Here is a 72,089-nt window from a genome sequence, read left to right as displayed (position 1 = left end):
GAGAAGTAGAATGCAAAAATTATTCTATAAACATGTTTGAGGAATTGTAGGCAGCAGGGACATACACTTGTGCCTAAACGTGAATCAAGCATATCTGGGCATAAATGATGTAATTCAGATTCATCCCATAAGTAGTAAATTTTCAAATGTTGTTTTAAATGGTTTTTTTTTTTGTTTTGTTTTTGTTTTTGTTTTAAAGGAAGAGTTTGAAAATATCTTCAGGGGAGCAAGTAATATGATACTCATCTTGGGAGTATTTTCAGGACCGGTTTCTTGACTTAGATCAGAGCCCAAAGTTTGTTGACCTAAGTTTTAGGGATTCTTTTGCAATGTAATATATGAGATAAGGAAAAAAAATACTCTTAAATGGCAACATTTAGACTTACGGTGAAACATGTTAACCACTTCTGGTTGAAACTCAGTATGGTTTGGCTAACTGAGGGCTCCATTGCAACTTGGACAACTAGGCCATCTGCAGCTTGCCCCCTTAGCAGAGATGTAGCTTTTTCACTGACAGCTCCAAGTTCAGAGTCAGGGTGCACTTAACTTCAAGGGAAATAAGCACTGTGAACTGGAAATCTGTGCACTAGATATCAATGAGGGTGAATGAAGACTATATGTGAGGTCATATTTGATGGAAAAACCCAACAACTGAATGAAACTTTTGAACAGGGCTACAATAACCTCTGAATTATGAAGTTGGAAGCATGGTTCAAGAAATGTCATCTACTCCTATAAATGTGACCATATTAGAACAATCATCTGATATTGGAGAATTCTATTAAATGCACTCTATAAAGTACAAAAACATCTCAAGTCCACTATGCTAATGCAGGTCAAATCTACACAAAACATCATTTTGTTTTGTTTTGTTTTTGTTTTTGGACAGGGTCTGGCTCTGGCTCTGGCTCTGTCACTAAGACTAGAGTGCAGTGATGTGATCTTAACTCACCGCAACCTCTGTCTCCCAGGCTCAAGGGATTCTCCCACCTCAGCCTGCCCAGTAGCCGGAACTGCAGGTACGTGCCAACACACCTGGCTAATCTTTCATATTTTTTTGTAGAGACAGGGTTTTGCCAAGTTGCCCAGGCTGGCTTTGAACTCCTGAGGTCAAGACTTAGACCCAATTTGGCCCCTCAAAGTGCTGGGATTACAGGCATGAGCCACCACAACCAGCCCATGCTTTTTTTGGAAAAAAGTGATATTAATGATGGTTCAGAGGAAAAGGAAAAATAAATATTGTGTAATTGGAATATCGTGTATGTCATTGGTATACTTCTACAAACACAGATTATGTATTTGTATAATATAAATAATAGATTAAAATTTAAAAATAAATATATATTTAAAAAATAAAGTTGTAATATAATATTAATGGAATGAATATCCAGGATATACTTCTTCCCTTACCAAACTTACTACCTCCCTAGTCCCCAAATGGTTGTTTCAATCTCTCTTAAGAACGAGGGCTGACTTATATCATGGTCACCATTGTACCTGTTGTATTGGCAGCTCATCAACTTCAGCATCCAGGTCCAGCTCAGTTGGAACCATGCAGACCCTGACTTTTCCAGTGAATGCCAGACAGGGCAAATTAATACAGGTCAAAAATGTGGGGGTGTTCAACCCCATGAGGCAAATTGTAACAATAAAATACAGGTGACATAAAGGAGTAGCCAGATAAACAGCTTGATTCACTTTGTCTAATACTTAAATGGACAATTCCAGACGGAGTAACTCCAAACATCCTGTTAAGAGATGCCTTTGCAACTCAGCAAGCCCTGTATTCCTTGTGAATTGATGGATGGTTATTCACTAACATATATTTCTTCCTCTCCTTCCTTCCCACATTCCTCATATTTGTTCCCTCAGTCTTGTTGTCCTGGTAATGCAGCAATCCTTCTACCACCTCTCACCCCTAAATCTATATATATGCATTTAGCATATATATATATATATGCTATATATATATCATATGTATACATATGCTATACTTCTGCATAGATTTTCAAAAGAATCTGTGATAAGATAATAGGTTACATCCAGTGGTCCTACAAATAAATCCCCAGAATGAGGTTTTAGCCTTGTGCTTATCATTGATCTGAAGTCAATAGAGAGATATTTCTGTGGGTAATTAGGGTGAGTGATAATCCCTGGAATTCGCAGGTATCATATTTACTAAGGCTTTCAGCAGTGATTAATCAGGAAGAAGTTCAGATGCAATGTAAGAAGTTAGAAGGTGACTAAACTTGTTTTGTATAGAGGAATGATAATTTAAGAAATGTCATATGGGGTGTCTGTTTTGACATATTTGGAGACCTTGAACAAAACACGCACACACACACACACAGACACACACAGAGAGAGGGAGACAGAGAGAGACAGAGAGAGACAGAGAGAGAGAGAGAGCACACTCAGGACAGATTTTTCTTCGACCTTAAGCATGCTATAAATATCTCAAGAATTCCTTGGTAGTATTAAAAGCAATTCTAAACTACTGTAGTCACTAGAAAGATTAGGCTGAAAATCAGGCTGAAGATATGGTTGCAAGTTTGGAAACCCTGCAGTGAAGACTCAACACTCAGTCTTGGTATGTCTTGACCTTTAAAAGGAAAGAATGGGACTGTGACAAAAAAAGGGCAATATTTGAGATAAAGGGATTGAAAATATTGAAAACCTAAATTTTCCTGAACTCTGCTGGTCAGGAGGCCTCGTGAAATGACCTATTCTATAGCATGTGTCTTAAAAGATGATGATTTTCTTTTCAATATCTGCTGACTCTGTATGTTAGCCTCCAGATTTAAAAGAATCAGTTCTCAGCATAGAGTGCGGAAGCACAAACCCTGGTCAGGAAAAAAAAAAAAAAAAAAGACAAAACAAACAAACCAACCCAACAGCCTACACACCATGGGGGTGTGGAACATTTCACCTGAAGGAATGGGGCGGAATATAAAAGAGTTGAGGCTCAAGTTGCTGTACAAGTTGCCTTACAACTGCATCATGTAACATAGAGTATTTGATGGTCCTCTAATTATCCATGGAGGATAGGAATGCTAAATAATGTCTTTGGAAGGCCCAGCAGAAGGTGAAGGCTCCCAGGGTTCTATATCAAAGCCAATCATTGAAATGTTTGTTTTCTAGGGAATGAAAAATAAGACATAGTATACATGTGACTTATTGTTTCCTGTTGATTGAATTAAGCATGATTTTATTGTCTTTCATAACTATTCAGTTTATTAAAAGACGTGTAGCCAATCCTTTCTTTTTCCTCAATAATTATTTAAGGAAGCCTATTAGTCACAATTATTTTACAATAGAGATATTACTGATAACAGGTAAGACACAACAAGTACATCTTTTGAGTCTTTAGATGAATGTTATAAATCAATGAACATTTAGGTTAAATTAGAATTTTACAAGCTGACTTTCAACCTAGAGAATATAACACTCTCATTATACCACACTGTACCTAAGTAACAAGATCAACATATCTTTAGAAACCCTCTTATTCATTCATTTCTATTAATGAACATCTGATCTACCATGTGCCAGCACAGCCCAAGGGCTTAGTATTAGAATGGAGTACAAGACAGACACTTCAATTAAGGAAGAAACCCACAGTCCACACTGCCATGACATACAAATCACATGTAAACAACTTGGAAATATCTTACCCTAGAGCTATGCAACAAAATCTGCATTTTGGGTATTAAATCTTATATGGTGTCAAATATACCATAAATAAATGACTTCAGAGAATGATCAGTTCTGTGGAAAAAAATTAAAAAGTCAATGAGATGAACATTGAGTAATGGGGAAGAAGTGTGCTTTATCTAGAGAGGTTGGTTGGAAGCCAGTTTAGCTCATTTGAAAAGGCCTAGCAATAGGAATCTCAACAGAAAATCATTCTGAGCAGAATTAATTGCCAGTGCAATGACTCAAAAGTAAAGTAGAGATAGCTTTGGCATCTTTGAGGGCCATTTTTTAAAGTCACTCTGAGTGGGTTGGGAATTAGGTAACAGTATTACTATAAAACAGTAGATAAAGAGGTAAGGTCCAGGTGATACAGGGTCATACATGTCATAGAAAAGGACTCATATTTCAGTTGCAGTCAAAATTTCTTGATTCATTTTAAGCATGTAACATGTGCTGATTTGTGCTATAAAGTTATTACACTACATAAAATGAGAAGAGGAAATTGTAGGGGAGTTGAGAAGGAGTGAGACTTGTTAGGAAGTTAACTCACAGTTTTCAACCCCGAATGACTGGTGAAAGCATTAATTGAATGGAGAAGGCTGAAGGATTCAAAGATGTTGCAGTTTAGCAGATTTTCCTTAGGATACAGGAATTTTGAGGTGTTGCTTACGTATCAAAGTAGAAATATCAAGCAATTGTTAACAAAAATGCAAGGGGCTCTGTCTAGGTCCCGCTGCTCACCTCACAAAAAGCCAATCATTGAAACAATGAGTATTTCCAGAGAAGAAAGCTTTATTTGGGTGCTGCAGCAAAAGAGATGAAAGATCAGTCTTAAATCAGTCTCCCTGACCAACTCTAATAGTGAGTTTATGAAGAAGGGAAAGAATGTAGCTACATGCAGGTAAACAGGAATTAGAGAGGGGTAAGAAAATCATGACAGATACGGGGCCCTGTTTTTCACTGTCTGAATATAGTGATCTGGGGAGTTTCAGCTCACTGATACTATCTGGAAGTCCTGAGGGTTGGTTTTCTGAGGAAGAAACTCAGGTAAGACAAATGTAAGTTTTAAGCTTTAGGACCAGGAGGGTCAATTTCTATGTTTATTTTAAAACACTGTAAACATCAGTTCTATGGGACAATTGGGCCTGTTTTAAGTCCCCTCTTTCTATGTATCAGTTCCTCAGTCCTGGGGAAGGCCTGACCCATTGTGGCTGCAGCTGGTTTTCAACTTGTTCGAATTTCCAGATCTTCAGAAAGACCTGGTCCCTTAGTTTCAAAGAGTGACGAGGCATGTCTATAGGGAACTGACGCCTGTTGGAAGCAAACTCAGAGAGACTGGTTAATATATCTCCTAGTTGTTTTACACATGACCCAGCTTCTTTATCCAAGTGAATGTCCCTTAATTTTAATATTGGTATACAGAAGGAAAGTAGTTTGAGAGAAATCCTAATCTAATTTTCTTAGAAAGTCTATCTTTTCCACACATTAAAACTTCCTACTCACATCACAGTTTTTCCTCATTAATTAAAGGAAAAGATCTGAAACCAAATCAAATTATTGACTGAATTGAATTACATTGGCAAAAAACACCATTTAAAGATTTCTACTCTCACCTACTTTTCCAAATAACAAAGCAAAGAATTGATTAGTTCTGTTGAGAACTTATAAAAATTAGTATTTTTTTTCCCTCCAGGAGATTTAAAACTCTGATAGCTCTCTAGATCATCAGAAGTAAGCAAAACCAATTGAATATTGAATGGCTGATGTCCTCTAGCAATTTTTGGAGGCTTGACAAATGTGGCTCTGAAACTTTATATTAGTAGAACAAATGATGAATTATTGGAAATGCATAAGAAACAAAATGACATTCCCTGAAAAAGCAGAAGTTTTTCATTAGAAACTGCCAGCATCAATAGCTTTACATATGTATATATAAGTGTTATCCAAAGGAGACTAAATAGCAAATGAATGAAAATTAGAAGCCAAACCACATAAGTAGGAAACCAATCCCATTTTTTACCCTCATTTTTTACCAAAAATATATAGCTTCATATCCATAACTTTCTTTACATCTCTCTCCCCTGCTTATTGGTTCCTCTCTACCTTACTTCCTAAATAACCTTTCCAAGCCCCATAATCTGAGCTAATCTTTGGATAGCTTTTGAACTAGACAAAATGATTCTTTTTCTCAATAAAAACACATTTTTTGGTATGTTTTACATACAGAATTATACATTAACTAGAATTTTTATTCTTAGCAACTTCACTGAATTCTTAATTTTAGTGAAAATCTAGGAAGCAAGAAATCCTGAACTATCAGGTATTAGTTCTGATTGGATACTACAGTGTTAACCAGAGCCTTGAAAAGAACATGTGATAGATAGTTTGCTTCTGGTATACAAATTAATGCCTTTAGGTCTACTAAAACCATTATACATGTGTACAGCTAACAAATTCACTTCAGGCACATGACCAGTAAGTACTGTAATGCTAGTACCACCTTTGCAGAATAGCAAATATAATATGAAACAAAGCAATGCAGGCATTTTTGTGAAATTTGGCTTCATGCTAAATCTGGCTTCATGCTTAATTATATTAAAAAAGAATTGTCAAACTGCCAATATATTTCCTTACAATATTTCTTATTTTACCTTTATCAAGATTAAGAGCTTTAACTGTGAACAATGTCAACTGGCCAAATTTCTTGAATTTCCTATCAGGTGTCACAGAATATTTTACTATACAAGCTTTTGCAGCTTCCTGTTTTCTCTGTATGTGGATGAGGATACAGAGAAACAAACAAACAAAATACTGCATATGACTTACACATACCATCTATAACATGCTTAAACTTTGTTTTGTCCTAAATTTCCTTTTTGTTTTAAATAATTATTTTAAATTTATCATACAAGATCATTTTTCATACAACATTATTCTTTTTCTTTATAAACTTATTTTAGCAAAATATATATCTAGAAGGTTTTCATTAGAAACTGCCAGCATCAATAGTTTTATATATGTATATATAAGTAAAACCCAAAGGAGACCAAATAGGAGATTAATGAAAATTAGAAGCCAAACCAAATAAACAGAAAACCAAACCCATTTTTTACTTCCATCTTTTACCAAAAATACATATCTTCATATTCATAACTTTCTTTATATCTCTCTCCCCTACTTACTGGTTGCTTTCTACTTTACTTCCTAAATAACCTTTCCAAGTCCATAATCTGAGTTAATCTTTGGATAACTTTTGAACTACACAAAATGATTCTTTTTGTCAATAAAAACACATGGGCTTTGGTGTCTTTTATATACTGAATTATACATTAACTCGAATTCTTATTCTTAGCAGCTTCGTCACTAAATTCTTAATTTTATTGAAAATCTAGGAAGCAAGAAATGCTGAACTATCAGATATTAGCATTGTATAGATAAGAAGATTCCATAATTTTCAAAAATATGTTTTCCCATATTATAACCTTTTCTCACTTGGAAATGACTCAGACAATTAAGAAGCATCAAAAATAATTGTAAGATTTTAAATGATATTGTACCAATTTGCATTGCATTCACTTTTCTCAGTTTTAACAGTTTTATCTAGATTACTTTTGAGAACTGAGAGTTAGAAACAGCTCATCATCATTTCCTTGTTAAACATTTTATAACACGTGAATACTAGGTGTTCACCTAAGTAAGGACCTTAAAGTTACTCATGGGTATTTTCACTAAGAATTCAGACAATTCAGTTATTTTCATTAAACCAACAATATTAAATTAGTCTTAATTAGTTAAAAGGGTCACACAAACAAAGATCATTTTGTTTTGTCTGAGTTTATAATTTAATCACCTTCTGTGCCAAACTCCGACACCTCAAAATATCTAGCAGAGGCATACATAAAATTCAGACAGAAATACGTGCTGACAACTTCAAAGACATTGTATTTATATCTTACCAATAATTTTAAAGATAGTTTGTTTATTAATGATTTACTTAAGTCACATGAGCTTAAAAAAATGCTTGGATATATTTAATATATGAGTGCTCTTTCATTTATAAGTCAGTTTGGTAGACATAACATATGACATAATAAATGTACATACATATAAACTCATCTAAACATGTATATACACAAAGATTTGACAGCTTTTCCCTTGGAACTGTAGTCATGAGACAGCAATACAAACTCGCCAGTCTACAAACATGTTCAAATGGCTAAACGTTGTTTCCCACAATAGGTAATCTACTGAAGGCTGTGAACCAAAATTTCAGGTAAAGTAGTTTTCATGGCAGTATAATTTTTAAAGGCTAAAACCTCCCCAGACTCCAGAGAGCACTGGGGCCAAACAGCACCACAGAAGAACATGACATACTAACCAACCCCAACCCTGTTTAAAACTGAATGATAAAAGCTTAGATACACAGAACTCCATCTAATTTTCCCTTTCAGTCACAAAATGGATCCAGAAAGAGGCAAAACTTCCCTGGATCCCAAAGAGTATGGGGCCAAACAGTATTACAAAAGATTATCAGTTCATTAATTCTGATTTCCTTGACTATATTGATACACAGTCATCAAAACACAATACAACTGCTGCAGTAACTAACAAGCCCTAAGAATGTCCAAACTGAAACAGTCAGGGTGATTTATCCTCTCCCAGTCGGCTGGGCTTGTTCAACCTGTGAAGAGAAATTTTTTTGAAATTTCCCAAATTGAGAGGTGCAGATTCCACTGGCTGGTACCAAGTTAAGATACTCACTTGTCCAGACACAGATGACAAATTTCAAGGGATGTTCTTCCTAGGCAATCAGGAACACAGTTGGGGCTGGAAGTGGAGCGATCAGAGAGAAACAACAACCCAACTTCAGCCAATAAAAGGTCCTGGCAACTGCTTAGGAAGGCTGCTGAAACTTCAAGTCTGTGGCAGCCATGCCACAAGCAACATATTCCTAGTTAGGGAACCAAAGTCTGTTTCCAAAATGGGAGGAATTTGGTCCTGCTGTTCACAACACAGAAAGCCAATCACTGAGACAATGAGTATTATCAGAGCAGAAGGCTTTATTCAGGTACTGCAGCTGAGGAGGACAGCAGATCAATCTCAAATCCATCTACCTGACCAACTAAAATTGGGAGTTTATATAGCAGGGAGTGAATATAGTTACTTGTAGGTAAACAGGAATTAGGAAATAGTAAGAAAATCATAAAGGATGAGAGGTCTGACTTTTCATTATCTGAATGTGGTGATCTGGGGTTTTTAACTTCTTTGATACTATCCAACAGGCCTGAGGGTTGGTTTTCTAAGGAAGGACTCAGATAAGACAAATGTAAGTTTCATGCTTTAAGACCAGGAGAGTCCATTTCTATGTTTATTTTAAAAAGTTATAAACATCAGTTCTTTGGGATAATTGGGCCAGTTTCACAACATGTGTGCTAATGTAAGGTTAAAAATTCAGATAATATGATACATTCTGGAATATTTACTATGTAGATTAAATTGTAATCCCTTCCTTGCCCACTGCACAGACAAAACCAATTCACTGAGACAGCAGCATTGCAGTAGAAAAAGAGTTTAACAATGTACAGCTAGCCAAGAAGGAGAAAGGGAGTTTATTACTCAAATCAGCTTACTTAAGAACTCAGAGTCTAGGGTTTTTATGAATAATTTGGTGGGCAGGGAGCTAAGGAATAGGTGTTGATAATTGGTTGAGAATGACATTCAGGTGCGGAAAATGGTTCTCGTGTGCTTAATTGATATCTGGGCAGGTGCCACAGGACTGACGGAGTCATGAGTCATGAGTCTGGGTGGAATCAGTGGGTACCAGAATGCAAAAGTCTGAAAAACATCTCAAAAGACCAATCTTAGGTTCTGCAATAGTGATCTTATCTACAGACACAATTAAGGAAGTCAGAAATCTTGTGGCCTCTGGCTCTATGACTCCCAAGCAGCAGGGGATTATAGAAAAGCAAACTAGGAAACAATGGCTGGTTATTGTTTAACTATGCCTACTTCTGAGCAGTACTCAGGTCACTCCTATAACCCTAATTTTGTGATCTTTTATTCATCTTATAAAGGTCATTTCTATTTCCATACAAGGAGGGGATCAGTTTTAGGGAGGGACTATTATCATCTTTGCTGGTAAGTTAAAGTACAAACTGAGTTCTTCCCATGATTAGCTTGCTCTACACCCAGGAATGTGCAAGGTCAGCCAGCCTGAGAGAATAGAACCAAATTTAGTCAGGCATTCTAGACTTCTCTCACTGTCATAATTTTTGCAAAGTCAATTTCAAAAATCACCTGGTGCTTGGGGATTAGTAAAACAGACTGGAACCCAGTGACATAGCCTGGGTAATCAAATATTTATAACTGAACAAACAAGGTGCCAGGACTTTAGAAAGACAAAGAAAGTATACCACAAGAGTTTTGGGGTGCAGATACAATACTCCCAAGTTTGGTTCTTTGGCATGCTGAGTAATTTGAGTTAGAAGAAATTGGAAGGTCTTAGAAGCTGCCTCAGAACCAAGGACTTCCTAATCTTCTCTTGTTTCTTCCCACACACCCCACCCCCACGTGAAAGGAAGGACTATCTTTGGAATTTTCTTATCTGACTAAGGAGACTTCTTTCCAAGAGAAATGCAATTGTCTTAAGGTCCCCTCCCTAGGAATCTCATCAAATAACCAGTAAAGATCAGCCTAGAAAAAAAGAGACTAAAAATCACAGTGCCCAGATAGATTTCATACCTATTCTTCTGAAGGAAGTTTTGAGAGAGATTACCTAGGAGATTTTACCTACATAAAAAGACAACCTTTATTCACAGTGCGGTTTAGGCCCTCACCTAACATGTCGGACCCATTGTGTTTTCTCAAAAGAATCATTTACAAGATAATGTCTGCTGCCTAGGTTCATTCATTTTCCCTAAAAAGTATTTATTATTATCCACCTAAAATTTCCTATAGCCCTCTCGGTTTCCTCTCCCCTAATAAGAGAATATTTAAGCCTCAATTATCAAGTCCTTTGAGTCTCATATTTGAGGGATTTTCATGTTCATATGCAGATTAATAAACGTGTGACTTTTTCTCCTATGAATGTAACTATTGTAAATTCATTTTCAGTGAAACTTCAGAGGATAAAGGGGGAAACTTTCCGTATTCACCACTACAAAAGGAAGGTATCACAGAAACCTAGAAAACATTTCAAGAATGACCTGGTGGTACACTGCATTTAAAATGTTGAGACATTAAGGTAAGTTCAAGAAATAGAAAATTGGAGGCAGGGTTTCCCCATTTCCATAAGTGGCCTTATAGTGACCTAAGTCAAAAACTTGGAGTCATCTCTAACTCTATTGTTCTCACCCCACCTCCTACCTATCAGTACAATATGTTGCATCTATTTTAAAAGACACATCTGCAATGAGAACATCCACTGTAATCTCTAATGCTATTATCCTGGCCCAAGTCATAATAGCCTTTTGAGTGGTCTCCAAGTTTCCATTCCAGTCCTCTTTTATTCTATTCTAAACACTGTAATCAATGTGCTCTTATTAGCTTGAAAGTTACATTATAAAAGCATTCTACTCAAATCTTTCAAAGGCTCTTCATCTAATGACAGTAAAACTAAAATTTTTACAGTGTTCTATCAGCCTCTTCCCCTTTTAGCCTCTGTTGCTTTTTGTACCACTGCTCCTACTATAGCTTAACTCACTCCAGTTGTTCTGGTCACCTCTATTCTTCAAATATACAAATATCTTCTCCTTCAGAGTCTTTGCCTTTTAATGTTGTCCTGTGAGATATTTCTCCCAGACGTTGGCAAGGTTTTCCCCTCAACTCCTCTATGTTATCACTTAAAGGTCATTTTTTGGTGACACATTACTTGACCATTGTAGTAAGTAGGATAAAGAATATTCTAACCTCCATAATCTGCAAGTATGTTACTTTAAATGGAAAAGGGGACTTTGCAGATGTGATTTAGTTTTCTGACTTTGAGGTGGGAAGATTTTCCTGTATTATCTAGATGGACAATACTTTAATCATATAAGCCTTTAAAAGTGGACAATTTTATCTGTTTATATTCAGTGAAAGAGAACCAGAGAGATGGCAGTGTGAGAAGAACCACATGTACCTTTTTTGGCTTTGAAGATGGAGGAAGGGGTCATGTGCCAAGCAATGGGGGTGGCCTACAGTAGATGGGAAAGGGAAGAAAATGGATTCTCTCCTAGAGCCCTCAAAAAGGAATAAAGCTCTGGCAACACCTTAATTTTAGCCAAGGGAGACTTGTATCAAACTCATTACTTGAAGAAATATTAGATATTGTATTTTTGGTTTAGGCCACTAATTTTAGTAATTTTTGAGAGCAATAGAAAAGCAGTAGAGCCACACTATTTAAATTGCAAACTTCCCATCAAATCTTCCATTTTTTTCTGCCTTTTTTTCATAGCACTCATAGCCCTCTGGCTCCATTTTTATTCATTCATTTCATTTATTGACTGTGTTGTTTTTGAGACAGAGTTTTTCTCTGTTGCCCAGCGTGCAGTAGAGTGCAATGGCATGATCACAGCTCACTTCAGCCTGGACCTCTCGAGTTCTTGCTGATAGCCTTTTACCACTAGACTATAGGTTAAATAAGGCATAAATTATTGTCTCTCTTTTTCCTTTTTTTTTTGTCTTTTTCAATTAAAAATGTGTTCTGCTATACCTCAGAATCCTTTTTTAAATGTTTTATTGACACATAATGATTATACGTATTTATGGGGTACATGTGGTATTCTTATGCATGCATACAATGTGTGTTGATCACATCAAGTTATGTGAGATACTCATCACTTCAAACATTTATCATTTATTTGCTTTGAGGACATTACAAATCTTGTATCAATTTTGAAATACACAATATGTTGTTGTTAACTACAGTCACCCTACTGTCCTACTGAACACTGGAACTTATTGCTTTATACCACAAAATTCTTAATGATCACTTAATCCGGCCGGGCGCGGTGGCTCAAGCCTGTAATCCCAGCACTTTGGGAGGCCGAGACGGGCGGATCACGAGGTCAGGAGATCAAGACCATCCTGGCTAACACGGTGAAACCCCGTCTCTACTAAAAAGTACAAAAAACTAGCCGGGCGAGGTGGCGGGCGCCTGTAGTCCCAGCTACTCAGGAGGCTGAGGCAGGAGAATGGCGGGAACCCGGGAGGCGGAGCTTGCAGTGAGCTGAGATCTGGCCACTGCACCCCAGCCTGGGCGACAGAGCGAGACTCCGTCTCAAAAAAAAAAAAAAAAAAAAAAAAAAAAAGATCACTTAATCCACAAGAGCTCTTGAATTAAATCAGGGAAAATAACTAACAAATTAATAAACTAATATACTCTAACCAGATTTATATTTCATCATTCAAGTAAAACCACTGCAGCTGTGTCATCCCCAACTGAAAACTCCAATAAATAGTTTTGCAGGCTCAACTTTCTTGACTCCCTAAAAGTCAAAACTCACTGAAGAGAACCAAGTTTTTGATAACAAACACTGTTTCCTCCTCTTTTATGATTCTACATTCTCCTGTAATCTCTTATTTACTAAAAATATTCAAGTAAAATTATCTTAAGGACCCAAACTAGGTCTCTTTCTGCACATGCTCACATTAGCTAGCTTCATGGATTCCCACGTTAATCATACTGCCTATATGCTGAACACTAGCTGTACTTCTCCAGCCTAGGCCTGTTTTCTGGATTCCAGACATCTATATCCTAATGTTTACTAAGCATTCCTACTTGGTCCCACAAAAGGCATGTCAAATGCATCCTCTCCTGTTTGAACTCTGAAATCTTGCTGATTGAATGAAGACAGTCACTTTATATATTTAATCTAAAGTTTATAAACCAATAAAGTTCTGGAATCACCAGACATTTAATATTATACTATACTAAGATAATTTCCCCAGGAAAATTAAAAAAAAAAAAAAAAAACTTAGATTGTGATAGAGTCAAGTGGGTTTAACACTATTCTAATAGAGTAAAAATCATCCTTTCTTCTGAACACATCGTTTTCTATCTATCATTTGGAATAGAAGATATTTCACCACTCTCAATCTTGGTATATTCACTATTATTGGAGATTGGAAAAAGGAAGGGAGATTAGGCTAAATTAATCTGTTCCCTGTAGGGCATACACTTTTATTGAAACTGCCAGTTAAGGTGATACTCCATTTTAGCTGCTAGGTGTCTTACGTTGGCCTTACCTTCCTGGGTTAAACGACTATCAGTTCTTTGGAAACAAACTGTCACTGAAGGCAGGTGATGCAAAGAATGAGGAGCTTAGGCAGCTCACTGGTGGAATCCTCCTGTTACTTGATTCATTTAGAGAGGAAATTATTGCCATTCTGTACCCTAACGGAAAAAATAGAAGCAATATTAAAATACAATAAAATAATTTATAGGTAAGAAAACAGATATCATAGCTCATCTCCCCGTTGAAACTTAATTTGCTTAAAGACTTTCTTTAGGTCACTGGCTGAAATAATCATAGTATTGTTAGACAAGTATAACCAATAATATTATTAAACAAGTTTAATTTGAACTTGTTAGACAAGTTTAATTTGTCTGACCATATAGACAAGTTTAGTTCAAGATTTTCTTGAATAATTTTACCAAATTGTTTCTTTTTAAGCTGTAGGCAAAGGACTCACCTCTACTCAAGCACGTGAAGGCTTAGAATATAATAATAACAATCATAATATTTATCAAACACTTAATATGTGCCAGACTTTGTGCTACATACTTTACATATTTTGTCTTCTTACAGTATTCCATTTCTATATTCATAGAATGCTTTACACTGTGAATCTAAAATCTCCATGTGTTTTCTATTTTTTTCTAATATTTGGAGGTTTTAGTCTAAAAAATATTTGTCTTCTTATTTCTCACATATCTTTTTTTTTTAATTTTAAAGTACTTTTCTGCCCTTTTAATATTAACATTTTTTACCTTCAATTTCTGGCTTTTTTTCAAATATCTGATAATGTTTTGTCTTTCAACAAAATCTTACCTCAGAAAAGTATTGGCATACAGTAAGCAGTTAAGTGATTCTTAAAATTATTATTTCAAATTATAATTTTTCTTGTAATAATAATAAAAAAGTTATATAGAGGCTTTCCTCTACAGTGAGCATGAGAGGAACTAACCCTTATGTTCAGGTTTATCCAAATGCTAGAATAAGGAAGGCTATTCTTAAATTAGCAACATCCATATTAACTGTACACTCTTTCCCCAGAGGGATTATATAATCCATCAGAAAAGAATAGTATTTTTTTTCTCTCTTGGTAGGCAAATTCCTGGCTGCCCTGCAATCTCTAAATAAAGACAGAGGTGGGAAGTGTGAATGCATAATATACTGTTATGTAAATGACATTCAAGTTTGCAGTTAGGATTTCTGATTTCTGCCTCCACCTCTCACTCCTTTCCTCTGATAAACCTGCTGTCTCTAAGTCCAGAGTTCCTTCAGTTTCTTTGTTCTTCTCAGCATCCTTCATCAGACTGTGACTTTCTCTGCTCTAAGCCATCCATAAATAGTCTGTCATCCACTTTTCAAATTCTAGAAATTGGTTAAAATTTCTCATCCGTAGAGATGCTCCTTTAATTATTATGAAATCATGCTCATTAAATGCTCCTCTATTGACTTAATATGGTTGGGAACAAGGAATATTACGAAAGCATGGACTCAGTCTTTTATTTTACTCTAGAAGTCAATTTGAGGATGTTTATGACTTTAAATTTTTATTAGCCTTCCAGCTTCCAATCTAGATTATAGAGACCTGGAAAGAACATTACTCCAATGCTTGCAAAAAAATGTAAAGTTATTTGGGCTAACAAAATTCACAATGTTTTTAACCTGTTAAAGAGCAGAGCACAGAGCAACCAACTTGGACAAAATCTCGAGACAGTATGGAGGCAGTGAAAAAAGAACTGTAAGGATTCATTTATCCAAAGTAGATACAAGGGTAAGAAGAGTTCAGTTAGAATAGATGTAGACTGATGAAAGCTGAATCTGGGCTGGCAGGACAGAGTGAAACCACTGGGGGCTGAAGATAATGGAGTTTACACCCTCTTTCACACATCCACCGCGAACCCAGCTGAGTGCTCAGAGAAAAAATTGGAAGAGGCCCTGGGAAGTGACCATGTGGTGCAACCCTAGGGTAGGAAAAAGCAGCTGCACAGAAAGGGCAAGAAATTCCATGTGGACTTGTTTCCCTCTCTGCTACTGAACAAAACCTTTACTCTTTGGGAATGAAGGGAAACCAAGAACTGCAATCCTTAGTGCAGTGGTGAAATCACATTGCAGTTGAAAAACAAATACATCAGGGTTGAAAAGCAAAAAAACCAAAAGCTATTGTTTGAAAAGCAGTTGGATGATGCATAGAGCCCACAGCTACAGTCAGAAGACAAGCAGCAGGACAAAGGCGGCTATATCTCCCAGACCCTGAGACGTTGCTCCAGGTCAAATACTGAGGTTTAACTACTAGTTAGAGAATGCATCTCATTTTACAAATTAGAGAATGTACACCATTAAGTGAAGCACATTCAACTTATAAGTGACAGCAGAGCATGCCAAGAGACTTTCTGATGCTCAGCACAGGGGCAAGGCCTGGGACTCAGCATTGGAGAGGCATTGCTCTGGAAAATCAACCTTGCTCTAAATACAAGGTATTTCTACAGAAATTTGAATCATGTGGTATACTAATAGTAACCATAGCAATAACCCTACAAAATCAGTATCACACTTAAATATGCTGATGCAGACTTTCCCATTAAATACTTAGGGGAAAGGTATCCCCATTTCCAAGTATACATATTATTTAGCTCAAACTATGTTTTACCTACATATGATGTCACCATGAAAATGAAGTATGATGTAAATGTAAAAACAAGAAAAAACTATCTAAGAATAGGCAAAGAGAAATCTGAACCAGATTCTGATGTGACACAGGTTTTGGACTTGTCTGAGAGATAATTTTAAATCACTATAATAAATACCTTAAAGGCTCTAATTTAAAAGATGGACAAAATGTAAGATCAAATGAGTGATTTCAGCTGAGGGATAAAGACTCCGTAAAAGAATAAAAAAATGGGGAAAATAAAAACACAGCAACCAAGACATTTAATAGAGCCAAACAAAGAATCAGTGAATTTAACAAGCAGTCAATAAAAATTACACAAATTGAAACACAAAGTGGGACAAGAGAATGAAAAAAAAAAAAATAGAAAATTCAAGAGCTGTGGAACAATATCAAACGTTCTAACTTAGGTGTGATAGGAACCCAAGAAGGAGAAGAAGGAAGTTTTTTTTTGAATAATCATGAAAACTTTTCAAAATTAATGACAGTTAATATAGCACATATCCAACAAGGTCTTGAACACTAATCAGAAACAAACAAACATCAAGTACCAAAAGACTAAGGACAATGAGAAAATATTAAAGGTTGCCAGAGAAAAAGAAACATTACAAAGAAGCAAATAAAACAATATCAGAAATTATGCAAGCTAGATGATACTAAAGAACCTTTAAAATGAGGAAAGAAAATACTTCAGTCTTCCTAACCAGAAATTTATACTTGCAACCCAGAAATCTATATCTAAAGAAAATAGCGTTTAATAATAAAAGGGCAATAAAGCCATCCTCAGAAAAACAAAAACTCTTAAGAATTCACTGCTTACAGACTTTCTCAACAAAAACTTGGAAAATGTTCTTCACACTTAAAATATATGATGCCAGATTGATATTTGAATCTACAAAGAAATGAAGAGCTCTGGAAATGAAATAAATGTATGGTAGTGAATTAATTTTCTTACTTTTAAATACAAAAGATAACTGCTTAACTGCCCGCATTGTCCATTTACAAGACAGGTAAAAATAAAAGTCATTACAAAAACATCAAGATGATGAGATGGAGGATTGGTAATATACTGCCATAGGTTAATTAGTTGAGTATAAACTCTCATTATATAAATATTATGTTCTAAATGCTCAAATAACTACAAGTTAAGTCAATAGAGGAGACAAAATGGAATATTAAAGAATGCTGGGTAAGAGAAAAAAGAAAAAACAAAGAATAAATGGAAAAATTAAATACAGCCAACAAGATGGTAGATGTAACAATGATATTGTGAATCACATTAAAAGTAAATGATTCCAACACACCATCTAAAACTGATACAGGAAGGGTGCAGGGAAGTGCTGGGCAGGGACGGCTGTGGTCTCTGGCAAGGGCTCCACCCTCAGGCCTGTGCCCACGGACATAAGTGAGAACAGGTACTCCTGTTTTCATGCCCAAATGTTGCATTTTCCAAGACCACTCTGGCCTGTCGCACTCCCCCATCTTGTGCCCATAAAAGCCCGAGACCTTAGCAAGTACACACACAAGCAGCTGGATGTCAAGAGGACCAGAACACACCAGCAGACACTAGCAGACTAGCAATGGCAGAACCTGGGGGACTCTGAGGGTAATTCAGCTGGTGGCTGTCAGAGAAGAGTCCACTACTGGGCAGCCTGACACCGGGGGAAACCACCTTCCCACTCCATCCCCCTTTTGGCTCCCCATCCATGTCACTGAGAGCTACCTCCACCACTCAATAAAATTTTGCATTCATTCTCCAAGCCCAAATGTGACCCGATTTTTCTAGTACACTGGCCAAGAACCCGGGATACAGAAAGCCCATTGCCCTGTGACAAGGCAGGGGGTCTAATTGAGCTGATTAACACAAGCTGCCTGCAGGCAGCAAAACTGAAAGAGCACATTGTGACACAGGCCTACTTGGGCTATGGGAATTGTGAACACTCACCCTTAGATGCTGCCCTTTGGGGGTTGAGCAGCAGGTCACCGAAGAAGCAAGCCACACCTGTGTTGCATGTCCCATGAGGGGTAAAGGGAACTCAACCCTTTCAAAACTAGAGATGATCAAAACGACTTTTAAAATGCAAGGTGTAACTGCTTTATCTCTAGGTTTAATTGCTCTATCTCTAAAAAGATAGAGGAAAATATAGCATGTAATCATATATCAAAAGAAAGCTGGAATAGTTATGCTAATATCCAAATAAATGAAATTTATAACTAAGAATATTATCAGAGATAAAAGGGATGTTAAATAATGATAAATATGGTTATCTCTCAAAGAAGACATACAAATCTTAAATGTTTATGCAACTGATAATACTGCATGCAGATTCTTGAAGCGAAACACTGTTAGAAATGAAGAGACCAATCCACAATTACACTTAGAAACTTCAACATTCTTCTTTTAATAGTCAATAGAAGAAACACATAGGAACTCAGGAATGATATAGAAAACCTGAACACTACCATCAAGTAACTACAGTAATCCTAATTAATATTTACAACATATTTCATCAAAAGACAGCAGAATATTCTTTTGTTAATGAGAATATGAAACACAGGACATTCACTAGTAGAGATCATATGCTGGACCATTAAAAAGAAAATGAATCAAAATGAAAATAAAACAAATAAAGCAGATATGTTCTTTCACACATTGTCAAATCAAGCTAGAAAGCAATAATAGACATATATTAGGAAATTGGTACAAATATTCAAAAATTATCAACCTACTTCTAATCAACCTTCAGATAAAATAGGAATTATCAAGGCAAATTTTAAAACATATTCAAACGAATGAAATTAAAGATGAAACATATTAACATTTGAGGCATACAGCTAAGTTAGTGTGTGTGTATTTGAGTATGTTTATGAGATTTCAAAATAAACTAATATGTTTTATTGCTGATTTCTTTAAAAAATATTTGATCTTTTATTTTAATAGCATAACATTAGCGAATGGTTAATACTCAAGAAAGAAAACACACATGCCCGTTTATGTATATATGGTATGTTTATGTGTGCATGAAGAAAACTAAATTATCACTTGATAAAGGTCTTTGATTTTTTTCAATGTATTTTTAATAAGATAAGAGCTTGATATGCATAAATTCAGCACTTCTCATGACCATTTATATTGTCTCTTACTCTTAAATTATTACAGTAAATTATTTCCTAAAAATTTAGTATATTTAATATTATCTATCCTTGTCTCTGCAAATATATACATAAATGTCATAAAAGTATGTGATACATAACTATTCATAATTATATATGTAATTACAAATAAGATGTGTTTGCATGTATTTTCAAGATAAGCATAAAGTTAGGCATGATAGCTCTTAAGTGCATAGAAATAAGATTCTTGAAGCATTTAGAGATTTACTCATTCAACAAATACTTCTTCACCATATGATTTCCAAACATTTGTTTAAATCCTGAAGTTACAGTTCTGAATGTACATAACTTGCACTTGCAAACTCTCTCTCCCTATTTTTACATACTCTGTCTTAAAGATTTTAAGGATTTTAAAGGAGCAAAGAAAAATATAAAGTAATCAAGGAAGTGATCTAATATATTTTAAAGTAGTAAATACTAAAGAGAAAAGCATGAAAGGGCCATAAAAATTGCAGTAGTGTTCCAGGGGTGGTTTTTCCATTTTTATGTAGGAGGGTTAGAAAATACCTCCTGGAGAAAGTGGCTTTTGATAGTGGCTGGAAAAGTCAGGGGACATGCCAAATGGACACTTGTAGGAAAGCATTGTCTACAGACCGAGGAACAGCATATTTCAAGGCCTTGAACCAGGAGAGTGGCTGGCACTTTATAGTAATATAAGGAAGGTTTCATGAGGGTGGAGGGTGTGGACACTGAGGGGGAAGGACACATGAGATCAGATACTTAAGGGATTGGTGGAGGGAGCGGATAATCTCCTCTTTGTAGGAACTTACAAAACTCTAAGGAACATTTTCTTGAACTCTCCAAAAAGTAAGATAAAAAAGAAATATATCAATGCCTAATACCATCTCTTTTTTTTTTCTTCTTTAAAAAGACAGGGTCTCGTTCTGTTGCCGAGGCTGGGGTACAGTGATGCCACCTCGTAGCTCACCGCAGCCTTGAACTCCTGGGCACAAGCCATCCTCCTACCTCAGCTCCCTGAGTGGCTGGGACTAATGGTATGTACCATCATACTCATTTTTATTTTGTTTTTCATAGAGACAGGGTCTTGCTATGTGCCCAGGCTGGTCTTAAATGCCTGCCCTCAAGAGATCCTCACATCTGGGCTTCCCAAACTGCTGGGATTACAGGCCTGGACTACCTTGCCTGCCCCCAAAATGCTTTTTCAAAGAAACTTTTTATTCACTTACCAATGCTCAGGAATAATTGCCAGGTTGTTATGGATTAACTTTACTCAAAGGAGTGAAACCAAAGCTGTGTAGACCAATTATGCCTGATACCAAAAGTGTAGATATAGACTTGTTTTCATAGAGTGAAAGCTATTACAATTAGAATGTAAGATAAAGAAAGTTTATAAATGTCCTTCTTTAAAAGTAATTTGGTAATTTATACATTCTTCAAGTTGTTTTTAAACTAAACTCAATGATTTTGTAGCTAATTATATCAAAATGTTTTCATGTTTGAAATTCTGATGGTATTTAAAAAATATATTTCTTCATTGTAGAATATGCTTTGATTGGAATTTATCAAGCATGGGCTTTGATATGAAAACCAAAATTATTATCCAAAGATACTTAATTTTTATGGTTGAATTGCAATATATATTGTCAAATAAAGTAGTGTGGTGGAAAGATGACCTATGTAATAAAAGCTTTCAGGGAAAAAGAAACAGTTAGAAGGTGTGAGGATTCTCCTTCTGGCTTGAAACCAGAGTTAGACTTCTAAAATGCAAATAACCCTTGTCTCTCTTTTTTTTTAATTTAAATGTTGTCAGAATTTTTGATTGCCTTAAAAAAAGTTAACACTGTTTGATACAGTTCTAGAAGTCGTGGTCTGTTTATCCTGCCTGCCTTATTTTTCTCCACCCATAACTTTTACCTCCTCTCACTTCAAAGCTATGGTTATATTGAACACCTCTCAGTTACAAGCATAAAACATCTTTGGATTCTCAAACAATTTTTCATCTGCCTCAAACAATTTTGACCATTATACTTTAGTTATCAGATGAAATATAATTCCTACTGACCATCGCTAGGTTGATGTGTTAGATAATATTTTTAGATGTAATTTGTGAAGCTTTTTTTTTTTTCTTTCTGCCTTACCACATTTTCTTCTTTCTCTTTCTCTGTAATTTTTAGCATAGCGGGTCTCATGTCTTTGTGCCTCAGGGGAATTGTCTGCCAGGTAAAAAAATAAATAGAACAAGTCGGCAGGACTTCTAAATTTTGCCTTCAAAATCCTAAAACCCTCAAGAAAGGCTAGGATTGTCAGTAAAAAGGTGTACATTAGTTGAAGAAAGAGTATCGGCCCAGTCAATAACCATAGGAAAAAATTATACCAGCAAAGGAGAAGCAAGAGAGTAATGTTGGATCTGTACATCTCAGCACCTGGACTTTGTTCCCTGCCTTTGTCCAAGTAAGATGAACAGTAGAGATGATTTTTGCATCCGAAATATCTTAGGGGATACAGAGGTGCGAGAAATGTAAAAGTGTTTATTAAAGATACTTAATAAATGTTCTTTAACCATATGATTGCACCAAAATATAAATGCAGAACAGAATAATGCTAGACTTAATGAGGCAGCATCTCCTAGGAGCCTAGAGGCGTTGAAGGATTGAAGAAAAAATTGAATTAATTTACAGGAAATTAACTGACATTTCTTTATACCTGTGTGTCCAGGGACATAGTGATACTGCTAATAGTAGTATATGGTCCCATAGCAATTTATCACTATTATAATAAAATTTGCCACATTTTATGCCTACTGTTTAATTGTGTATGTTTTCCCCAGGAATGGGGACAGTTTGGGACTGTCCACAAGTCTATTTTGCTTTACAATTTATTCTCAAATGCCTAACAATAAATGACAATTAATAATCTTATGTTTAAAGAATAAGATGAGAGATGAATGAAAAGTTTGATCGCCTGGGATGAATTCTGGTTCAAATAACAGTATTGTTACTGGATATTTTAGAAACAACCTAATTCAGAGCTTTATCTGTCATCTAAAATTCACTCCACTCTGTGTAGTTCATATCGGTCTTTCTGAAACTGCAACCACATACCTTGCTGGCTGTGGTATGTAAAACGTGCAAAGCGATGCATACATTTGCTTTACTTTCATTGGTTTTGAAAGATAATTTTCTCCTGGATAAGAATTTAAACCTATTAAGAAAGTAAGACACACATGAAGATCACTTTGAGAAAATGATATATATCTGTGGGCGAGTGGGGTTCATAAAGCACTGACTGTAGGGCTCTGACGTTGGAGACTACCCTATAATGTTTTCACATGCAAAAGGAAAAGAAACTGTGTTGTCCGCAGACAGGTAGTTAAGAGAAAAAGAAAGTTGTTGAGCCAAGAATTCCTAGTTCATTATTTCCAAATTTATCAGTCAAGTATGTCAGAAACTTGGCTCATCTTACAATCACTGAAGGCTCGGTAGCATGTTGAATTTGTTGTCATTGTGTTTCCATGAGCATCAAACTTTCAGGATGGGCTGTAGCAGCTGGGAAGAAAATTCTGGGATAACAATTCTTAAAATTGTTATTTTGAGAAATGTGGCAAACCAAGCCTCTTGATTTCTCAGAGGTTGATATTGTATGGAGAAATATGAACATCGATGACTCTGAGTACAAATACATTTAAAACAGTCATCAGACCATTTATTTAATTTGTTTTCCTTCCTCATGTATACATATGAATAATACATAATAAATATCTAGGTCTAACTAAACTCAAAAGACTTTCTTCTGTAAGGATAAAATGAAACGGCAGCACAATCAGAAATCTTTCCATATTTGGATTTGTAAATTTTTCTATTAATTAGTGTTAACAGAAAATAATGGTGTGCCTTGTAATTGATGGCATCTTATGTTAAAGGAAGTAAGATAGTTCATTGAAATACACTTGTAATTAACGAGTCCACATAGAGTGGGAGTAGTACTTCCTTAGCATTTCAAAGTTAACCACAGAACAGGCTCTTGCTCCTTTGGACAATTGCCTATGGATATTAATTTAATTCAAATAATCTATGTTAGTAAGTGATAAAGAAAATGCTATTTGAAGCAAGATTCCTGTGAAACATGCTGAACACTTGGATGGTAATAGCTTAACTGTTACTTGTCTTTTTTTTTTTTTTTTTAATTAAATTCTGGCCCCCAGAACCTACTTCTGCCTTCTAGAATGAGAAAGTGTGAAGACACATTTTATTTCTCTTCCCCTTTTGCTGTGAAGAAATAAAATGTTATTAGACTAGACAAGCTCCTTGCAATAATCTTGGCTATTGTATTCATGTTCTCTTCATAGGTCTTTTTCTTAGCAGATAAGAGTTAGATATTCTCTTTTCTAGCTAATATAATTTCAAGCTCTGGTTTCATTTTCCTTAATTTTTGGCATTCTGTGTGAATATCTTGGCCATAAGCTGTCCTCTTTGGCTCCCAGGTCTCTCAATTTTACTCTTATATTCATGTAATGGATCTGTATTTTCTACCATAGAGCCTTCTTTTTATTACAACTCAGCCTTTACCTTGGGTGAAAATTCTTCACTGAGATCCTGGACTCCACAACTGCTAGAGAGAGTCTTCTGTCTTCCTGGCAGACAGCAGAGTTCATTGGGCATGACCCACCAGTGTTTCTGCTTTAATAAATCTCTCATCTCTCACTGGTCTGGGACACTTCCTCAACTAACTTGTCCAGTTTTCCAACCACCTCTATTTTTACAGGTAGAATTAAGCTCTTGGAATCTGTTAGAGACTTTTCTGGTTGTGGTCAAAATAACTGTATATTTTAAGTTCCATAATAGTACAATATCCATTCATGTTGTCTCTTAAGTATCTGGCTTAACATAGTTTTGCATTAAAAAAAATTCTGAAGCTTCTTTTTATGTAAGTGCTTAGCTTATTGGAGTTGAAATAACTCTACTTTACTTTTTGGATATAATATCTCAGCTCCAGCTGCTATTTCTATCTTTCTCTCCTTCCCCTGCAATTTCTCTTTATGATGCAAACTACAGGATAACCCACAGGTTAGCAGTGTGCAGTCAAATAGTTTTTATCACACCTCTTAATTTTTTTTGAGTAGTTAACTTTCACTATTGTAGTAGCTGCTTTCAACTATCTATACTCCCAATTGCCAATCTGCTGAAATTTCTAGATAATAGAAAAATTTTTATTAAACGTAAGTCAATATATATTCAGTTTTTCTAAACTCATGTCTTCATATACCAATATTCTTATCTTCTATACAAAAATTATTCTTTGTGAATCTTTTAAACACAGCATATCAGAATACCAGATATTGAAATATAATGTTACAATATAGTGTTCACATATAAAAACTACATGTATTTTGTGAAAAGGGGAATGTTTGGTTTATGAAAAAGTAAACAATGTTCTTAAGATATCAAACATCTAGCTTCTTCTCAGATCACAGTTATGGCAGTGTTCTTATTTTCCTACTAAGTATTTAAATCATATCAATCAACCATAGAACAACTAATGTGTACTCTCTCTTATTTTGCCATTGTGGAGGTCATGAAAATAACAATTAAGAAAGAACACTTTGTCTAAGAAATTTTAAAATGGAATTTAGACATTCAGCAAGTAGTATATGAGTGTTCATTCACCAAGAATGATTTTGAAAGTAAAGCAAGTATCTTGGAATTATTAAGAATAACAAAAATCACAAATTGAGGTTGTCCCAACAAACCAAGAAGGCAAAGTCTCCATAATTATAAATATATACCTGTCTAACATGTAAACACTTCTTGACTTTATTTAGTTTGCCAGAATGACATAGTTTCTTTCTTGCTTGCTTTCTTGCTTTCCTGCTTTCTTTCTTTTCTTTCTTTCCTTCCCTTCCTTCCTCCCTCCCTCCCTCCCTTCCTCCCTTCCTCTCTTTCTCTCTTTCTCTTTTTCTCTCTTTCTTTCTTTCTTTCTTTCTTTCTTTCTTTCTTTCTTTCTTTCTTTCTTTCTTTCTTTCTTTCTTCCTTTCTTTCTTTCTTTCTTTCTTTCTTTCTTTCTTTCTTTCTTTCTTTCTTTCTTTCTTTCTTCCTTTCTTCCTTTCTTCCTTTCTTCCTTTCTTCCTTTCTTCCTTTCTTCCTTTCTTCCTTTCTTCCTTTCTTCCTTTCTTCCTTTCTTCCTTTCTTCCTTTCTTCCTTTCTTCCTTTCTTCCTTTCTTCCTTTCTTCCTTTCTTCCTTTCTTCCTTTCTTCCTTTCTTCCTTTCTTCCTTTCTTCCTTTCTTCCTTTCTTCCTTTCTTCCTTTCTTCCTTTCTTCCTTTCTTCCTTTCTTCCTTTCTTCCTTTCTTCCTTTCTTCCTTTCTTCCTTTCTTCCTTTCTTCCTTTCTTCCTTTCTTCCTTTCTTCCTTTCTTCCTTTCTTCCTTTCTTCCTTTCTTCCTTTCTTCCTTTCTTCCTTTCTTCCTTTCTTCCTTTCTTCCTTTCTTCCTTTCTTCCTTTCTTCCTTTCTTCCTTTCTTCCTTTCTTCCTTTCTTCCTTTCTTCCTTTCTTCCTTTCTTCCTTTCTTCCTTTCTTCCTTTCTTCCTTTCTTCCTTTCTTCCTTTCTTCCTTTCTTCCTTTCTTCCTTTCTTTCTTTCTTTCTTTCTTTCTTTCTTTCTTTCTTTCTTTCTTTCTTTCTTTCTTTCTTTCTTTCTTTTCTTTCTTTCTTTCTTTCTTTCTTTCTTTCTTTCTTTCTTTCTTTCTTTCTTTCTTTCTTTCTTTCTTTCTTTCTTTCTTTCTTTCTTTCTTTCTTTCTTTCTTTCTTTCTTTCTTTCTTTCTTTCTTTCTTTCTTTCTTTCTTTCTTTCTTTCTTTCTTTCTTTCTTTCTTTCTTTCTTTCTTTCTTTCTTTCTTTCTTTCTTTCTTTCTTTCTTTCTTTCTTTCTTTCTTTCTTTCTTTCTTTCTTTCTTTCTTTCTTTCTTTCTTTCTTTCTTTCTTTCTTTCTTTCTTTCTTTCTTTCTTTCTTTCTTTCTTTCTTTCTTTCTTTCTTTCTTTCTTTCTTTCTTTCTTTCTTTCTTTCTTTCTTTCTTTCTTTCTTTCTTTCTTTCTTTCTTTCTTTCTTTCTTTCTTTCTTTCTTTCTTTCTTTCTTTCTTTCTTCTTTCCTGGTTGGAGTCTCGCTCTGTCCGCCAGGCTAGAGTACACTGACGTGATCTCAGCTCACCACTACCTCTGTCTCCTGGGTTCAAGCGATTCTTCTGCCTCAGTCTCCTGATTAGCTGGGATTACAGGTGCACACTACCATGCCTGACTAATTTTTGTATTTTTAGTAGAGACAGGATTTCACCATGTTGGTCAGGCTGGTCTTAAACTCCTGACCTCGTGATCCTCCTGCCTTGGCCCCTCAAAGTGTTGGGATTACAGGCATGAGCCACCATGCCCGGCTGACATAACTTTTTTAAGAGCAAAATTAAACTATTGAAAGAGCTTATATGTATACAAATATATACATATATATGTATGTGTGTATACATGTTATATACATTGAATTGATTTATGAGCTCACAGAAAGTATGCATTTCAATCTTTGCTAATTAATCTCAAGTTGTCTTACAAAAGAACTGTACTTAATTATATCCTCATCATTGGTGGAAATCTTTGTCAACACTTAGTACTGTCAATGTTTCAAGTTTTATTCCTTGTTTTTTATTGTTGCCAATATGGCCATTGTAATATGTTACTACTCTGTGGGCTAGATTTACACTTATCAAAAAATGTAACGATACAGAATACACTTCTTATATTCAATGACCATTCAGTTTTCCTCACCAGTTAAATTCTTGTGTTTCTCACCATGCTTGCCTACTTTTGTAGTGTTTTTTTGTTTGTTTGTTTGTTTTTGTTTTTTCCTCTCTGATTTTTAGGTGCTCTCTATGGATTTGGAATTCTAATTCTAAGTTGGGATGTATCTTCTTCCAGCTGTAATCTCCCTTTCTATTTTTATGTTGTATTTTGGAGCACAGGCATTGGATATTTCAGTAGGTCACATTTTATAATTTTTCTTTTAAGTGTTATGCTTCTGTGTCATTTTCGAAATATTGTTACTTGTTTTAAATTCTAAAATTTATTATATAATCTTTTATAATTTAAAGTTTATTTTATATACTTAAGTCTATGAAACATCTTGAACTGAATTTTATAATTGCACCTGTCAATCAAGCAATTTTTAAAAGACATTTTATCAGTGTAGGTTTGGTTAGTAAATTGGAACCACTATAAGTATTACAGACACTAAACATAAGAAATTAGATGTTAAGTATGGTGGAAAGTGGCAGAATCTGGGTGAATGAAGATCTAGAAAAGAATAGAAAGATGGCAGAGTGTGTCACTAACAATTTAATCTGAAGCACAAGATCTCATGGAGCAGCTGAAGCTTGTGGGGAAATTTGAAAAGCAGCCTGTATCTGTCTTCCTACGTGAGGTTCTGAAGCAGGAGCTTGGAGAGAATCCTGCAAAGAGAATTCATATTTTAAAGATATCCCATCTGATGAAACCATGGTGCCTAGTGAAGCTGCCACATCTGATTGCCATAACATATCAAGAATAATAACTTCTGTCTTACTTCTGCCTTCGCTATGGCACTTAGTTCCTTTCTAAATCAGGCTAGAATCTACAGGGCAAGGAATTATAGAAAATATATCGTGTAGCTTTATCCTGGATAGGTCGCACCAATTCATGGCCAATTCAGACAATTCCCAGAACTATTTATTAAATAGTTGAAAATTTACATACTGCTCTTCAGTTTGGCCACACATGTGTTATAATATGTTTCCATGTATGGATATATATGTTCTGGGTTTTCTTTTGCTTCTTTCGAATTGCTCTTTTTCTCCTGTATCCGTATCTCAGTCTTAATTATTCTAGCTTTATGTTAAGACTTGATATCTGGTACAGCTACATCCCCATAATGTTGAAGAAGCATCTCTACTTTCCCCTATAAAATGAAGAATCAGCTTGTTAAATTTCAGTTTTAAAAATAAAAACCTGTTGGTGTTCTGAAGATAATTGTATAGAAGGTATACATTAATTTGGCTATATTTCCCTGCCAAACAGTTCTGTCCTTTACCTTCCTCTGACTTTCTGAGTCTTAATTCAAAATCACTTCTTCTACTGATAGCTCAGGACTCTTGTCCTATCGCAGTGAGCAGGCACCAAAACAGTGTGTAGCCTATTAAAGAATTACAACTGAAAAATATTAGCTTTCTGGACAGACAGGTCCATGTATGACTTTGGTTATGAAGCTGGAAGGGACAAATTTTCTCCACTGGGACAACTACATCCCAGGCCCTGACTTTAAGAAGTGATTATAGATCTAATCTTTTCCTTAGATAGGATTCTGTAAACTCTTTTACACTGAAGAAGCCAAATTCCAGCTAACATTTTACTGTTTTCAGATCTGGAACTCAGCAGGCCTGCAGCCTCAGTGACTATTGATATTGGCTACATTTTTATTTTATTATTAAAAATATGTATATTCATGATCAGCCTGGGAAACATGGAGAAAACCCATCTCTACAGAAACTACAAAAATTAGCCAGATGTGGTGGTGCATGCCTGTAGCCCCAGCTACTTTGGAGGCTGAGGTGGGAGGTTTGCTTGAGTCAGGGTGGTTGAGGCTGCAGTGAGCTGTGGTCACACCACTGCACTCCAGCTGGGGTGACAGAGTGAGACCCTGTCTTAAAAACTACATATATGTATATATCATTTTCTCTCAGTTTTTTTTCTATTTGTTTTATATTTCATCAATGACTGCTATACTCCTGTAATAGAGGGAAGTCTCGCAGTGAGAATTCACTAATTGTTTTGTCTGAAATTATCATTGGTGGACATCAGCATCATCTAAATCCTTTAAAAGTGAACTTTTTAAAAATTTTATTTTCCATATTTCTTTTTTATTGTAATAAAATTAAAAATTCACTATATTAACTATTTTACAGGTCCAGTTTAGTAGTTTTAATTATATTTACATTGTGATGAAACAGATCTCCAGAACTTAACTGTCATTACTGAAGCTCTATACCCAGTAATAAACAACTCCCCTTTTTCTCCTCTGACCAGCTCCAAGTAAGCCACATTTTACTTTTTATTTTCGTTTTGGCAACTTTAGATACCTCATATAAGTGGAATCACTGTGTTTGTCCTTTGGTGACTGGTTTGTTTCATGTAGCGTGATTTCCTGAAGAATTATTCATGTTATAGCATGTAACCATATTCTCCTCCTCTTTATGACTATATAATATTGTATGTATATACCATATTTTCTATATCTATTTACCTACCAATGGACATTTGGGTTGCTTCCACCTCTTGGCTATTGTAAGCAGTGCTTCTATGGACATGAATGAGAAAATATCTCTTAGAGACCCAGGTTTTAATTTGTTTAGATACACAGTCGTGCATCGCATAAGGGCAGGGATATGAGAAATGTGTTGTTAGATGATTTTGTCATTGTGCAAATATCATAGAGTGTACTTACACAAATCTAGCTGGTATAGTCTTCTACACACCTGGACTATATAGTATAGTATTTCTCAGAATGTATATGTGGTCCGTTGTATATGTGGCTTGTCATTGATTGAAACTTTATGCAATACATGTCTGTATAACCAGACATGTGATTGCTAGATCATATGACAGTCCTGTTTTAAATTATTATTATTAGTTTTTGATACAGAGCATCACTCTGTTGCTCAGACTGAAGTGCAGTGGCAGAATCAGGTCTTATTGCAGCCTTGACCTCCCAGAGCCAAGTGATCCTCCCACCTCAGCCTCTTGAGTAGTTAGGACCACAAGCATGCATGACCATACCTAGCTAATTTTTTAAAATTTTATTGTAGAGGTGGAGTCTCTCTATATCTCCCAGGCTGGTCTCAAACTCCTGGGCTGAAGCAGTTCTCCTGCCTTGGCCTCCCAATGTGCTGGAATTCTGGGTGTGAGCCACCACACCCAGACTACTGAAGAACTACCATAGCGTTTTTCATAGAAGTTGCACCATTTTACAATTCCACCACAGTGCACAAGGGTTTCAGTTCCCCAAATCAATTTTTTTTTTGTTGTAGCCTTCCAAATGTAAATGTGTGTGAGGTTTTATATACATATATATGAGTGTGTATATATATGTGTATATATATGTGTGTATACATATGTGTGTGTATACATATATGTGTATATACATACATGTTTTAATAAAGCTCTTGGGCATCTCTTTATCATCATTGCAGAATTATTTATTCAAGTCCTTTTTCCATTTTTTAATTGGGCTTTTTAAAATTATTGAGTTGTCTGAGTTCTTTATGTATTCTGGATATTAACCTGTTATCAGACATGTGACTTGAGATTATTTCTTCTATTCTGTAGATTTTCTTTTTACTCTAAAGATTTTATCCTTTGATGAGCAAGTGTTTTAAGTTATATGCAGTCTTATTTGTCTACACTTAAATTTTATTTTATTTTTTTGCTTGTGCTTTTGGTATTGTGTACAAGACTCTGCTTTTTTTTTTTCTAGGAATTTTATAGTATGGGTCTTATATTAGATAGTTAATCCATTTTAGTTTTTTATGGTGAAGATAAGGGTAAACTTCATGCTTTTGCATGTGGCTATCTAATTTTTCTAAAACCATTTGTTGAAAAAAGTGTCATTTCTCCATGAATGGTCTTAGCATCTTTGTCAAAGATTTTTTTGATAATAAATGCAGGAGTTTATTCCTGAACCATCTCTTTTATTTTATTAGTCAATACATCTGTCATTAAAGGATGTTGAATATTGTCAAATGCCTTTTCTTCATTAATTGAGATAATCATGTACTTTTGTCCTTCATTCTATTAATATGATATATTACATTGATTGACTTTTGAGTGGTGAATCATCCTCAAATTCCAAGAATACATCCCACTTGGTATTGATGAATCATCTTTTTAATGTACTTATACATTTTAGTTACTAGTATTGAGATTTTTGCATGCATATTAATCAGGATTATTGGTCTATAGTTTTATTTTCTTACAGTGTCTTCATATTACTTTGCTATCAGTTTAACACTAGCTTCACTAAAAGCCTGGAGTGTGTGTCTTCATATTACTTTGCTATCAGTTTAACACTAGCCTCACTAAAAGCCTGGAGTGTTTCTTTCTTCAATTTTTTGAAAGAGTTTCACGAAAATTGGTGTTAATTCTTCTTTATGTGTTTGATTAAATGCTCTACTTAAGCCTCTGGCCTTGGGCTTTTGTTTGCTTGGGGTTTTTTGATTACTGATTTAATCTTGTTATGTTGGTCTGTTTACATATTCTATTTCCCCATAATTTCATAAGTTACTTTGGTAGGTTATGTGTTTCTAGAAATTTATTTCTTATAGGTTATCCAATTTGTTGGCATACGATTGTTCATCATATCCCCCTATAATCCTTTTGATTTCTGTAACATTGGTAGTGATGTTTCTTCTTTAATTCCTCATGTTAGTTACTTGAGTCTTCTCTCTTCTTAGTTAATCCAAATAAGGTTTACCAATCTCGTTGATCTTTTAAAAAATCAGATTCATAGATTCATCAATATTTTCTATTTTTTTCCTACATTTTATTTCTCTTTGCTCCAAACATTATTATTTTTTTTCCTGCTAGTTTAGTTTGGTTTCATTTTCCCAATTTTTTGAGACATAAAGTTGTTAGTTTCAAATATTTCTTCTTATTTAATGTTCATGTTTATAACTACAACTCCAGTCTGAGCTGTGCTTTCCATTCATTCCACAAGTTTGGGTTTGTGGAGGAGGTTTTGTTTTCACTTGTCTCAAAATATTATCTTTTTTTTTTCTTTTCTTTTGTTTTTTTTGAGACGGAGTCTCGCTCTGCCGCCCAGGCTGGAGTGCAGTGGCCCAATCTCAGCTCACTGCAAGCTCCGCCTCCCGGGTTCACGCCATTCTCCTGCCTCAGCCTCCTGAGTAGCTGGGACTACAGGCGCCCGCCACCGCGCCCAGCTAATGTTTTGTATTTTTTTAGTAGAGACGGGGTTTCACCGTGTTAGCCAGGATGGTCTCGATTTCCTAACCTCGTGATCCGCCTGTCTCGGCCTCCCAAAGTGCTGGGATTTCAGGCTTGAGCCACTGCGCCCGGCCTAATATTTTCTAATTCACTTGTATCCTTGACTCATTGGATGTTTAAGAATGTGTTATTTATTTTCCACATAGTTACGATTTTCCAGTTTTTCCTTGTGCTATTGATTTCTAGTTTTTTTCCTGTTGTAATTGGAAAAGATGCTTTGTAGAATTTCAGTGTTTTTAATTTATTGAGACTTGTTTTGTGGCCTAGTATGTGGGCTATCCTGGAGGATTTTCCATGTGCACTTGAGAAGCATGTATATACTACTGTTGCTTGGAGTAATCTTTACGTCTCTGTTCACATTGACTTATAATGTTTAAGTCCTTTATTTCCATACTTCTGTCTGGTTTTTCTTTTCATTATTAAAAGTGAGGAAATGAAGTCTACTATTAGTGTGTGGCTATTTATCTCTTAAATTCTGTCAGTTGTGCCTCATATATTTATATAAATATAAATATTTATACTCATTATATCTTCCTGGTGAATTGACACTTTTAATATAATGTCCTGCTTTGTCTCTTGTAATAGACTTTTTTACTTATTTTATTTTGTCTGATGTTAGTATAGTCATCTTTGTTCTTTTCACTTACCATTTGCATAATATTTTTTATCATCATTTCACTTTTAACCAACCTAAAGTGAATCTCTTACAGACAGCATGTAATTAGATCCTGGTTATTTTTTTTTAATCCTTTCAGTCAAACAATGTATTTTGATTTGGCAGTTTAATCCCCTTACATTTAAAATATTTATTGATAAGTCTCTTATATCAATAAATACTTGCCTTTTTGTTCATTGTTTCTGAATGCCTTGTAGCATTTTTAAAACATTTTAGTTCAGGGGTACTTTTCCAGATTTGTTATAAACATAAACTTGTGTCATGGATGCTTGTTGTACAGATTATTTCATCAACCAGGTATTTCATCACCCAGGTATCAAGCTTCATACCCATTAGTTATTTTTCCTGATCCTCTCCCTCCTCCCATGCTCGACCCTCTGATAGGCCCCAGTGTGTGTTGTTCTCCTCTATGTGACCTTGTGTTCTCATAATTTAGCCCCCACTTATAAGTGAGAACATGTGGTATTTGGTTTTCTGTTCCTACAAGTTTACTAAGAATAATGGCCTCCAGCTTTATCTACATTCCTCCACAGGGCATAATCTTATTATTTTTTATAGCTGAATAGTATTTCATGATGTATGTATAATATATGTTCTTTATCTAATCTGCCATCGATGGGCATTTAGTTTGATTACGTGTCTTTGCTATTGTAAATAGTGCCCCAGTGAACACTTATGTGCATGTCTCTATGACAGAATGATTTTTTTTTTTTTTTTTTTTTTTTTTTTTTTTTTTTTTTTTGTTGAGACAGAGTCTCGCTTTGTCGCCCAGACTGGAGTGCAGTGGCCGGATCTCAGCTCACTGCAAGCCCCGCCTCCCGGGTTCACGCCATTCTCCTGCCTCAGCCTCCTGAGTAGCTGGGACTACAGACGCCCGCCACCTCGCCCGGCTAGGTTTTTTTTTTGTATTTTTTAGTAGAGACGGGGTTTCACCGTGTTAGCCAGGATGGTCTCGATCTCCTGACCTTGTGATCCGCCCGTCTCGGCCTCCCAAAGTGCTGGGATTACAGGCTTGAGCCACCGCGCCCGGCCGACAGAATGATTTATATGCCTTTGGTTATATACCCAGTAATGGGGTTGCTGAGTCAAATGATATTTCTGTTTCTAGGTCTTTCAAGAATCACTACATTGTTTTCCACTATGTTTGAACTAATTTGCACTCCCACTAACAGTGTATAAGTGTTCATTTTTCTCCAGGACCTTGCCAGCACCTATTTTTGACTTTTTAGTAATAGCCATTCTGACCGGTGTGAGATGGTACCTCATTGTGGTTTTGATTTGTGTTTCTCTAATGATCAGTGATGTTGAGCTTTTTTTTACATATGGATGTTGGCTATACGTATGTCTTCTTTTCAAAAAGTGTCTGTTCATATCTTTTGCCCACTTTTTAATGGGTTGGGTTTTTTTCCTGTAAATTTGTTTATATTCTTTACAGGTGCTGGATATTAGACGTTTCCCAGATGCATGGCTTGCAGAATTTTTTTCCCGTTCTGTAGGTTGTCTGTTTGTTCTGTCGATAGTTTATTTTGCTGTGCAGAAGCTCTTTAGTTTAATTAGATCCCATTTGTCAATTTTTGCTTTTGTTGCCATTGCTTTTGGCCTCTTTGTCATGAAATCTTTGCCTGTGCCTATGTCCTGAATAGTATTGCCTAGGTTGACTTCTAGGTTTTTCCATTTTTGATTTTACATTTAAGTCTTAAATCCATTTTGAGTTAATTTTTGTATATATTGTGAGTAAGGGCTCAAGTTTCAATCTTCTGCATATGGTGAGTCAGTAACTTCAGCATCATTTATTGAATAGGGAGTCTTTCCCCAGTCCTTGTATTTGTCACCTTTGTTGAAGATCAGATGGTTGTAAGTATGTGACCATATTTCTGAGATCTCTATTCTGCTCCACTGGTCTATGTGTCTGTTTTTATACCAGTACCATGCTGTTTTCTTTACTGCAGCCCTGAAGTATTGTTTGAAGTCAGGTAGCATGATGCCTCCAGCTTTTTTTTTTCCCCCCTTAGGATTTCCTCGACTTTTGGGTTCTTTTTTGGTTCCATATGAAATCTAAAATTTTTTTCTAGTTCTCTAAAGAATGTCATTAGTAGTTTGATAGAAATAGCATTGAATCATCTGGAAATTGCTGTGGGCACTATGGTCTTTTTAACTATATTGATTCTTTATATCTATGCACATGAAATGTTTTTCCATTTGTTTGTGTAATCTCTGATTTTTTTGAGCTATGTTTCATAGTTCTCCTTGTAGAGAGCTTTCACTTCCCTAGTTAGGTGCGTTCCTAGGTATTTTATTCCTTTTGTTGAAATTGTGGATAAGAATACATTCATGAATTGGTTATCTTCCTGACTTTTGTTGGTGTATTGAAATGTTAGTGATTTCTGTATGTTGATTTTTTATCCTGAGACTTTGTTGAAATTGCTTATCAGCTCAAGGAGCTTTTAGGCTGAGAATATGGAATTTTCTAGATAGTGGCATCATGTCATTTGCAAGCAGGGATAGTTTGACCTTCTCTTTTCCTTTATTTCTTTGTCTTGTCTAATTGCTCTGGTTAAGATTTCCACAACTATGAGGAATAGGAATGGTGAGAGAGGGCATCCTTGTCTTTTGCTACTTTTCAAGGGGAGTGCTTCTAGCTTTAACTCATCCAGTATGACATTGGCTGTGGGTTTGTCATAGATGACTGTTATTATTTTGAGGGATATTCTTTCAATAGCTAGTCTATTGAGAATTATTTTTTAAAAAGGGTTGTTGAATTTCATTGAATGCCTTTTATGCATCTATTGAGATAATCATGTGGCTTTTGTCTTTGGTACTCTTCATGTGATGAATCACATTTATTGATTTCCACATGTTGAACCAAATTTGCATCCCAGGGATAAAGCCTGCTTGATCATGGTGGATAAGCTTTTTGATGTGCGGCTGGATTTGGTTTGCCAATACTTTCTTGAGAATTTTTGCACTGATGCTCATCTAGAATATTGGCCTTAAATTTTTGTTGTCGTTTTGTCTCTGCCAAGTTTGGGTATCAGGATGATGCTACCCTCATAGAATGAGTTCAGAAGGAGTCCCTCCTCCTCAAGTTTTTTGGAATAGTTTCAGTAGGAATGGTACCCACTTTTCTTTGTACATCTGGTAGAATTCCACTGTGAATCTGTCTGGTTGTGAGCTTGTTTTTGTTGATAGGCAATTTATTACTGATTCAATTCCAGAGCTTGTTATTGGTCTGTTCAGGGATTCAATTTCTTCCTGGCTGAGTCTTGGTGGAGTGCATGTGTCCAGGAATTTATCCATTTCTTCTAGGTTTTATAGGGCATAGAAGCATTTGTAGTAGTCTCTGATGGTTATTTGTATTTTTTAAGGTCATTGGTAATATCCCATCTGTCATTTGTAATTGTGTTTATTTAGAGCTTCTCTCATTTCTTCTTTATTAGTCTAGCTAGTGGTCTATTTTACTAATTAAGAAGATAAAAGCTCCTGGACTCAATGATATTTTGAATGGGTTTTTGTGTCCCAGTGTCCTTCAACTCAGCTCTAATTTTGTTTATTTCTTATCTTCTGCTAGCTTTGGGGTTGGTTTGCTCTTGGTTCTCTAGTTATTTTCATTGTAATGTTAGGTTTTTAAGTTGATATTTTTCTAACTTTTTTATGTGGGCACTTAGTGCTACAAATTTCTCTCTTAATATTGCCTTTCCTTTCTTAGAAATTCTGGTATGTTGTGTCTTTGTTATCATTTTGATTTCCGCCTTAACTTCATTATGTACCCCCAAGTCACTCAGGAGCAGGTATTCAAGTCCCATGTAATTGTATGGTTTTGAGTGAATTTCTTAGTCTTTATTTCTAATTTGATTGCATTGTGGTCTGAGAGAGTGGTTTCTAGATTTCAGTTTTTTTGCATTCACTGAAGAGCATTTTATGGCTAATTATGTGGTTGATTTTAGAGTGTGTGCCATATACCGATGAGAAGAATGGATTCTTTTGTTTTTGAGTGGATTGCTCTGTAGATGTCTATCAGGTCCAATTCATCCAGTGCTGAGTTCAAGTCCTTAATATCTTTATTAATTTTCTCCCCCCATGATCTGTCTAGTGCTGTCTGTGGCTTGTCAAAGTCCCACACTTTTATACCCAGCCAAACTAAGCTTCAAAAGAGCAATAACATCCTTTTCAGATAAGCAAACGTTGAGGAAATATGTTGCCACCAGACCTGCCTTGTAAGAGTTCCTGAATGAAGCACTAAATATAGAAAGGAAAAGACCATTACTAGCCACTATAAAAGCATACTTATGTACATGAACAAGTGACACTATGAAGCAACCACATAAGCAAGCCTGCATAATAACCAGCTAACATCATAATGATAGAATCAAATCCACACATATCAATACTAATTTTGAATGTTATTGGGCTAAATGCCCCAATTAAAAGGCACAGAATCACAAGCTGGATAAAGAACCAATACCATTGGTATGCTGTCTTCAAGAGATCCATCTCACATGTAATGACACCCGTAGACTCAAAATAAGGGGATAGAGAAAAATCTACCAAGTGAATGGAAAACAGAGAAAACCAGTGGTTGCAATTCTAATTTCATACAAAACAGACTTTAAAGCAATGTAAGGTCGGCCAGGTTTGGTGGCTCATGCCTGTAATCCTAACACTTTGGGAGGCCAAGGCAGGCAGATCATCTGAGGTCAGGAGTTTGAGACTAGCCTGCCCAGCATGGCAAAACCCCGTCTCTACCAAAAATACAAAAAATTAGCCAGGTGTGGTGGCAGGTGCCTACATTCCCAGCTACTCGGGAGGCTGAGGCAGGAGAATCACTTGAACCTGGAAGGCGGAGGTTGCAGTGAGCTGAGATCGCACCACCGAATTCCAGCCTGAGCAACAAGAGTAAAACTCCATCTCAAAAAAAAAAAAAAAAAAAGAAAGTCACCTAGATTTATAAAGCATATTCTTAGAGGCCTTCAAAATGTCTTGTATCTTTTGTTTTTCCTTTCCTGTCTTATTGTCTTCCTTTGTGTTTCATTTATATCTTTTGTAGTAACATGCTTTTTTCCCTTTACATTTGTTTTTGTATCTAATTTGCAGATTTTTTTATGGTATTACCATTGCAATTACATAAAAATATCACAGTATTCTGTTTTAAACTGATAACAATGTAACTTCAAGTGCATACAAAACTGTACTCCTATGTAGCTCCACCTTCTTCTACTTTATTGATGTCACAAATTACGTCTTTATATATTGTACACCCACTGACATGGATTAATAATTATTTTTATTCTTAGGCTAGGTGCAGTGGCTCATGCCTTTAATCCCAGCATTTTGTGATGCTACGGTGGGTGAAGCTCTTGACCCCAGGAGTTTGAGATTACAGTGAGCTATGTTCACGCCGCTGCACTCTACTCTAGGCAGCAGATCAAAGTCCTATGTCAAAAAGATAGTAAAACTTATTTTTATTGTTTTGCCATTTAAAGTCTGCCCAAGAACTAAAAGTGAATTTATGCACCAAATTCGTATAAATTAGCCCATGTGTGGCTTCAGTTGGCCCAGGTGTGATAGAGATTGCAATGACTACCATTCCATAGGGCACAGGTGGTAAACCTTGTAGGCGTCCTTATGGTGTCATTTACACAGATGTGAAGAGTACACAAAATATTAGGATGTGGTTAAATCTACCTAGATTTCACAGGATGGAGACAACTGGAGCATTGGATGTGCAAGCTAGGCAGAAGGTCACTGTGAAGTTAGTGCACCACAAACAGCCCCCAGTAGGGCACTGCCTAGCGAAACCATGGGGAGGGTAATACCTCCATTAGGCCAGTGACTTATAAACCCAAAGGGCCTAAGTGACCCCTGCAATCCTGAACTGGTAAAGCAACTGGTGTGCAACTCTAGCCAAGGAGAGCCTCAGGTGTGCACCTTTAACCCATGAGAGTGGAGACAGGGGCTGTGCCCATCAAAGCTATTGGGGCAGAGCATCCCAGAGCTTAGGGGACCCAACTCCTATCCCTGTGTGCTCAAAAGGTGGGGCATTGAGTCAAAGAAGATTATTCTGTAGCCTTAAGATTTAATGTTGTTTACCATTTTGGGCTTCAGATCTACATGGGATGCGTCATTTCTTTTTTCCTTTCTTTTCTGTTTTTTTGTTTTTTTGTTTGCTTTTTTGTTTTTGAGACAGTCTCTCTGTCACCCAGGCTGGAGTGCAAGGGCATGATCTCAGGTCACTGCAACCTCTGCCTCCCGGATTCAAGGGATTCTCCTGCCTCTGCCTCCTAAGTAGCTAGGACTACAGGCGTGCACCACGACGCCAGGTTAATTTTTGTATTTTTAGTAGAGACAGGGTTTTGCCATGTTGGCCAGGCTGGTCTGGAACTCCTGACCTCAAGTGATCCACCCACCTTGACCTCCCAAAGTGTTGGGATTGCAGGCACGAGCCACTGTGCCCAGCTTCTTTTTTCTTTTCTATTTCCTCTCTTTTGGAATGAGATGATCTGCACTATGCCTGTTCCACCACTGTGTTTTGAAAGCAGATAACATATTTGACATAACAGTCTCACAGCAAAAGGGAAATTTGTCTCAAAATGATTTGTAACTTGAGTTTCACTCATATCAGATTTAGATGATATTTAGGTGAGAATCTGTACTTTAGACTTTAATGTTGATGCTGCACTGAGTTAAGATTTTGGGGGCTAGTGGGATGGAATGCTATGGTCTGAATGTATGTCCCACCAGAATGTGTACGTTGAAGCCTAATATTTAATGTGATAATATTAAGAGGTGGTGACTCTGGGGGAAGTGATTAATTCGTAAAATTAGAGCTCTCATGAATAGAATTAGTGCCCTTATATGAGAGTCCCAGATAGCTAGCTAGCTCTTTCCACCATATGGAGATGAAATAAGAACATGTCATCCGTAAGAAACAGGGCTTATGCCTTGATCTTGTAATTCTTGGTCTCTAGAACAGAGATAAATAAATTTTAGATGCTTATCAGCAACTAAGTCTATGGTATTTTATTATTAACAGTTCAAATGGACTAAGAAAATACTCATTTTGTCCATGCATTATTTTCCTGGTTTTGTGTAGTTGACCATCTGTTAGCTCATTTAACATCTTTAAGAGAGTTACATGATTTTTTTTTTTTGTCAGACAACTCATATATTTGTAATTTTTTTATTTTTTTGAGACAGGATGTTACTCTGGCCCAAGCTTACTGTAGCTTCAACCTTCTAGGCTCAGCCTCCCAAGTAGCTGAGTCCGCAGGCATCCACCAGCATGCCTAGTTAATTAAAAAAAAATATATATATATATATATATATATATATATATTTTTAAATTGTATGTATAATTTAAAATGGAGACCAGGTTTAGGCTGGTCTCAACCTCCTGGACTCAAGTAGTCCTCTTGCCTCAGCCTCTCAAGGTGGTGGGATTACAGACATAAGCTATCACACATGTCCAGATTTGTATTTCCTCCAGGTAACTTTCTGGAGATTAATTTTATTTCGTTTATTGAACCATGTTTCCCTGTTTCTCTGCATACTTTGTGTTACATTGTTGTTGTTATTGAGACTTAAGCATTTGGAAAAAAACCAAGTAGCTCCTCAGTGTTTCTGGACTGTCTTCTTGCAGGGGAAGACCTTCGTCTATCAGCCCTGCTAGAGATCTAGGAACTCTCAAACCTTTCTGAGTAGTATCTTTTCTGGGTTTGTGCATGTGCTTTAGTTATCTGAAATTACCCAAAGAGGTTTTCACTACTTCTTTTCAGAATCTCTTGTTCCCACTAGTTTCTGCCTGTAAAACTGCAGTTTTAACATGCTGTGGTAATTGTGTCTGTTTTCAGTGGCATCCAAACAATGCCTTTAGTTCCATCAGTGTTTCAAGTCAGACACAACAAATATAAGTTCCTCAAGCGGCTCCCAGACTAGCTTAAATAATGGATTCTTGGTTCATTTTTCTGTTTCTGTTTCAAGGGAGGATTCCCACTGTGGGAGATTTTCTTCTGATCGAATCACACTACATCTGATAAAGAAAGGTAAAATTCTCCTTGCTTTTCTTCAACTATGTTTTCTAGTTATCAAAGTATACATTTTCAAGAGTACATTTATTTTGTTATACTTATTATTAAATATATTATTATTTTTGATGCCATTCTTAATGGAACTCTTTCTTAATTTTCAGTTTTGTATTGTATTTGATAAAGAAAGGGATATAGAGAGGCATACACAGAAACTCTTCAGAGATAAATAATATTCCATTGTATAGATATGCCACATTTTGTTATTCATTTGTCTATCAGTGAACTTTGGGATTGTTTCCACTTTTGGTTTATTATGGATAATTCTGCTATAAATATTTGACTGTCATTTTTTGAGGACATATGACATCATTTCTCTTAGATGTATAAATAGTAGTAAAAACTGCAGGTGAAATATGATAACTATGTTTACTCATTTGAAGAATTACACTGTTTTCCACAGTGTCTGAACTATTTCATATTCCCCCCAGAGGGTTCCAACTTCTCCACATCTTTACACTTGTTATCTGAGTTTTTCCATTTAGCCATCTTAGTGATATGTAAGTTTATCTGTTCATGGTTTTGATTTGCATTTGCATGTCCCTGATGACTAATGATACTGAGGATTTTTCCACGTGCTTACTGCCATATGCATATCCTATTTGGAGAAACATCCATTCAGATTCTTTGCCTATATTTAATTGGATTATTTGTCTTTTAATTACCGAGTTGTTAGAGTTGGTTATATGTTTCAGATAGATGTATCTTATCATATATCTGAATTTGCAAATATTTTATTCCATTCAATGGGTTGTCTTTTCACTTTATTGATGGTGTCTTTTGAAGCAGAAATTTTTTGTAGCTGTTTGCATTTCCATATGAACTTTAGAATCAGCTTTCCAAACTCTACAAATAAGTCAACTAGAATTCTAAAAGGGATTGTGTAAGCGGCAGATCAGTTTTGGAAGGTTTCCTACATTAAAAATAGTGTCTTCCAATTCATGAATTTGATATTTTTTTCCTATTAAAATTCTCCTTGTTTTCTTCAACTGTGTTTTCCGGTTATCAAAGTATACATTTTCAAGAGTACATTTATTTTGTTACACTTATTATTAAATATGTTATTCTTTTTGATGCCACTCTTCCTTTCTTTTTCTTTTTTTTTTTAAGATGGAGTCTCACTGTGTTGCCCAGGCTGGAGTGCAGTGGCGCAATCTTGGCTCATTGCAAACTCCGCCTCCCAAGTTTATGCCATTCTCCTGGCTCAGCCTCCCAAGTAGCTGGGACTACAGGTGCCCGCCATCACGCCCGGCTAATTTTTTGTATTTTTAATAGAGACGGGGTTTCACCATGTTAGCCAGGATGGTCTGCATTTCCTGACCTTGTGATCCGCCCGCCTCGGCCTCCCAAAGTGCTGGGATTACAGGCGTGAGCCACTGCGCCCGGCCTTTGATGCCATTCTTAATGGAACTCTTTCTTAATTTTATGTTTTGTATTGTTTATTGTAAGCATAGACAAATACCATTGATTTTTACATTTTGATCTTGCATCATACAACCTTGCTAAGTTCGTTTATTAATTATAATGTTTTCACAGCAAAACCTCTCACGATTTTGTTATCTGTGCCTAGAGATATTCTTAATTCTTATTTTTCAATCTGGAAGCCTTTTATTTATTGTTATTGTCTTATTGCCCTAGCTATCACTTCCATTACAGTGTTGAATAGCAATAGTGAGAGGTGGTATCCTTGCATTGGTTCTTAAGTTGATACTGTCTAGTCTTTTGCCTTTATCTATGATGCTAGATTTGTGTATTTCCCAGATGCCCTTGCTCAGATTGAAGAAGCTTCCTTCCATTTTTACTATGTTGAGTGTTTTTATCATGGAATTGTAATGGATTTTGTCAAAGGCATTTTCTTTATATATTGAAATAATCAGGTGGTTTTTATATTTTGTTGCCATAATTGAATTAATTGACTATTAGATATTACTCCAACATTGCATCCTTATGATAAATCAGTTGGTCATAAGTATTTAGTTTTCCTCATTTTTTTTTTCTTTCTGGTCCTGAGACTGGTTAATTTTAACTGAACTGTCTTCATGTTCACTGATTCTTTCTTTGGTCTACACATATTTGCAAAATTTTTTCTAGAACTGCATTCCTTGCTTCAAGAATCACAACTACTGTGTAGGGATATGGGGGAAACGTGAACAAATAACAAATGCAATGATATCACCAAGAACCCAGATTTTCACTGTAAAAGAAGAAAATACAAATGAGTATCTGAAGTCCAAGAATCTATGGGTAAATAGAATAGAATTTAAGGTAATACTTTTAATATATAATTTAATTAAAGAGCTCAGAAGTAAAGCTACTCTGATAGCAATGAGCGCAGCTAGCATTCAAATTTTGATTTATAATTTTATTACCCACTAAAGAAACTAGAGCTCCTTGGAGAAGTGGCTGATTCAAGGGCTAGGACAGGATAAGTCTAAGGTGATCCCTTAGCATCTAATTGTAATGTAAAGTAAAAAAGTGCTGTGCTCTTCCCCCTGCCAAAATGTTAGTAGGGCATGTTAAAAGAACACAGAAACCAAGTTGACAGGCCTCTTCCAGCCAAATCTGGGGCAATTTAAACATTACATTCATCAAAAACAATAATGAAATACAAATAATAAAATACATGTAAATAAACAGAAAAACGCATACCTAACTACCAGTAAACTCATGATGGAAAAGGTAAGAATCTTCCTGATAGGAGAATGGTGACTGATCAATGTTCACAAAATGCTGAAGTTACAAAATCATCATTTTCCAACCATCATAGTTTAGACTGCTCCAATCAAGAATAAACCAATGGATGCTAAAGCAGAGTCAGGGAAGTGAATGAAAGGTGTTAGGAGGAAGATATTCCCATTATCTCAAATGTCTTCTTGCAGATCCCTTGTTATTTGCAAAGATAATGTAATAAGGATGTGGTGGTGAAGCCAGAGAATACTTTGATTAGATTATCAAATTTAAAATCACAAATGAGGAACAGAAGAAATGTGAAAAGGTCAGAAGTAACTTATGTAATGTTCTGACTTGAAATGCAGAATTTGACTCCAATCGTGAGAAATTATTTTTGATTAAAGGAGAATAAGGAGCTATGACAACCTTATGCAGTATGCTATCCTGGAACTGGGTCCTATACTGGAAATGGGAAACTGCTATAAAGGTCACTCATGGTTTTTAGGTAAACTGACAAAATAAAATGAAAATGGAAATTAAAGAATCATATTAATTCTAATTTTTGGTTTTGTTATGTAAGAAAATGTCCTTATTTCTAGTTAGAACTAGACAGGATATATCCAGAAAACTTCCAAATAATTGAGGGAAAAAAAGTGTGTGTGTGTGTGTGTGTGTCTACACTTTCAGAGAGGGAATCATTTTTAAAATGGAAGAAAATATTGTCAATAAATATTTTTTGGTAAAAAATTTCATTGAGGTTTTTTTTAATTTTTTCAGCTCTTCTGTAAATTTGACACTATATTCAAATGAAAAGTTTCTCTATATATAAAGGAAAGAAGGGAAGAAATATGATTAACAAAAACACAAAACCATCATTAAAAAATTTACTATCAATCTCTCAGTTGAACAATCTCTCCGTTGAACAATTTCATAGCATTTTTATATTTATCACTGTCTTTAATCTATATTCGTTTTTTTTTTTTTGATATGCCAATATTGTCTAATAAACATATTGAAGTATACAGCTTCAGACTTGGACACTTCTGAGTACATAACAATGATCTAACACCATTTACTAAAAGAAAAATGAGTTAGTGAACAAAAGGAAAGATAATAAACATGCTTATCTGTAAGGATGTTGAGGCCCACATTGATAAACAATTTGCTTCACTTTCAGTATTACATCAACAAGTAGTTTGATTCCTTCTCCAAATGACTTCTCAATTATTTTGTTCTATTCAACAAATTTACCTGAAATGTACTGCTTGCAACAGAACTATCAGAATCCACAGCCATGTAAACATGACTTAATTTGCCCTCAGGTGACATTAAGCTCATGGTAGAAATAGTAAGACATTCAGCATGCCTAAGAAGTGGGAATATTTTAATTAGCTAAAATTAATTTTAAGTTATATTAATTATGTTGTAAATTTTTTTAATTGTAAATGTATTGCTGCTACATGTAAGCATTGTATTGTGAATATAATACACAGCCCACAATTATTTTTATTAAATCTTATCAATTATATTTAGCTCTGTAATTGTGAACTCTAATGATTACTTCTTTATAAACGTGATTTACATGAGTTTTGTGTTTGCTGTGACATTTTCCTAAAAGGTCTAATTTTTTTTTTTTTTTTTTTTTGAGACGGAGTCTTGCTCTGTCGCCTAGACTGGAGTGCAGTGGTGCAATCTCGGCTCACTGCAAGCTCCACCTCCCGGGTTCACGCCATTCTCCTGCCTCAGCCTCCCGAGTAGCTGGGACTACAGGTGCCCACCACCACGCCTAGCTAATTTTTTTGTATTTTTAGTAGAGATGGGGTTTCACTGTGTTAGCCAGGATGGTCTTGATCTCCTGACCTAGTGATCCACCCGCCTCGGCCTCACAAAGTGCTGGGATTACAGGCATGAGCCACTGTGCCCGGCCAAGGTCTAAATTTTTAATTACCTTACATTGAGTAGTCTTTTGGTGATTTTTTGTTACTGCCTTGAAAATATTTCCCAGAAAGGTTTTTTTTTTTTTTTTTTTTTTTTTTTAATTTTGTAATGTTGAAAATGACTGTGAAGAGCTGTGGTGATATTGTGAATTGTATTCTGTCTATGTAACTTTTTTTTACCTGCCACAATCTTCAAAATATTTTTCTTTATCTTTGCAGTTTAGTATGTTACTGGAATATATTTTAATTGATTTGACTTTATTAAATTTTTCTGGAATATGGTGATACATGTCAATCTACAGATTCAAGCCTGAACTTTTACAATTTTGAATAATTTTCTGTGTTTTTTTTATTTTGCTAATTTGTGTACATTAGTTATAATATGTCTGGTATTTATTGACTGCCCTTTTTTATACCCTTTATTTTTTTACCGCATTTATCTTTTTTTCTTATTTGCCTGCACATCATGCAGTTTTCTCATGCTTTCTCTATCAACTCATTTTCATTTTTCCTTTGGGTAAATTCTGTACATGGTTACATGTCACATGCATTTATATTATTCACACTTATAATGTTTACAATAAATTTTCTGCTTTTTAAAATTCTGTTGTTATTGTGGATTTACAGAGGAGAGAAATTTCAGATTACCCTCATCACAGATTTTGTTACCAGATTCCTTGAAGTAATTTTCTGTTAGTTTGATTTCAGTCTTTTTCCAAAAATCTCTCTCATATTTCATTCTACATTCTGCTACACCTGTTAAATATAAAATATGTGTTCTTAAATAGATAGTATTTTCGATGTCTGTCTTTTACATTTTCATACTTGTTATTTTTCTATAAATTATCTTTTTAAAAACCTTTTCAAACACTGCTGTTTCCCTTAAAAATTTTAGCTATGTGTACATTTTCCTAGTAACAAACATTTAGATTACATTCAACTATCTTCCATGAGAAACATCACTATTGTAAAAATATAATCATAAATGCTATGGGTTTGATGTTTTCCCTCAAACCACATGTGGAAATTTAATCCTAACGTTGGAGGTGGGGCTTATGGGAGGTATTTTGGTCATGGGAAAACATTCTTCATAAATAGATAAACACCTTCTCTGAAGAGTAGAGGGGAGTGAGTGATTTTTTTTCTCTATTAGTTTACCTGAGAACTGGTTGTTTAAAAAAAAAAAAAATGCCTGGCACCTCCCCTCTCTCTTGTTTCCTCTCTCTCCACGTGTGATCACTGCACTTCTGGCTCCTCAGCCTTCCACCATGAGTGGAAGCAACCTGAGGCCCTCATCAGATGCAGATGCTGGTGTAATGCAACTCATACGGTCTTCATAACTGTGAGCCAAAGAAGCCTTTTTTGTTTATAAATTACCCAATCTCTGTTATTTCTTTATAGCAACACAAAACAGACTAAGACAACAACATTTTTGAAAATTAGTTTGGAATATAAATCAATAGATGAAATTACAGTCTTCAAGTATACACATACGGATTTCACTGAATAAAACCAGATTATTTTCTACAAGACAGATGTTCCTCGATTTATGATGGGTTTGTGTCCCAACAACCCCATCATATGTTGACAGTATCATAGGTTGAAAATGCATTTAATACCCTAACATACTGAACATCCTGTCTACCTTGGCCTGCCTGAAAAGTGCTCAGAACACTTATTGCAGCCTAGAGCTGGCCAGAGTCTTAAAACATAATGTCTATTTTATAACTTGAACACAGGACATTGGAGAGTACAGTACTAATGAGAGCAGTATTGCTTGGCTGACTGGGAGCTGGGGCTCACTGTTGCTTCCCAGCATAACAAAATAGCATTGTATTGTCTATTTCTTTCCCAGAAAAAGAACAAAATTCAAATTTAGAGTGTGTTTCTACTGAATGTGTTTCATCTTCACACCATTGTGAAGTCAAAAAATTGTAAGTCAAACCATGGCAAATCAGGGAACTGTTTGTATATTTACCAGTTCAAATGCTCAGCAGCCTTGGAAAATAGTGCTAATCTCCCAAAATATGATGTTATTCAACATTCAAAGTTTTACAAGTTGACAGCTTTGAGGTACTATCATGTTTCAATTTTCGTTGATCAACTTATGAGTGGCAACACAAAACATCATCATATATAGCATTTAGTTATCTCACTTTTCCTATCTATTACTGTTTCTCACTTGTGCTCATTTCCATAATGTATTTCTTTTTCTTGTTGATTCCTAGTTCTTTGTACATTCTACACATTAGTAATTTTTTAAAAAAAATTAAGACACTGTAATCATGTTCTCATTATATTATGGCAACACTTAGATTTCATATCAAGTTTCCCATATGCATGTGTCTATTTCTGAACTGTCCAACTGTTCCATTGGTGAGTGTGGTTGTTGTGGCCCTACTCCCAATATATATTTTACTCTTGCTTTGCCATTATTGTTTAATATTTGATACACTGAGTATCATTCTTTTGGGATTTTTGAAGTACATTTGCTATTTAGAAAGATTAATTCTTCTGCATGCATTATACTACTTTAATAGTTTATGGCATACACATGTATACATAAAATTATAAATAAAATTGCTATAAATTACCTCTCCCTTATCCTCTATGTATTTTGGAAGATCTCTGTACATACTTCTGTGGCATATATACTTAGAAAAAGCATAACTATATCATTGAATATGTATGTCTACAATTTTTATAGATAATGTCTAACAATTATTCAAAATGTTCATACGATTCACCTCCAAAGCAGTGCTTTGGAATTGCATTTGATTTTTGGCACACCGTATTGTTAATCTTTCAAACATTTTTAAAATTATTTTTTAAAATACAGCCATTTTGGTGGGTGTGTTGTGGTTTCCCAGTTTGAATTTGTATTTTCTTCATGACTGTTGAAGCTGGACACCTTTTTATATGTTTCTTGGTCATTTAGGCATCCTGTTGTGATATGCCATTGGAAGCATTTTGTCTCCATTTCTATAGGGTTGTATGCCGTTCTTTCTTAATTTAAAAAGTTAAAAAATTATAAGTCATAATACACATCTTTTAATTATATAACATTTAATAGTATTTATAATATATGTAATTACATATGGTTATATGTATACATATTTCTATAAACATATATGTATTTGAGATTCAAAAAAGCTATTCTTGGGCATCTCTAGCTTTTTATGACTCACTAGTTAGATATAACATTATCGATGACAACAACAAAACAAATAAGACCATTTATGGCTAAGAAAACCTTCAAAGTGCACTACCCACCAATGGATAATAATGAATATATATTATAGTGTTGATATACAAAGTTCCTCATTGAACCATTATTTTACCCAGTAGTACAAATTTACTTTTCAAGTTCCTATGAATTACACACTACACAGAGTTTATATAAAGAACAAGATTAACTTAGGAGTAACAAGACTTTAAATTTTGCTTGAAACCCTAAAATCCCTGGAGCACAGTAAAAAGTATAGTTTCTTAGTCATTGGTGTGTAAATATATAAATCACAAAGGTTTACATAAACAGAATAATGTACATGGAATGGATAGATTTTCTATGTTCAATGTAAGTTTTGTGTTTGGCCTATACCTCCGTACTAAAACTCATACCTTAATATATTGGTGCACAAAAGGATGTTTGAAATGATAGAGTTTCATGCACATATTGAATATGCAAACTAAATGTTATTTGTTGTCCCCCCAAAAAAACATCAAAGAAAAAACTTATTGCACAATGTTTATGTTCTTCCAGCATTTTCTCTTTTTCTTCAGAGAGTTTATAGTATCTAACATCCTTAGCTAGAGCCTTTTGAAGTATAATTATTCTTTAAAGTTCACTATTACAAATCTCAAGGCAGTTAATACTATATTTAAATATTTTACTGACCTTGACATTCGAATTGTAATCTTTACTATTCTTTGTTTAGCAATTCATTACTTGGGCTCCAATGGTAGTTACTTATTATTCATACATGCCTCTTCAACTTGGATGACTTAACAACCCCTTTCCTTTGCTGTTTATCATTGATGTGATACTTTCAGACATATTCTTGCTTTCATGTTTCTCTTAGACCTGTCTTAAATAATTTGTAATATACCCTGATACTTTACCTTTTATGTAGTCTTTTACACATGATATACCCATTTGGTACAGTTGTAATTTAGATATGTTTGATGCTGAGATTATTTAGCAATTTAATTCAATGTAACTTACTACTATTAAGCACCTATTACATGACAATAATTGAGTTAATTTTAATGAAGGAACAAAGTTGAAGAAGGCAGTCACTACTGAGAAGTACATATTTATTAACAAAGTTAGGTAATTAAGTAGTAACTGTGAGCAAAGTATGTATGGTAAGTGTCAAATCCAGGCAAAAATATCATAGTTAGGTGGGCATCTCTCTTTTAGACATATTTACATGCCATAATAAATGGATCATAACAATAAGAGACAATTCAACCTTAGCCTGACTCCCATACAAATTGGTCAATTAGATTGTTATTTAATTCTAATATATTTCTTAACTCCCACTATCCCATCATGTAGAAACTTTGCAAAAAATAATAATAAAGTATCTACCTTCAGACTTCTGGAAATACATTCCATTATATCCAATATAAAACAACATACCTTTGTTATTGGAAAAAGTTATACATTCATATTTAATAAAGATTTGATAACATTGTGATAACATGAACAGCAAATTGCTAATTGAATTTCCTAGAGAATATGATATGATCTAAAGTGAAAGAAATTATATTGTATTGTAAAGTGCAGAGGCAAAATCTGTTTTGTGGAAACACGTTGGCGTAAGTAACAGAGTGTCATAAAAATAAAAGCAGTGCCTAAGGCATAGAAAATGTAATGTATCAATATAAAATGTGTTGTAAGTAATTAAATCTAGATACACGACTCAGATATACCATATCATTGAAGATAGGATTAGTTATGGCAACTCTATAAGATGAAACCTACGCTATTGGATCTATATTCAATATGATTCCATTTTCAGTTTTTCCTTGTTTGTTTCATTGTAAATAACTAAACACACACACACACACACACACACACATCCAATTGTAATCTGACATAAAAGAAAGACTCCAACAGTGCAGATATGAAGTGTGTGTTTTTTTAAGTTGCAAAATATTTCACAAATGAAGGGAATGCTCATTCAATGTCATTTTGACTATGTTTTTTATATACATATTTTAAAATATTTGTAAAAAACACAGGTTAAGTTAGCTGTACTCTGCCAGCTATTACTTTTATATGAAAATACTGTATTAACGTACAGCAAATTTGTATGAATTTAGCTCAGCAGTGTAGCATATAACCTAATATTTCTTGGAAAGCATACATATGCTGTCTCTCACACACATATTAATACATGAAGTGAATTCCGGAATAATTTAATTTTTTAGAAGACTTAAGTAAAACAATGATTCTATGACTTGAGAAGGAAAGTCTGGGTTAACAGAGGGTATGTTTTACATGGATAGTAAGACAAGGAGTAATGACAAATGTAGTTAAAAATGAGGAGTATCTGGCACCCATAAGAGCAATTTTAAAGTAAAATATATAATTTCATCAGTTACAGCATTCAAATTTTATTATTGACTTTTATTAGATGAGAGAAAGAAGAAAATTCTTTTTCTTTCTAACTTTTCATTCAACAAAATATGTGTTCCTTAAAGAAGAATGTTAAAAGGGTAAGGAACAAAATTCCACTGGTGAAATACAGTTGAAAGGGGGAAAAATCCTATCATGGTAGAAAGAATAACCAAGACAAAGGAAGAGACACAGGAAACCAGTGTAGTTGACTATTGTGATAGAATCTTCAGATGCTCTGCTTTTAGGTATATAGTTATCAAAATTTACATGGTTGCAAAATATAAAGATAAGCTCAATAATTAAAATACAAAACAACAGAGATTCAAGAAGATGGCCTCAAGAATGATGCCAAAAATTATCTGGTCTATTGGCATACTTCAAAGAAGATAAAGTACTGTTATAAACAACTTACAAATGGTAAAGCAAAACATTGTGATGGACAAATTACAAATGTCTCTAAAAGTAAAATGCTCCTCAAAATGGTAACATTGTTCTACTTAGTAACAAAAAATAATTTGCTCACTTTATTTTCTAATTAAATCTAGTTACCACAATATTATGCATCTATTTTAATTCAAGAAGGTTGCATTTCCTGTATTTTAGGAGGATTCAAAATGCCCAGTGAAAGGTGTGAGACGTTATATATTGTCTAATGAAATGTCAATTACTATTGAGATGTAACAAGTGATGTCTGGGAATAGATGCTGTGGCTAGAAAACTTAACATGGGTGACATTTCCAAAACCATGCAATTTGCTTATTAACAGATATTCTGTGACTAATGGCTCCGCTATTATTTACTAATAAGATCTTAAGGATGTTTTTACATTATGTGAAAATGTTGCTTTGCACTTTGGAACAAGAAAACATCATAATCCAAATCAGAATATGGATTCAATAACAAATGCTAACATCAAAGTATCTTTATTACAATGATAATTTTCATAATTATGAACTAAAACATTAATTAGCAGGTGATATCCCCTCTTTTTTTCTCTGTTCCTGTTGCCAATGTACTTTACAAGTCGTCCCTCTCCCAATAATGCTATGTAAGCTTATTGAGGTTTCTCGAATTCTGAAACTGAGAGATTTATTTTAGATTATCATGTTTCACTCCATCATTTTATAGATGTAAAACTGAAGGGTTTCAGTAACAACACCTAGAGTTAGGGCTATTGATCTAGGCTATACTGCACTTTGCTATTTGCCAAAAACTATGTTTTATTGCTGCAACACTTAGATATACCTCCAAACTGTTTCCTCCTACTGTTTTCCCCTCCTCTTAAGAAACAAAAGTGCTGCTGAAGCCACAAATTGTCTTGGAGTTTTTCACTGAAATCATTTTCTGCAATTGAAGCCCTACTATGATTGCATTATAATGTCAACCCATAAAAAATTATGAACTGATAAAATTAAACAAGGAGATTTTTAGTAAGATGTTCCTGTAATTAGAGACAAAACTGGTATGCATCTAGGAGACTCCCTTCCCTGATATCCTTAGTTATTTTTCTTTTCCTTAACTCCTTTTCCATTTTTCATAGTTATATCTAAATGAATTTATCTGTTTTTATAATTAATCCACACAATTACCATAGTGTTAGCATATTAGTCTAATATTTAATGTTTCCTCCTAAAAGGGTGAAATAACAAACATACATATTTAGAGTAAACTAATGTAAAATTTAATTGTTTTCTTTTAAATAATGTCTTTGCTTACTAATATTAGCAAACCACTTGTTCTTACCTAAAGCCAATATTTTGTCTCTGTCCTATTTATTTCCTCTAGAGATACAATTCTGTGAACATTTTAAATGACTTTACTAACTGTGGTAAATCTTATTGCTGTTTTCGGTTTTTCACTCCTCTTTACCAAGTGACCTTACAGTGCACAAAAGTGGGTAGAGAATCTTCCCTGCCCCATTGATGTTTGGAGTCAACAACTGATGAAGTGTCGTATGTTTCCCTTTTTTATTTTGCAATGAAATAACCATCCACGAAAAAAACATACCCCAAGCAACTGCTGGTCAAAAAAGGTGGAAATAAATAAAGTAAGCAAATCTGCAGTGTAAATCCCAGACCAGTTACCCTGCAGTCTGAGGCAGAACCAGAGGTTGTTTGTTACATAGCTGTAGCTGACTAATACATTGATACTGATGGCATAGTCCCTATATGAACATTACTAAAAACTAAAGACCACATATAATTAAGAAATTATACTTTGTAATCTTTTTCTTTTTTTTTTTCCAAATGATGTTGAGTACTTTTTCCATGTAAAATTAGTAATACACAATGTTCACTGTGTAAATGCTTTGGGATTGGGGAAATGTGGCTTAGGAATAGACTTTCTGTTTTAATGAGACTGTATAATACATGGAAGTGGGCCGAGGAAGTCCTTTATAATAAATTAGTTTAAAAAGAGTCTATTTCAGTTCTCCCTAGTCCACTCATCATTATTCATTTTAATCAATTAATCTTCAACTTCAGACTTCAACTTCCTTTTTTTAAAAGGAAAAATAGAAAAAAAATATATGTAGGAAGGAGGGCTCTTTTCCTAAATCTCCACTCATTGGATGGATAGTGTCTCTACAGTATTTTTGACCAGACAAAACAATTTGATTAGACAAAAGAAAGAGCAACCATCTTTGTGTTACAGATATTTTCAGTTCCTTGAATTTCTCTGAGGTGGTTAGAGGTAGTGAACATAGATTAGTCTCAAAGAATAATCCCAAACTTACTACTTGTTTAGGGCCTATTACGCTTATGTTAAACTCCTTAAGTTTCTTCTCAGTTATCTTATCACTGGTAGTTCTCTCTGAGTAATCTAGAAATAGAGTAAATAATATTAAGTAATAATATTACTCAGAGACAAAATTGATAATACTATAAATATAAATACTTGAATATCATTGGCTAGTATAATTGTATGTGTTATTGTGTATATTTTAAAGCAAAAGGACTTGGTCTTTGATCAATGTTTAGTATTTCTTATGATACTCTTTTCATGATAGAAGAGTCGTACTTGTCCTTGTATGAGTATAGTAGCCTAGAGAGGAAAACTCTCTGTATCTACAACTAAAAATGGCTAATTCCTTATTCATAAGAGGTTCATATTATCACGAATACATATTTTTTAAAAGCTTCTGCAGATCCTGAGTTTATCTAAATCATTGTAAAAGGAATATTTACCTATAAAGGAAAATAAAATCTTGGAACCCCAAATTCACTATAGCAAAAGGAAAAAGTTAAGCTGGAAGCTGAGTCATGGAAGAAACTGCTTTCCTTTTGTTCCAAAGCAGATGGCTACAGATAGAAGTCCAGATAGAAGGCCAGATGTCTCCAAAGGTAGCTACTCTGTGTTTACTTTATCTTACACAAAGTGCCAATTTACTGAGCACAAGACGAAGACATGATTGATTATTCCTCTATCCCCTCCTTTCACATGTAAAATGTAGATTCAGTGAATGATGATCAAACACTCAGAAGGATGCAACTGCTTGCCCTTTTTATCAACTCTTGCCTTTTTATTCCTTACTCTTTCCCCTACTGCTCACTTTCCTCTTTAATATTGGAATTCCCAAATCGTCTTTGGCAAAGCGAGAATCACAGGCGTTCTTGTGGTTTTGTGTTCCTTTGTCTGGGGTGTGTCTTCAACCTTGGCAAAATAAACCTCTAAGTTGATTGAGACCTGTCTCAGATATTTTTTGGTTTACAAATTCTGTTATTCATAGTAACTTCAAAGTAGTTCCATTTGCTGCTTTTTATCTCAATTTTCATTAGTCTCATATGTTTCATGTCATTCTTTAATGAATGTTCACCTATACTTGTTCATCTCCACATGTTGGCTTAGCTGAGCAACTTTCATGTATATCCAGAACATTTCATAGCAAACCAGAATTCAAAGTGAACCAAAACTCACAGTGAGCAAAAACTTTCATCACCAAAATCTAGGATGAATGATTGAAAATTTTGCTTTTTTAAAAGACTTTTACCAAATTCAGAAAGATCAAGACACTTCAGAGAAAAAGCACAGGATCTAATGAGCTATAAAACAATCCATGTAGCTCTTTGTAAAGAATAGAATACAATAAGCATTATCAAATAGTCCCAATTAGGATAATGCTGTCAGGGTCTTTGATTATAAATATTAAGAAAACATATTGTTAACAAAGACAGTTTTATGAAAGTTATATGTTAGGTCATAGCCAGGAATCAACATTTTAGGTTTTTATTTCCCCTGCATTCTGATTTCATTTTAGCAAAACACTTCAGGTATAAATTTGAAACAAAAAACGTTATACCTCAGTATAAGAGTAAACAAAATCCGCTCCTCCCCGCCTTTTTTTTAGCCTCTAGATTTCCTCATTCTAGAAAACTCTCACATTTATTTTCTGCTTATAGTTTTCGAAGACTCAGGATTAAACTCCTTTACCTTTCAATATCAACTTTTCAGTCAAGACTCTGTCTCATTTCACTTATTTTAAATTAAATTAAATCACATATTTTAAATTAAATCACTTATAGAAAACTTCACTTCATGCAACCATATGATAATAATGATCATCAAAAAGTTTAAAATGATTATCACATTACTGCTTTCTATTTTGAAGAGTGTTCAATACTATTATATCACAAATTGCTTCCAAAATTGATATTTACTTTTCCTTATTTTTCTAAAAAACTCTAGAAAACTATATTCTTTGTTATCAAAAACTGTCTTTCTTCCCACTTGGTTTGACCCTCCATAAAACAGTTTTCACCTTCTGGGATGTACTGAAACATCTTTAACCACTTTACTCTGTTCTTACCTTCCTCTTCAAATTTGCTTTTCTTGTTGGCATAATCAATCACACACTCCTGTAACGCCTTCCATTGCTCTATCATCTCCTGTTGTTTTTCATCTCCTGTTGAACTGGAAGTAGGCCTTGAGACAAACAAGAAAACTAAAACAGCAACAACTTTTTATGATAGTTAAAAATGATAGAACAACTTACACCTTGCTTTCATAAAAAAAACCTTAACTGAAAATAACAAGAATAACACAAAAGTATTTACACAGAAATACCTTATTTACAGTGAGATAACACTGGCATCATTTTCTAACCAATATTACTTAAATTAAACTAATAAATTTATATATTTAAGAAAATTACACATTATTTTGTTTTCCCTTCTTGACTTTATATTTTTAATTGGAAATATAATTTATATGCATTAATTAAAATTTAATTGCATAAGCAAAAATTATTTAATAACCAAGTTATTTGAGGTTTTGAGACACCTAGTAATAATACATTTATTATGTTATGTAAATACTAAATATATGTAAGAGAAAAACTAATCAGTTTTCATTTATAGACAGAACTAGGACAAATTTTACTACAATGTTTAATATTGAATATTTATTTATAGTCCATCTCTCAACAATAAGCTAAGTAATGTATTTACACATGCAATTAAAAACATTAGTTATAATAAATATTACATTTCTTTATGAGTGAAACCAGATGACTCATAGTCTTACCTTGCAATAGAGATCCACTTAAACATTAGTATCAACATGTAGAGAACTATTTGCATTTTTAAATGTGCCATTTAAGTCATTAGTAAAATGAATTGAATTGTGTCCCACCAAGATTCATAAGTTTATATCAGGCAAGCATGATGGCTCATGCCTGTAATCCCAGCACTTTGGAAAGCTGAGTGGGGAGGATCACTTGAAGCCAAGAATTTGAGATCAGACTGGGCAAGAGAATGAGACCTCATCTCTACAATAAACAAAGAAATTGCTGGATGCGGTGGTGCATGCCTGTAATGCTGGCTACTCTGAAGACTGAGGCAGGAGGATTGCTTGAACCCAGGAGGTTGAGGTGGCAGTGAGGTAGAATCCTGCCTCTGTACTCCAGCCTGAGCGACAGAGCGGATTCTGTCTCAAAAACAAAAACAACAATGAAAAAAGAAGGTAACATAGACCAAAGACCTTAACAGACACCTCATCAAAGAATATATACAGATAGCAATTAAACATATAAAAATGTTCTACATCATACATCATGAGGGAAATGTATATTAAAACAATGAGATACTACCATACACCTATATAGCCCAAATCCAAAACACTGAAAACACTGCAGGCTGGAGAGGATGTGAAGCAACAAAAATGCTCATTCACTGCTGGTAGGAAAACAGAATGGTCTGGCCACTTTAGAAGACAGTTTGATGGTTTCCTAAAAACCTAAAACTACTCTTAATACAGGATCCAGCAATCACACTTCCTGGCATTTACTCAAGGGAGTTGAAAATGTATGTTTACACACCTACAAACCTAGCACACAAATGTTTATAGCAGTTTTCCTTAATAATTTTCAAAATGTGGAAATAACCATGGTGCCCTTAAGTAGGTAAATAGATAGATAAACTGTGGTATATCCAGAAAATGAAATATTATTGAACAGTAACAAGAAATAAGCTTTCATGCCATGAAATGACATGTAGAAACATTAAATGCGTATTAGTAAGTGAAAGAAGCCAAACCGAGCAGGGTACTTACTGTATGATTTAAACTATGCAATGTTCTAGAAAATATGAAGCTAGGAAAACAGTAAAAAGATCAGTGTTGGCCAGAGGTTAGGAGGAAGGGAGGGATGAATAAGAGAAGCACAGAGGATTTATAGAGCAGTTAAAATACTCTCTATGATATTATAATAGTGGGTACATGTCGTTATATATTTTTTCAAATCTGTAGAATATTCAACAACAAGAGTGAACTCTGATTTAAACTAAGGATTTGTGATGATAATGATATGTTAATGTAGGTTAATCCATGTAACAAATGTACCACTTTGGTGTGGGGATGTTGATAATTGGGGAGAGCATGCATGTATGGGGCAGGAGTAATTGGTAAGTTTCTGTACCATCTTTTCAATTTTTCTCTGAACTTGAAACTGTTCTAAAAAATAAAGACTATCACAAAGAAAAAAGGCAAAAAAAGAAAAAATTGTATACCGAAGTGCCTACCCCCAGTACCTCAGAATGTGACTTTGAGAATAGGGTTATGGCCGACACACGTAATTAACAGAGTTAGATGAGACTGGAATAGGGTAGGTCCCTGATCCAATATGTCTGGCAGATATTTGGACATGGACATGTACACAAGGAGAAGCCCATGTGAAGATAAAAGCTGAGAGTGGCGGATGCGGAGGACTAGGAATGTCTAAGATTGCCAGCAAAGCACCGGAAACTGAGAAAGCAGCATGGAACAGATTCTTCCTCACAGCCCTCAGGAGGAATCACCTCTGTTGACACCTTGATCTCGAGCTTTTAACCTCCAGAGATGAGAGACAGTAAGTTCCTATTGCTTAAGCTGATCAGGAAAACCTTAATTTTCTGTTCAGCTCGATGAAACTTTAGACAGCGTTCTTCCTGACTATAGACTTGTCTTAGAGCTTTCACTTAAAAAACTTGCAATTTAAAATTTTTTCGCTGCTCTTTTGAGATATAAATCTCCTTCCATTCCTTTGCCTGTTTTACAATGGATGAAATCTTTCTTAAGGACTTGGGAGCCACCCCTCTGAAATGTAAAATAAACATCAGGTTAGAGCCTCTGTCTCCCCTCCCTGATCTCAGTAGGAGAGTAGGAGTCTGAGTCTGTTTTATGTAGCAATTAGTAAACACAGATGACCTAATCATCTTGACCAAACTTGCTCTCTGTCGTCCAATACTTTTTTATTAGCTCACCGTAGTACCTAGAAACTCACTTACCTTTTGTTTTTTCAGCAAAGTTGAGTCAATTCTCTCCTATTAGAGTAGTCCTGAATAAAGTCTGCCTTCCCTGTTTAACTTGTCCAGTACAATTTTTCTTTGACAAAGTCACCCAGTTCATGGAACTTTGTTACAACAGCCCTCGCAAATTAATACTCCACGGATTGTGTACGGAATGTTTGGTAAATTAGTAATACTCAAATGCTAGATTTAGAAAGAGTGGGCATCAGAAGAGCAAGAGTTCCATATGTAGAACTGCAAAGCTAGTTATACTTCGCTATATATAGTTCATACAAATCTAAGACACAGTTTTGGCAGCTATCGAATAGCATAAAAAGAGCATCAACTAAGTGTATGTTGAGACATAAATGAGATAAGATATGCAAATTATTGAGGGCAGGGTTAGCGTTCTTTTACAATCTCAAATGTTAGCACACATATTTTTGTGTATAAATATATAGACGTGTGTATACAGAAGTTTATATATACATACATATTTAGTCATATTTAGTTACTATTATTAAATGTAGATATTCCAAAATTTTTGTGTAGATGTAGGTGTGATTAATATTAAATTTTGTAAAACTACTGCTGAATGATCGTATGTTTTTTATTTTCATTTTCTTTGTAGGTAGATGTTAAAGGCGTTACCTGCTTATAACTCTTCAGAGAATCCCTCTCATGGAGAGAAATAAGACAATGCATACAAGTTTTTTCTTAGATATTTCTGTAGCGTCACATCTCACAACTCCCCACCATGCTCTTATAATATGCATTTATTTGTCATTTCCTTTTATACAGCATATTTTTCAGGCCATCCTTCTTTTCCTTATGGTAACCCCTGTTCGGAAAGCCCTTCTGTCTGTTCTTCACCAGCCATACTCATGCTCATTTCTTAGGTACCGACCTTAGGTACCATCTCTTCTACGAAATCCTCTCTAAATGAAGAGGTTGAAAGAATTAATGCTGTGGCGTAGGGTGATCTTTGTGCCTCCTTCTTCTCGAACACTTCCCATATTATATACAAATCATCAGTTTTTAAGCCTGGATTTCCTCAGAAGATTGTAAAGTCCTTGAGGGAATAGTCTAGTGCTGGTATTTTATAAATGTTCAGTAAATGTCTGTGAAAGCAAACAGAACTGTCAATTCTGGTTTTTTCTTGGTAACATACGGGTAAGTAAATATTTTGTATTTGCTTACAATCATATCAATTAATGTTACCAATATTATATCCAAATCAATGTAACCCATGGATTTAATGCATGTAACTTAAAGACTTTTAATTTAAATATCAGTAACCAAACCATTGTTCCTATAACAGAAAGTGGCTGTTTTCTTCCCTAAAACCTTCTAACTTTATATGAATACTCAAACATTTCACTTTATTTTCCAAAATTCTACTTTCCCACTCCTCCCTAGACTGCTGAACTCTCAAAGTGGTTGTGTCTGCCACTCATGTGTTTACAAAGTGAAGATAAATCATTCTCTGTGAGAAAATAAAAAGGATGAAGAAAAAATACAAAACACTGTGTATTACAACATCCAAGTCTTAGATATTTGACATGGTGTCACACAGTCATAATCTGATATACCAGTTGTCAAATGCTATCTTCAGCCCTGTTCATCTTTCTAACCTCTAATTCTGTGCAGTAGGATCATGTTGTAATTCATTAATTAGTGTAATGTGCTAATTAAATTACTAAGGATGGGATTTTCTTCTGAAACAACATTTCTGAGTAAATCAGTGTTCCCAAATGTATCCTCTGAGTCTCTAACCAAGCCACCACCCGTTACATCTGGATAACTGGAACCACTTCCTAACGCATCTTTGCCTTCTCATTTCCACTTCGACGATCCATTCTCCACACTACAGTCAGTGTGAAATTGTACCACACAAATCAGATTATGTTATTTTCTTTCTTAAAAACCCTCCAATGGCATTCTATTGCCTTAAAATAAAATCTAAACTTCTTCCCACAATCTTGTCGGCAGTACAGAGAAACCCTGCCTTACTGCTTCCCCACTCTCCCACCTCTCCTTCTCACACACTCGCTACAGTCCACAGGCTTCACTCTGATCCTCAAGCATGCCATGTTTTTTATTTTTATTTTTTTGTGGTCTTTAAAGTCACTGATGTCTCTACTCCCCAGAAAATTCTGATTGTAAATTTCTTTGAGTGTCTCCTCCTTCTCATTTTTCAAATTGCTACTGACAATGACATTTCTTGACCCCCAGTCTAAAGGATGTTGGTGGTTGAATAAATGAATAGGAGAAACATAGCCTTTAAACATTTATTGAATAACTAATATATTTTTTAGAACTATTGGGACATTCATATTAGCTTGTTACACTATTATATACTAGTTAGGCCAATGACTGGTATTTAATAGTGTAAAAATGTGTTTTTATATTATATTATTATATTATATCATATATTATTATAATGATATATACAATATATAATAATATATATAATATATAATATATATAATAATTGTACCTAGCATTATATAATAGTGCAACAAGCTAGCATTTATTGAGCTATAAGTATACCATGCAGTGTTTTAAGTTATAATTTTTAACAGTTAAAATATGATCTAGGTGCTATTTTATCCTCCTTTTATCAAGGAAGACATCTAGGCACAAAGAGGTTAAATAACTCAGCCAAGGTTGCACATCATATATGTGAGTAAATGGAGAGTCTTACACAAGCACCAGTATTCATATATACTACATTGAAAAACTACATTGCAAATATTATTCCTCCGCAATTCACCTATCATCATTACTATGAGAAAGTATGTAACTTTGCAACCTCAATTCAATACTACCGTAAATTGAGCAGCCTTTTTAATTCAGTCACAAAAGTGAAGTTCAATTTGTTAATTAAAATCGAGGGTAATTTTATATCTATTCTTAATAATAAAACAAATTTTTTCTTATGTAACTTTCCATGTATTTATCTTATATTTCTATAAAATATGTATATGCATAAATTGTGTTTACATTTCATTTTCAAGTATAAGAATGTGTTTTTGCTTGAGTTGGCACAGTTGAAGTCACTACGTTTAAAATAATAGCATGATATATAAATGCAAATCAAATGCATTTAAATGAATATGTACTTACCACTTATGTGTACTCAAAGACAAACTGGAGACAGAAAGAAAGTAATATAGAATAATTCCAATTTTAGGAAATATGTTAATATAAATAAGTGAACAAAAGATATAGATTATTATATATTTCCAGCAGATAATGATAAATGTCAATAGTTGCTGCAGTGTTCTAAAGTGATAAAGAACAGATTTGACTCAAGATCCGAGTGTTAAAGGGTAATAATATGAGATGGCATAAGAGGAAGGGTAGAATTTTAACAGGCAGAAATTAACAGGGAGCAGTTTGGGTTTTAACGCTATAATTCTTTCTAGGAATAGCAGATTAACTTGAGGAAGGGCTAGGGTCCCAAGAAGCTAAGGCACCCATGGTTGATTAATTAACCTGGGAAGTAAGTGAGTCTAGAAAGTAAAGTTGTAAATATAAGTCCCATGTCTGCATTAGTACATGGTATGGACAATAATGTTATAGTGTGTTTTGCAATTAATGAATGGTTCTGAAAAAAAGAGAAAGAGAGACAGAATTATAGAACTAGAATAAGAAGTAGATTAAGTCTTTCCCTATTTCAAACTTTAGGATGAGGAAGAGTTTGTTCAGGAGGAACCATGGTTTATACACAAACACACAGGGATTTAATATCTTGCATGTGAGAAATTGTATTGACTATGAGCTCATTAGATCACAGTGCAAGTCTCTAGAAAGACTAGCTATTGTGAGAAACTAGAGTTTCCTGGAGCAGAGACAAATGAGTACATTTCACTTAGTAGAATTCTTTCAACAACAAATCTGAGAACTGAATCCAGAAAAGCACTTAATTCCAGTCAGCAGCTGGAGGAGATGAAAATATTTTGGAGACATAGCTTTCAGTAACTATATGTGCAGTTCAAGATGTAACACTGCATGCATTTTATAATCTTTGAGGTTAGCAAAACCTTTTTTTTTTTTTTTTTTGGAGATGGAGTCTTGCTCTATCTCCCAGGCTGAAGTGCACCCATACAAATTCAGCTCACTGCCACCTCTGCCTCCTGGGTTCAAGTAATTCTCCCACCTCAGCCTCCCAAGTAGCTAGGATTACAGGCGCATGCCACCATGCCCGGCTAATTTTTGTATTTCTTTTAGCAAAGATGGGGTTTCACCATGTTGGCCAGGCTAGTCTGGAACTCCTGACCTTGCGATCTGCCCGCCTCGGGCTCCCTAAGTGCTGAGATTACAGGCGTGAGCCACTGCACGAAGCCAACAAAAACTCTTAAAATAACTTTATGTCACAAGTTTGTCCTATTTTTCAAAAATTCTGAAAGTGCTGTTCAAAAAGCAAATATACTTCTTATGATATTTCCAAAAACGTGCTTGTTTGGAAGTTCAAGAGACAGAAAAATCTTTATTGGGAGTCAACAATTATTTTTCAGTGAAATGCTTGCCATTGGTGACTGAGCCTGGTTTGGAGGCATCGGTACCCTCATGATTAGGGCTGTCCAGTCTCCACAGCAGCATATTCAGCTATACTTCCCCTTGTTCTTTATCAGTCGTGAAGCCATAAAGTCACTTTCCACTTCAACTACAACTTGGAGGTGGTCACATTTAGATTTCTCAGTTTGAGTGGAAGAGGGATTCCAGCCTTCTAAGTACTTCTTTTTTTATTCATGGTCAGATTTACCCTCTGCTAAACACAGCTGGCAAAAATCCACAACGCTGAAAACTACTTGATTATATTAAGGGGAAAAAAAGAGAGTTGTTTTCTGTAGAAGAATGTTTCAATTTTCTTCTTTACTGTTGGAAAAAATAAACTCCAGTTGTTGTGAAATAGGGGAAAAAAGAAAAATAAAAACAATGATTTTAGCTATATAACTTGGTTCATGTGATCTCAGAGTAGGTTTTCTAAAAATATTGATCTACTTTCTGGATCAGAACTATTTAGTATTTGCTGATATTTAGATTCCTGAATCATACCATTTCTCTCTCTTTTTTCTTTCCTTTTTTTTTGTGGAAATGGGCTCTCGCTATGTTGCCCAGGCTGCTCTTGAACTTCTGGGTTCAAGTGCTCCTCCTGCCTCAGCCTCCAAATGTGCTGGAAATACAGGTGTGAACCACTGTGCCAGGCCCAAACCACTTCTCATTTGAATTAGAATATCTGTAGAGTAGAGGCTCTGTATTGTTTCATGTATTCAACAACTTATGTTATGCTAATTTATGCTAATTACTGAGAAATTTTGTCCAAAAACTCCTAACTGCCTAGAAGTCCAAATTCCATGATTCATGTGACAAAATAAATTGAAAACTAGTCCTACCACTTTTAAAATCAGTTTCCCTTTCACCTTATTTATTTAACAAAAACATGCATAGCACTAACCTTATGCCAGTCAGTGTTCCAGGCACTTTACAAATGTTAACTTACTTCCCATATAAACCTTATTATTTTCTTCATTATATAGATAAAGGAAGTAAAGTACAGGAACAATTTAGGTCACATGACTAAAGAGAACTCAGTATAATGAGTGTCTATTTCCAACATTTTGGTTTCAGAGTATTTTCCTTTCCCTCCACGATTATACTCTAAACTTCGCATACTGGATATACAGGCTTTTGTCAAACTTGGTAGATGTGGGTCTTTAGGAGATTTTCTTTATTCTGTTGTTTCTTCTTGGGAATTGGACATGGTAATTCTGGTTGCTTTTCTTAAAAAATATGAAATATAAATGCCTTTCCCTGATGCATCCTTCTTCAATTGCTTTCTACCTTCATCTCCAGTGATGTAGGTTCTTCCTTTCTAAAGAAGAAATAAAACACATCCCTTCATCTTTCACAGAGTAATATTTCATCATATTTTAAGTAAGGAAACTGATTCCTGGTTACCTATATCACAACACAAGTGATGGTATTTTAGGAAATGCTTGGAGAAACCATAAAATAAAATATCAATAGGAGATGACTTAAAGAGGAATAAAGCCCAATATTTACTGGAGAGATTATCATGTGTCAGATATTATACTGAGTATCATTTTTCATATGTTAAGTATATCATAGCCTCTTAATGACCCTATGTATTGGGTGTCAATAGCATTACCTTATACCATTGAGGACACTGAGGCACAGTGAGGTTAAGAATAAAAGAGGCTAAGAACTAGTAATTGAACCCAGGCAGTCTGATGTTAGAGGACAAGAATATAACTTCAGCACTCTACTATTTTCAGTGGGAAATAAAAAGGAGGCAATGTTTGTGTGTCAGAGTTTATATTTAATCTTCTGGCTGGGTTTGGTGGGAATTCACAGTAAGGCCAATACTGCACAATGAACCTTATCAGGCAAATAAAAGATAGGAAAGTAAAAAGGAAAATGTATATGTTCTCTGTTAAAGTTAAATGATATCTTATGTCAGTCATCGTCATATATACACCATTACGTGTATAAGTATGAATTAGAGACAATTGGTGCAAACAAATACCACTTACGAATACTTTTCAGGCCACTTGACATTAGGTAATAAAAACCTTCTCTGCCGATTATCATCTAAATATATTAAGCTTTTTTGAAGAAGGGTTCAGACATATATATTTATGTATATTTGATATGCACAGGAGGCAGGGAAATACTGGGTAGAAGAGGGTGGTCCCAGTAAGGGCCACACCCTCAAGTGTGGAACAATGCCCCAAAGTGAGAACATGCATTCCTATTTTCCCACTTGAATGTTGCTTTTTGGCCCACTCCACCCCCCACTCTGTACCCATAAAAACCCTAGGCTCCACTGGCAGAGGGGTGTCGGAACAGCAGAGTGGAAAAGTGGAGTAGCAGAGAGGGAGAGTAGAGAAGCAGAAGCCAGATGTTGGAGAGAACCAGCTTGACTTCAAAGGAATGGCTTGACAGTGAGACTTTGGAGAAGAGTTTGGCTGAAGACTGCCGAACTCCAGGAAAGACCACCTTCGCACTCCATCCCCTTTCCAGCTTCCCATCCCACTGAGAGCCATTTCCACTGCTCAGTAAAATCCTACACATTCACCACCCTTCAACCCATTTGTGTGGCCTGATTCTTTCTGGATGCCAGGACAAGAACTCAGATACCAAGATGGATGATGCAAAAGACTGTCACCCTGACCCTCCACTAAGCTGTTAAACACTTAAACCATCTGTGCATGGCAAAGCTAACACACGCCGTCTAGGTGTCTGGGGTCATGGGTATCCCTCTAGACACTGTTGCAGGGACGCTTGGAGTTCATCCTGGCTGCTGCACTCACTCACCTGCATGCTCCCGCTCCCATGAGGGGTTGAGAGCTATGGGCTGCATAAATGAGTCAACCTCTTCACAAGTCTCATGAAGGAGTCAATAGAACTACCCTGTTTTATCTTCATATTTACAAACACAGTCAAACACACATACATATATTTCTATTTTGTGAACAAACAAACCAGAGGGGCTTATGTCCACTACACTTTTCAATCACAGCTACTAAAATAGCATACTGGTTGCAGTTTAGAAAAGGACAAATAGTAGTTTTGTTTTCTAGCTCTATATCTCAAGATACATTTTAAGTAATTGTACATATTAAATAATAAAAAGAATGGACATTCAAAAACAGCTATGACCAGATGTTAGTCTAATTAATATAACAAATGTGGAAAAGAAGGCATACTTCAACTAAAAAATTGTTCAACATTAAAAGTTGTATAAAGATGGAGGCCAGTCGCAGTGGCTCATGCCTGTAATCCCAGCACTTTGGGAGGCCGAGGCGGGTAGATCACGAGGTCAGGAGATCGAGGCCATCCTGGCCAACATGGAGAAACCCTGTCTCTACTAAAATACAAAAAAAAAAAAAATTAGCCGGGTGTGGTGGTGTGTGCCTGTAGTCCCAGTTACTTGGGAGACTGAGGCAAGGGAATCCCTTGAACCTGGGAAGTGGAGCTTGCAGTGAGCCAAGATTGCACCACTTCACTCCAGCCTGGTGAAGAGTAAGACTCTGTCTCAGAAAACAAAACAAAAGATGATGGACGATGTGGCTCTGAGATACAGTGAAGCGGAAAAAGCAAGTTGATCTCGCTGATGTTAGTATGGTACAATCAAATTAAACACTAGGTAGGCAGTTAGATTGATTGTCTTTTAAAAAACTAAAACATATAGTATATTGCTTCTTTCCATGAATACAAGAAATAACACAATGTAAAATTAGGAGTTCTCATCTTAGAGCACAGCTCAACCCACTGAAGGTTCTCACAGGTGCAGATTTGTTTTAATTGACAAAAAGTGTATATATATATCTGTCCTGTGCAACATGGTTGTTTTGAAATATGTATACATTATGGAATGCCCAAAGGGTCTGCAGGTGTGGGAAGATGTTGGTCAAATGATACAAAATTTCAGTTAGGAGGAATAAGTTCAAGTGATTTATTGTACAATGTGGTGACTGTAGTGAAAACTGTATACTTGAAAACTACCAATAGAGTAGATGTTAAGTTTTCTAAGAATTAAAAAATGATAATTATGTGAGGGAATGCATATATTGATTAGCTCAATTTAGCCATTCCACAATGTATTGTGAAATTTCTCATACAAAATGGCATCAGTGTTTCAGAGCTCTAAAATGGAGCCTGGAAGTCATTCTAAGGACTCCCTGCATGACCTTGTGGAACTGTAGTTTGCCTTGAGCATTTCAGCTGGGCCGAATCACCACAACCACAATCTGGACAACAGCTGAATTTCACCAGGACCGCAACTCCTGAACAGCAACAATCATGAAGTATGGACTCACACTAAACCAACCACCTCCACCAATGATAATTTTTTCAAAACAAGCTGTCATACACCATCAGGGTTCTTTTAAATATCCCTAATCTCCTTACTTTTTCAGAACACAATTTGGCTTTTAGTCAAATCTGTATGTCCCAGATTGTAATTTCTAAGACCCCAAAGAATACCTTAGGTGCTTTTTGCCTTTGGTCTTTTATCTCTTCTTGGTTGGCAATATACATGTTTTAAATTTCTTTTTTTTTTTTTTTTTTTTTTTTTTTGAGACAGAGTCTTGCTCTGTCACGCAGGCTGGAGTGCAATGGCACGATCTCGGCTCACTGCAACCTCTGCCTCCTGGATTCAAGCAATTCTCCCACCTCAGCTTCCCGGGTAGCTGGGATTAGAGGCACCCGCCATCATGCCTGGCTAAATTTTGTATTTTTGTAGAGACAGGGTTTCACCATGTTGACCCTCTGGTCTTGAACTCCTGACCTCAGGTGATCTGCCCTCCCCAGCCTCCCAAAGTGTTGGGATTACAGGCATGAAACACAGCACCCGGCCTTAAATGCCTATTTAAGTCTATTCAAACTGTGAAATTCTGAGATTCGGACCTGAAAAATTAAACTGTTTCTAAAAGACACCAGATTACATTCTGTCATAAAAACAAAAAAGACTGCTAACACGGTTGTTACTTTACTAATAGAAATTTTCCAAGATTGTTCCTGAGGCATGTGCTTCTTACACATGAACATAAATATTTGTGTGAATATGTCTCTGTTTATGTGTGTTAGAGTAATTGCTATATTTAAAACTATTCAAAATATTTTATTTTTACCCTGATGGGACTCTATTTTAAAACACAATGATTTGCAGGTGGCAGCCACATTTATCTTATCTTTTGTGTTGTAAATGTAACATTTATTGTAAAAAATATGAAAACTTAATTTAGATTGAAAAGCAAATCAGGCCATAACTTAATTTTCACTTCTATACGTTTTATTGAGGTAGAAGCAAAGCCAAAATGTGTAATTGCTTTTGTTAAATTGGTAAGTGTATGAATTTGATTCTTTTTAAATTTATGGTTATTCATATTCCTAGGTGGATAACTGTTTTTTATCTATATACAGAAGAAATCATACCTGATAAAGTTTGTGGAAAATGTAGCGCATTGTTTATATCTGCTGCCTAAATGTGTATACTTTTTTCTCTCTCTAAAATGGTTTTATTATCATACTAACTTAATTAAAAAATTCAAAAACATTAAATATACAGGTAAAATAGAAAGCAAAGTACCATAAATATGAAAGCTGTGTAGTTGTAATAAGTTCTCCTTTCACAGAAAATATCCTGGGATTTATTATACAAGGTCATGTCCGGAAAAAAAGATTAAATATTGCAGGACCATTACAGTCTACAATAGCTGCTCCTTGCACTTTTATTTAAAGGCTACATGATTGGCACATTTTATTAGCTAGCTCTATGCCTGCAGCTTTGTCATAGCAATTGCTAAATTAATTTACAAACTTCAGTCAACTTGTTGTATTTTTATCGCTGTCTCCCTGGATATCCTTCACAATACAATACTAGAATTCCCCCTAGACAAAGCACTGCTGTTAAAACTTTCTTTCCTTGTTAAATAGTTGTGTTCTTTTGATTTTAGCATAGGTCTAAAGGGTAAGCTTTCCTGACACACATGCTACTTTGTCAATGACTAACTACTTCAGGAAGAAGTCAAATTGCAATGTGTATGGGATGGATTATTTACATTTTATTTTAATAGAAGCTATTATAATTCATTGTATTCCACAATAATTAGGTTTTAATGCATTCATTGGCAACAAACTCAAACTCAAGGAAGGGTAGCGGTGACTCAGAGCAAGCTGAAGATAGCTTGATGGTTACAAAAAATGTTTATAAAGGAAATATGGTTTATGAATAAATCAAATAAATTTGGAAAAAATACTCACTGGAAGAAATCTTCAACAATGAACAGGTACAATGTGATCCTTTTAGCTTCCTACTGATATCAAGCTTATTTTGTCTTAAAATAATTAAATGTTTATGTTATTTATTTTGCTTCAGATAATTAAATGTTTATGTTATTTATTTTGCTTCAGATAAAATCTTATTCCTTTGAGACTTACCTCACCTTTCCTGTACTAATACCTGTGAAATCATTTAGGAACATAGGAGACATACAGAGATTTAGACTATCAATGTTTAAACATAGATATTATTGTTGGATTGTTCCCTACTCTTCCATGATAACTTCACTGAAGGTAATCTCTTTCAGAAATTCACAGGGAGAGAAATGAAGCTGGGTGATGATGCTGGAATATATTTATGAACTGGAGGAGATGAATGAAGGAGGCAGGGTGATTCTGACATACTGAGACAATGTTAGGTAATAACAGGTTCTCTCAGTTTGGGCTTGCTTTATCCTTTGGTGACTCAGGGGTTATACTCCAATGCATGTTTGCTAATTCTTTTAGTACTTGCACTCCATTTTGTTGCAGCTTGCTTTATTGCAAATTTTGTCTAGAAAACGTGTTTTATGGTGAATATTATTTTGAGTTATTAAAATCAATTTGAAATTACCTCTCTTGAAAAATGATTGTGAGATCATTGAAGATGTTAATGGATGTTTGTAACTGTCTACTTCCAGTATTATTATTTCTTTTCCATGAGAAAAAAAAAAAACTAAATTTGCCATGCCTCTGTGTATGAGGCTTCTAATATATATATAATGCAGAAGTCAAATATGTAAGCAGAACCATTCCAACTACTGGTGAAGGGCACAGAAAATTTCTGGATCTAACGAAGCTGCTGTGTACTGACTGTCCTCTGAACTCACAATTAATCAAATTTGACAAGTGACTACAAAATGCAGATTACTTGGCAGATAACAACTTAGGTATCAAATATTCTCCTTACTCTCCTTGAACTATGTGTTTGTTTTTTACTCCATGAATCTGGTGTTTTATACATACTCAATAAATCTATTATCCAAAGTTGCTTTAAATAGCTAATACTTACGTGTCCATTTAATTATCTGATATGTTAGCAATGTATCAAGTGACTTGAACTGCAGTGAAGAATGTTTGATTTCAAGGACACTTATTTTGTTTGCCAATACTCATGATGCATGTTTTGAATACGTGTAGAGTCCTATTTTTGATGGATAAAGGATAATTTATTTTTTATATTTCACAGCCATAATGAAAACAATACAACTGATTATGATTACTAATACAAATTAATTATAATTAAGTAAAAGATTTAATAATTTTCATAGCCAAAAATTATTTTTTCAACATATATTTAATACTAAACCCATCACTTAACATTAATCATCCGTAATCTAATTTTCCAAGTGTTATTTTGTTAAAATATATAGAGTGTTAAAAGTGGCCATTATCAAAAATTGTTAAGAAATATGCAGAATAAAGACATTTACTTGAAATAAACGTGGAATGAAATGAATCATATGAGTTGACTAAGAAATAAAACAGTGAGAAAAAATATAGCAAATAGGATTATAATAATTGTCAAGCAAAATAATAAATACCCCCTTCAAAATACTGTGATTCCCTGTTGGTTTTGTTTTTTGAGAGTACAGCAGTGGAAAATGCATGGATGTGGATAAGAATTTGTTTGAAGATAAATGAATTGAAATACATTAAAGGGAAAGAAGCTTATTTGTAAATTAATTTAACTCACTCAAGTGCAGAATTATAT

This window comes from Macaca mulatta, chromosome 17, assembly GCF_049350105.2.
Source record: "Macaca mulatta isolate MMU2019108-1 chromosome 17, T2T-MMU8v2.0, whole genome shotgun sequence".
Taxonomy (NCBI): Eukaryota; Metazoa; Chordata; class Mammalia; order Primates; family Cercopithecidae; genus Macaca; species Macaca mulatta.
Note: the sequence above shows the minus strand (reverse complement) of the source record.